This window comes from Leptodactylus fuscus, chromosome 5 (assembly GCF_031893055.1).
Source record: "Leptodactylus fuscus isolate aLepFus1 chromosome 5, aLepFus1.hap2, whole genome shotgun sequence".
Taxonomy (NCBI): Eukaryota; Metazoa; Chordata; class Amphibia; order Anura; family Leptodactylidae; genus Leptodactylus; species Leptodactylus fuscus.
Window position 1 is genome coordinate 58,369,262 of NC_134269.1, and position 65,600 is coordinate 58,434,861.

General features: G+C 41.5%; 1 protein-coding gene across 1 annotated transcript; it reads left to right on the forward strand.

The window, feature by feature from the left end:
* The first annotated feature begins 20,730 nt into the window (after positions 1-20,730).
* RGMA (repulsive guidance molecule BMP co-receptor a) lies at positions 20,731-55,619 on the forward strand. The gene is made up of 4 exons (XM_075273223.1): positions 20,731-20,886; positions 37,433-37,548; positions 49,220-49,737; positions 52,063-55,619. Exons 1-4 carry the CDS (start codon positions 20,873-20,875, stop codon positions 52,759-52,761), a joined length of 1,347 nt encoding a protein of 448 aa, XP_075129324.1. The 5' UTR covers positions 20,731-20,872; the 3' UTR covers positions 52,762-55,619.
* Positions 55,620-65,600: the final 9,981 nt, after the last annotated feature.

The following is a 65,600-nucleotide window of genomic DNA, read 5'->3' on the forward strand; positions in this document are numbered from 1 at the left end:
GTAAGAAAGTCGCAGAACTGCATTTTTTCTTCAAATCCACCCCATTCAGAATTTTTCCCCTGCTTCCCAGTACATTATATAGAATAAATAATGGTGGCATCATGAAGAAAAATTTGTCCCAGGAAAAATTAAGACCTCATATGGCTCTGGGAGCAGAGAAATAAAAAAGTTATGGGGTTTAGAAGGAGGGGAGTCAAAAACGAAAATCAAAAAAATGCCATCGGCGGGAAAGGGTTAACTTCAAATACTTCTGTCCCAAAGTCACTATGTAAAGTTTCTCACAACACCATATAGCAGCTCAAATACAAATTAACTTCAACACAAAAGTCTCACGTATTCTCTGAATTACAGCAACAACAAGATACAAAGTTACATTTCATATCCCATCCCTTATACACAGTACGAAAACCTTACCCACGCCTGTATATACACACTGCTACAATCACCACAGACGAAGTCGCGGGTAACAGCTAGTAAATTAATAATCTTCACTCCATTCCTGCACTGGGCTGCCTGTCAACTCCACTGCTCTGTTTGTATACCACTCTCAGCTGTATACTGTAGGCAGTGGTTTTTGGCCAATTGTCGTGACGTCACTACTACAACCGCACTGTATATAATTATGACCATACCAGTACAGGAACTGGAGAGGATGGGGCAACATGGTGGCTCAGTGGTTAGCTCTACAGCCTTGCAGCGCTGGAGTCCTGGGTTCAAATCCCGCCAGAAACAACATCCGCAAGGAGTTTGTGTGTTCTCCCTGTGTTTGTGTGGATTTCCTCCCATTCTACTAAGACATACCGATAGGAAAAAAAAAGGCACTGGGGAGGATGCGGATAAGTATAAATACATTGTTATTTTCTACATCTTGCTGGTTCCATCCAAACTTGTGATATTGGACAACCCCTTTAACCCTTTTGATTAGTAGCAATTGTGCCGTTAAAAGGTTGGCGTGCTGCCTTTGCTTCTGTCAGCTGATGGTTTTAACCACATGAGGACCGCCGTACGTAAATTTACGGCCTCATGTGCTGGTACCTAAAGACCGGACTATTGCCGAAATACATCCGGCCTTTAGGTACCTTTCTGGCGGGGGGAGGGGTGCGGGGGGGACAGGGGTTAGGTGTTACTAACACCTAACCCCTTCCTCCATAACGTCCAGTCGGAACTGAGTCCGACTGGACGTGTTAACCCTTTCGATCGCGCCGTCAAACATCACGGCGCGATCGAAAGGGATCCGCCGACAATTGAAAGTGATCGGCACCCCCCGCGGCGAGATCGGGGGGTGCCGATGTCAGTAAAAGGTAGTCTGGGGTCTGGCCAGTGACCCCAGACTACCGGAGCCCCCACATACCTGGTGATCCTGCCAGGCGGTGGAGGAAGTGAGCGATGTGTCTCACTTCCTCTGCAGCTTACAGGACACGAGCAGGTTCATGTCCTGCTCGTGTCCTGTCTGCTATTGTGCAGAATCAGTTGATGCTTTCATCAAAGCATCAACTGATTCAAGTGTCCCAAAGGGACACATGAAAAAGTAAAAAAAAAGTTTAAAAAAAAAAAATAAAGTGTATGAAAAAAGTAATAAAGTTCTAAAGTCCAAAAATCCCTTTTTTCTATACAAAATGAATTATATAAAAAAAGCACTAAAAATTAAAAAAAGCAATGCATATTTGGTATCGCCGCGTCCGTAACAACCTGTACAATAAAACTGAAATAATATTTAATGTACACGGTGAACGTCGGAAAAAAAAAACTGAAAAAACTCGCCGGAAGTAATGATTTTTTGCCATCTCATCCTACAAAATATGCTATAAAAAGTGACCAAAAAGTCATATTCACCCCACAACAGTACCAATAAAAAGCGCACATTTTCCCGCAAAAAATAAGCCCTCAACCAACACTGTCAACCGAAAAATAAAAATGTTACGCCTCTCAGAAGATGGAGATGCAAAAAACATTGATTTATGTCCCCATATGTGTTTTTGTTCTGCAGAATTAGTATCGCAAAAAAAAATAACATAAATGAGGTATCGCCGTAACCGTACCGACCCGCAGAATAAAGGACATATGTTACTTATGCTGTATGCTGCATGGCGAAAAATTTAAATTGTAAAACTCAATGCAGGATTGATTTTTTTTTTTTTTAAATCCAGCAAGAAAGAGTTAATAAAATGTATTCAGTATGTTGTAGGCACCCAAAGATGGTGTCATTACAAAATGCATCTCATCCTGCAAACAACAAGCCCTTATATGGCCATGTCACCAGAAAAATAAAGAAAATATAGCATCTAGCAATGTGAAGACAAAACCCCCCAAAAATCGCCAAATTATTAGAACACAACTGGCTGCGGCAGGTAGGGAATATATAAGCTGTGCGAGCGAATATCAGGGGACACCCCAGATTTACAGTTTATGAGCGAAAAAACACCAGAAGTGACCCCCAAAGTGACCCCCAGAGTGACTCCCCCAATCATAGGAGCTACTGGGACATAGTAGGGAATTTGGTGTCTGCAATGTTCTCCGCACAGTTTACATATTCCCTCTTCGCCATCCGCTGTGCAGTCACGTCTGGGATACTAATACTCACTACACCCCCTGAGAAATTCTTTGAGGGGTGCAGTTTTCAAAATGGGGTCACTCCTTTGGGGAATCCGCTTTTCTGGTACCTTACAAGCTCTACAAACATGACATCGCGTCCAGATACCAAACATCCAAATCTGTGCTCCAAAAGCCGTATAGCGCTCCTTCGCTTCTGCGCCCTGCTGTGCGCCCAAACTGCAGTTTATGCCACATGTATGACACTGGTGTACCCGTTATATCGGACGTAATGTCATATGTGGGTATAAACTGATATTAGGGCACAGCTGGATGCAAAAGGGAAGAAGGGTTATTGGAGCACAGACGGTTTGGTTTTTGGATGCCATGACAGTTTTGCAGAGCTGAAACGCTAGTAAAGTGGAATCCCCTGATATGAGACCTTATTTTGGAAACTACACCCCTGAAGGATTTATCCAGGGGTAGAGAGAGCATTTTTAACCCCCAAGTGTTGCTATAACTTATTATCCATAAATGAATACGAAGCTGATTGTGAGAGGTGAAAATGACAATTTTTCCAGGAATCCGTCATTTCTGTGCGTAACATGTTGTGCCCGCCTTGTATCAGAGATGAACGCTCTGAAAGCTGTTGTGCCCGGGATACCCGCTTACCAGTTTTTGGAGTGTCTCTGCTGACATAAGTTGGGCACAACATATCGGGCACTAAAATGGCAAATCTCTGGAAAAATTTCATTTTTAACTTCTCATTATCAGCTGTGTTTTCATTTCTGGAAACTAAATAAATGCAACACTCAAGGGTTAAAAATGCTCGCTACGCCACTTGATAAATCCCATGAGTGGGTTAGTGTCCAAAATGGGGTGACATGTCTGCAGATTCCACTTTATTGGCAATTCAGGGGCTTTGCAAAAGTGGCATGACTTCCAAAAACCAAACTGTGCTCCAAAAACCAAAATAGCGCTCCTTCACTTCTGTGCCCGGCTGTGCCCAAACAGCCATTTATACCCACATATGGCATTAAGTACGTTATCCGGGGTACACCAGTGTCATACATGTGGGCATACACCGCTATTTGGGTACCCAGCAGGGCGTGAAGCAGCGATATGTGCTTTTGGAGTGCAGATTTAGATTCTTTGTTTTTGGACACCACGTCACATTTGCAGAGGCCCTAAAATTGTCCCGACAAAATGGGGTCACTTCTTGGTGAATTTCAGTTTACTGTCACCTGTGTAGTTTCTAAAATGGGGTCACAATGGGGAGTTTCCATTGTATTGATACTTTAGGGGCTCAGCTAATGCGACATGGCACCTGAGAACTATTCCAGCCACATCTGCTTTCTAAAAGCCAAATAGCGCTCTTTCCATTCTGAGCCCCACCGTATACCCATACAGCAGATTATGGCCACATATGGGGTATTGCCGTGTTAAGAAGAAATTGTGTAACAAACTCTGGGGGGCTTTTAATTCTTCAGCTACTTGCAAAATTAAAAATATGGCGCTAAATGGACGATTAATTGGAAAAAAAACTAATTTTTCATTTTTACGTCCCATTGTTAATAAAATCTGTGATTAAGCTGTGAGGCCAAAATGCTCACCAAACCCCTAGATAAATTCTATGAGGGGTGTAGTTTCCAAAATGGGGTCACTTTTAGGGGGTTTCCACTTTATTGGTACACTAGGGGCTCTGCAAATGCGACATGGCACCTGAAAAATATTCCAGCAAAATCTGCCCTTCAAAAGCTGAACAGCGCTCTTTCCATTCTGAGCCCCACCATGTTCCCATACAGTAGATTATGGCCACATATGGGGCATTTCTGTGTTCAGGAGAAATTGTGTAACGAACTTTAGGGAACTTTTTCTCCTTTATCCTCTTGTGAAAATGAAAAATTTGGGGCTAAATTGACAGTTTGTTGGAAAAAAAGTAAATTTTCATTTTCATGTCCCAATGTTAATAAAATCTGTGAAAGAGCTGTAGGGTCAAAATGCTCACTCTACCCTTTGATATGTTCTGTGGGGGGTGTAGTTTCCAAAATGGGGTCACTTTTAGGGGTTTTCCCACTGTATTGGTTCTCTAGGGGCTCTGCTAATGCGACATGGCACCTAAAAATTATTCCAGCAAAATCTGCCATCCAAAAGCAAAATAGCGCTCCTTCCATTCTGAGCCCCGCCATGTTCCCATACAGCAGAATATGGCCACATATGGGGTATTGCCGTGTTCAGGATAAATTGTTTAACAAACTTTGGGGGGCTTTTACTCCTTTAACCCCTTGTGAAAATGAAAACTTTGGGGATAAAGTGACATTTTAGTAATTTTTCTTTTACACATTCCAATGTTAGTAAAATCTGTGAAACAACTGTAGGATCTAAATACTGACTATACCCCTTGATGAATTCTGTGAGGGGTGTAGATTCTAAAATGGGGTCACTTTTGGGGGGTTTCCATTGTTTTGGTACGCTAAGGGCTTTGCAAATGCGACATGGTGCCTGAAAATTATTCCAGCAAAATATGCTGTTCAAACACCCAGTGTCGCTCCTTCCCTTTTGTGCACTGCCGTGTGCCCAAAAATCAGTTTACACCCACATGTGGGGTATTTCTGTGCACGGGAGAAATTGCATAACAAAATGTGAGATGCATTTTCTCCTTTAACCCTTTGTGAATGTGTTAATTTTAGGTCTAAATGAATGTATTAGTGAAAAAAAATGAAATGTCTAAATTTGACCTCCATATTATTTTTATTCTTATGAAATGCTTAAAGGGTTAACAAACATCCCAAATGCTGTTTTGAATAATTTGAGGGGTGTAGTTTTGAAAATGGGGTAATTTATGGGGGTTTCTATTATATAGGCCTTTATAATTCCTTTCAGAACTGAAGTGTTCCCTAAAAAATTAGTTTGAGGAATTTTCTTGTAAATCTGGAAAATCGCTGTTACACTTGTAAGCCTTGTAACATCCAAAATGAATTAAAAGACAAATCAAAAGATGATGCCGATATAAAGCAGAGATATGGGAGATAATATTTATTCATGTATTTGGATGATATGACTATCTGCCTGAAAAGCAGAGAATTTCACATTTTGAAAATTGCAATTTTTTCCAAATTTCCATCAAATTTGCTAGTTTTTTTTATAAATAAATACAAAAATATTGCTTAGTGTTTACCACTAACATGAAGTATAATGTGTTACGAAAAAACAGTCTCAAAATCACTTGTGTAAGTTAAAGCGTCTCAAAGTTATTGCCATTTAAAGTGACACATGTCAGATTTGAAAAAAGAGGCCCGCTCCTTAATGTACTTCTGGGCCTGGTCCTTAACCGGTTAAGGCTATGGCCCCATCTTGTGGAAATGCAGTGGTTTTTGTTGCAGATTTTCTGCAACATGGGGCCTTAGCCTAAGGTTGGGGCGTAAACGTTGTGGAAAAAAAGTGGCGTTTTACAGTCCCTAGAATCCCATCCACTTTGGAGACCAATACACATAGCGCACACGCAATGGTTTTGGAAATCGCAGCATGTCAATTATACCTATGGACATGCCAGTGGTTTCCCTATAGGTATAATGGAAGTGGCATTGCCACCTTGGTTTTTGCCATAACGTTTTTTTTTTGTTTTTTTTTTGCTGTAGCCAACTACATGGGGCCTTAACCTAAAGGAGTTTTCCAGTCCCAAATAGAATTATCATACTGATGACCTATCTATGGGATATATTATCTTTATGTGATTCATTGGCGTCTGCTGTTCTGGCAGCCTTTAGGCACCAGGGGTACAGTAGGCAGGAAGCATGTGTAAGATATTCATGTAATAGGAGCTATGCAGTGGACCAGTCAAAGTCCAGACCTAAATCCCATTGAGCATCTGTGACAAGACATGAAAATTGCTGGGCAATGCGGTGGCTCAGTGGTTTGCACACAGCCTTGCAGCACTGGAGTCCTGGGTTTGAATCCTGCCAGGAACAACATCTGCAAGGAGTTTGTATGTTCTCCCCATATTTGTGTGGGTTTCCTCCCATTCTGCAAAGACATACTGATAGAAGAAAGAAAAGTACATTGTAATCCCTATATGGGGCTCACAATCTACATAAAAAAAAAGACATAAAATTTCTGTTCACAGACGTTCTCCATCCACTCTGGCTGAACCTGAGCTATTTTGCAAAGAAGAAAGGGCAAAACCCTCAGTCTCTAGATGTGCAAACTCATACCCCAAAAGGCTTGCAGCTGGAATTGCAGCGACAGGTCACTCTACAAAGTATTGATATAGGAGCTGAATACTTCTGCACATCACACTTTTCAGATTTTTATTTGATTAAAATTTTGGAGACCATGTATCATTTTCCTTCCACTTCACAATTATCTGCTACTTTGTGTTGGTCTATCACTTAAAATCTCAATTAAACCCATGTGTGTGGTTGTAAGGTAATAAAATGTGAAACAGTTCAAAGGGTATGAATACTTTTGCAAGCCATTGTAGCTCTGCTCCAATGAGTGCTGTGCTAGAGAACGTATGGCTTGCCACTATACAGGGACCAGAGCCAACTGCCTTTGGCTTTGTGCAATGTATAGTATGGGCGTTGGTAATGGGCTTGTACAGCTGATCTGTGCCATCTGTCGGCCCTCACCGATCAGATAATTATAGTCTATGCTAAGAATAGACCACAAATAAAAAGAATGCCTGGCCATCCCCTTTAAGGCTAGGTCTACCCGGTCATTAGTTGCAGTGAGTTATCTGCTGTGTACTCTCTGCGCCCTACAGTAGCAGCAATACAGCAAATAAACCCACAATGCAAAGTGACGTGGTCGCCATTTTATAAACCCAGAGTATGCCACATGCAGCTTTCTGCCATTGCACAGAAATGTACAGGTAAGCTGCAGCGAAACCTGTGCATATTCACTGTGTGTGGTGCCGCAGTACTGTGTTTCATCGCAGGTGTTACCAGTGAAGGAAACTGTGGCTGTTCCAGACTTTGCGGGTTCCTGGGCAATTGACTTTGGCGGGGCCCTACTTACCGGGGGGTCTGGGGGGTCCTCCCCAGGATTTTTTGAAAAAATTAGCCCTAAAAATGCGTTTTTCAGATGCGATTAATATTTTCGGACATTACATTCTGACATTACAATAAATACTATGCAGTAATACTCCCACATTTTCCGTCTCTTCTCTTTGGACTGCCATGACCAATTCTTTCAGCTGTGACTTGACTCTGTAAAGTTTGAAACGCAGACATCTTTGACTCCTCACTTCTCCACGCACCCAACCCCTATATATATTTTTATATATATTATTATTATTATTGTTTATTTATATAGCACCATTAATTCCATGGTGCTTTCCATTTGGGGGTTTACATACAATACACAAAATATACAGGTAGATATAATACTAACAGTGACCGACTGGCACAGTGGGGTAGAGGGCCCTGCCCGCGAGGGCTTACAATATATATATATATATATATATATATATAATCTCCCACAGTGGCCCCTGCAGCCTATATTATGCACCACAGTGGCACAATAGACTGTGGGGCATAATAGAGGTTGCAGGGGCCACAATGCACCCTTCAAGCTCTATTATTATACTCAGGTGTCTTTTCAGACCCCCCGAGTATAATAATCGGAGCCCCAGGGGAGATGAGAGAATATAATAAACAGTGTTACTCTCCTCGAGCCAATGTTAAAGAGGACCTTTCATGGGTTTGGGTAAAGGCAGTTCTATATACCGCTGGAAAGCCGACCATGCGCTGAATATAGTGCACTGTCGGCTTTCCAGCGGTATATAGAACTGCCTTTGCCCAAACCCATGAAAGGTCCTCTTTAAAGGGATTCTACCACTAAAGCAACATTTTTTCTAATTACCATGTTGGAATAGCTTTAAGAAAGGCTATTCGTCTCTTACCTTTAGACGTGGTCTCCGCGGCGCTGTTCCTTAGAAATACCGGTTTTAACCGGTATGCAAATGAGTTCTCCGCAGCAATGAGGGCGGGCCCCAGCGCTTAAACGGCGATGGGAGCATCCCCACTGCTGCCTGAGAGCTCACTCCAGCGCCGCCTCCATCTTCATCTGCAACCCTGCCTCTTCTGTCTTCCGTTTGGGAGGCCGCTCTTGCTCTTGTAGTTCAATACAGGAGCATATTTAGCAGACGTCAGAAGTTGCACCTACAGAAGAAGACAGACGAGGCGGGGTTGCAGCTGAAGATGGAGGCGGCGCTGGAGTGAGCTCTCAGGCAGCAGTGGGGACATTTGACATCGACATTTGAGCGCTGGGGCCCACCCTCATTGCTGTGGAGAACTCATTTGAATACTGGTTAAAACCGGTATTTCTAAGGAACGGTGCCGCGGAGACCACGTCTAAAGGTAAGAGACGAATAGCCTTTCTTAAGGCTATTCCGACGTGGTAATTAGAAAAAATGCTGCTTTAGTGGTATAAACCCTTTAATCCTAGCAGGCTTCGGGCCTATATGTTACTGCTAGCACAGGCTTTGGGCCTATATGGTAATATACCCGACCACATGACGTCTGGGCATTACCATATAGGCCCGAAGCCAGCTAGGATTAACATTGGATCCCGGAGAGATAAGTAACATTGTTTATTATGTTCCCTCACCTCCCCTAGGGCTCCGATTATTATATTCGGGGGTCTGAAAAGACCCCCGAGTATAATAATAGCGGCAGTGGGATCGCGGGGGAGGCCTCCGCGGCCTATAGTACAAGGGGAAGCGGGGGAGGCAGTGATCAGGTTCGTGTTGTATAAGTATGATGTATGTTATTATACTTACCGATCGCGCTGCTGCTGCTCCCGCTGCCTCCGCGAGTCTCTTCTCTCGGCAGACAGCAGACGTATCAGCGTAGGCGGCGTGATGATGCCGCCTACGCTGATACGTAGACGTCTGAACCAGCGCATAGAGAGCGGCAGCTCTCGTGCACTGGTTCAAAGAAAAAAAAAGTAAAAAAAAAAGAAAAAAAAAATCGCCCAGGCTGCCGCCCCCATTAGAGGTGCGGCGCTGGGCCCACGCCGTGCCGCGGGGCCCCACTGGGCGCAGGGCCCCGGTCGGTTGCCCGGCTCTAGATCCGCCCCTGGAAGGAAATCTTGTCATAGATACAATTTGTAGAACTAATTGCAGTTTATTAGTTGATCACTATGAGCAGGCTTCATTGTCTCTTCTTTAAGCCACAGCTGGCAGAATAGTCTGTTCCTCTGCTCTCCACAAATGCTTGCTGTCCATCATCTTCTCCTCTCGGCACGCCTCATTATGTTACCACAATCCTTAATAAGGTGTTACTAATTACTAATGGCAGATTCTGCTCTCCAAACTGCTGCAGAGATGATGGAACAAACAATGGCGGCCCTTATAATTCATTAAATCCACAGGCTTGTAAGAGACCTTGGCATCACTTTACACGTTTTTATAAGAACTGATGACTTTGTAGCCTTTGGGGTAACAATTAATGTAATTACAGACAAAAATACTGGGTTTATGTAGCGAAATAGAGCATCACTTATAGTATGCAGGTAGCGTACAACATTTCCTTTTCTGAAATTACATTTTGAGGAAATAATTGTAAGAAAATAGCCAGTTCATGGGTGGACATACCATATCTGCAACTTGATCCAGGGCCCCAATCCAGTATATTTAATAGGACCAATACATACCATGTGGTGTCGTTTTATGCTGTAGAGAAGCCTTTGGGCCCTCTCGGACTCCAGGGCCCAACAGGGATTCATTTCTTTTATGTTCTGTATAGCATGGGCATATGTATAGCTGCACTGGAGCACTGCAGCTAAGGGGGCCACAAAGAGGTTTGTAATGGCTTTCCGATGACATGTAAGGGCTCATTCACATGGAGTTTTTTGACAGAGAATTTTGATTTGGAATTCGCCTCAAAATCCGCTGTCAAAACCAGCTCCCATTGACTTCAATGGGAGCCGCTCACTTCTTTTTTCCACTAACTCAGGGTGCATTCACACTACGGATACAATGACTGATTCTGAACGTTAAAACACGTTCAGAATCAGCGCGTATAAAGCACATCCCATTCATTTCAATGGGAGCCGGCATACGAGCGGGAATGGGATGTGCTTTATACGCGCTGATTCTGAACGTGTTTTAACGTTCAGAATCAGTTACTGTATCCGTAGTGTGAATGCACCCTAATAGCGGAAAAAAGCTAGATGATCCTTTTTGCCACGGATTCCGCAGCTGAGTCAGCTGCAGCACAAGGCTCCCTCCTGATTAGGCCCATCCATTGAATTGGTACAGTCCAGTGTGGTGCAATCCACTTAGATAATGACATCATAAATGTCTTCCTGTAAGGTTAACTACTGTGAGTTACAAATGTGTTTCCATCAGGTAAGCTAAGCTACTGTGACATTACTAATGTGTTTCTGCCAAGTAAAACGTTATGACATCACTACAGGGTTAGTTAGAGAAGTTGCTGTGACATCATCATTATCATTTTTTTACCAAGTAAAATGATCAAAAGTAGAATAGAGTCAGTTATGTGACTTTGATATCACAAGCGGATGTCAGTCTAATAAGTGGCTGTGACATCACAACTGTGGTTACAAAACTACTGTGACATCACAATTACGTTTCCATCAGGTGGCAGTTGTGACATCACTTATGTTTCCATAAGGCAAGCTGCTGTGACACCACAGTTTTTCAACTTGTAAAGGCAGTGACATCACACAGCCAAGTAAACTGTTATGACATCATAGCTTTCTTTCTGTTATGAGCTGCTATGACTTCACAAATATATTTTCATTGTGTATGCTGCAGTGACATCACAAGTATGTTTTAATTAATTAAATGTGATGTCACAGGTGGGTTTCAGTTTAGTAACCAGTTGTGACATCAAACTGTGTTTACAAAGCTGCTGTGACATCACAATTTTTCACTTGCAAAGGGGGTGTGGCTTCAGGAACTAGCATGGTATTCACTGAGGAAATAAGTCAACTAATAGGTAACGGACAAGACAGTAAAAAAGATGTATCACATTCATCATCCAGGATCCGTCACTGTGATATATTAGGGTGCATTCACACTGAGTAAACGCTAGCTTATTTTGTAGAGTAAAATTACACTTGTAAATTTTGCTATCCCATTGACTTCAATGATATTTTTTTACAAGTGTAAAAATACGCCTGTAAAAAATACGCCTGTAAAAAATACGTCTGTAAAAATACGCCTGTAAAATGTCATTGAAGTCAATGGGATAGCAAAATTTACAAGTGTAATTTTACTCTACAAAATAAGCTAGCGTTTACTCAGTGTGAATGCACCCTTAGACTGCAAATGAAGGAATTGAAAATATATGCCTTTCACCATTTCTAGTTTTGATACTTGTAGGATTGATCTGATTGGTCACAAATGTGTGTGATCCCAACCTAGATACATTTGCTGTCAATTAGAATTGGTAACAATCTATTAGATGACAAATGATAATTCAATATATTGCGCAAATTTAACCAATCTATCATGACAAGGACATTTCATAAAGTAAAGAAACACGTGTGTTAATCAGTTTATAACATATATGGAGATCATAGAGGATTTGCCTATACTGTTCTATGAGCCGATGAGCCACCATAACAAATTCTATAGGTAACCTGATAAACAGTATTCAAGAGGTTGACATATTCTTTAACCCCTTCCCACCGCAGACATTTTTCATCTTTTAATTTTTGTTTTAAATCCCAACCTTCTAAGAGTCATAACCTTTTATTTTTCCAATCACAGAGCCGTATAAGTGTATATTTTTTGCTGGACAAATTGTACTTCATAATGGTACCATTTAATATTCCATATGATGTACTGGGAAGATAAGAAATAAAAATAGGTTGGAATTAAAGAAAAGCTGCATTTGCACCATTTTCTTATAACTTGGTTTTATGGTGTTTACAGTGCGGTAAAATGACACGCTCCATATATTTTTGGGTCATCATGATCACAGCGGCACCACATTTTTATAGTTGTTTTATGTTGCTGTGTAAGGTGTCTTTTTTTGCATTGCAATATGTATTTATACTATTTTGGGGAATTCCTGACGTTTTGATAACTCTTCAATTTTATTTGGGAGGCGAAATGATGAAAAAGAGGTGATTCAGCTTTTTTAATTCTCTTTACTGCTACAGTTTTTGCCATACGTGATAAAAAAAAATTTTATATCAGTACTGATCCCACTGTACTGAGTGTACACAAGTTCTCCATTGCTGCCTCGCTATGAAGCTGTCTGAGATGCTTACAGTTGCACTTTGACGTAAGTGGGCATGCAAAGTACACTCAGTATTGCGCTTGCCACACGGGGGGGGGGGGGGGGGGGCAATAGGTGGTGGCCATTGGGGGATGCCCAACTTTCTTGAAAATGTCTTGAAAGCCTTTTTCTTTATTTTCATTATAAAATCTCAAATACAGTCCTATGAAAAAGTTTGGGCACCCCTATTAATCTTAATCATTTTTAGTTCTAAATATTTTGGTGTTTGCAACAGCCATTTCAGTTTGATATATCTAATAACTGATGGACACAGTAATATTTCAGGATTGAAATGAGGTTTATTGTACTAACAGAAAATGCGCAATATGCATTAAACCAAAATTTGACCGGTGCAAAAATATGGGCACCTCAACAGAAAAGTGACATTAATATTTAGTACATCCTCCTTTTGCAAAGATAACAGCCTCTAGTCGCTTCCTGTAGCTTTTAATCAGTTCCTGGATCCTGGATGAAGGTATTTTGGACCATTTCTTTCTACAAAACAATTCAAGTTCAGTTAAGTTTGATGGTCGCCGAACATGGACAGCCCGCTCTCAAATGATCTGAAAACAAAGATTGTTCAACATAGTTGTTCAGGGGAAGGATACAAAACGTTGTCTCAGAGATTTAACCTGTCAGTTTCCACTGTGAGGAACATAGTAAGGAAATGGAAGACCACAGGGACAGTTCTTGTTAAGCCCAGAAGTGGCAGGCCAAGAAAAATATCAGAAAGGCAGAGAAGAAGAATGGTGAGAACAGTCAAGGACAATCCACAGACCACCTCCAAAGAGCTGCAGCATCATCTTGCTGCAGATGGTGTCACTGTGCATCGGTAACAATACAGCCCACTTTGCACAAGGAGAAGCTGTATGGGAGAGTGATGAGAAAGAAGCCGTTTCTGCACGTACACCACAAATAGAGTTGCCTGAGGTATGAAAAAGCACATTTGGACAAGGCAGCTTCATTTTGGAAACAAAAATTGAGTTGTTTGGATATAAAAAAAGGCGTTATGCATGGCGTCCAAAAAGAAACAGTATTCCAAGAAAAACACATGCTACCCACTGTAAAATTTGGTGGAGGTTCCATCATGCTTTGGGGCTGTGTGGCCAATGCCGGCACCGGGAATCTTGTTAAAGTTGAGAGTCGCATGGATTCCACTCAGTATCAGCAGATTCTTGAGAATAATGTTCAAGAATCAGTGACGAAGTTGAAGTTACGCCGGGGATGGATATTTCAGCAAGACAATGATCCAAAACACCGCTCCAAATCCTCAGGCATTCATGCAGAGGAACAATTACAATGTTCTGGAATGGCCATCCCAGTCCCCAGACCTGAATATCATTGAACATCTGTGGGATGATTTGAAGCGGGCTGTCCATGCTCGGCGACCATCTAACTTAACTGAACTTGAATTGTTTGTCCAAAATACCTTTATCCAGGATCCAGGAACTGATTAAAAGCTACAGGAAGCGACTAGAGGCTGTTATCTTTGCAAAAGGAGGATCTACTAAATATTAATGTCACTTTTCTGTTGAGGTGCCCATACTTTTGCACCGGTCAAATTTTGGTTTAATGCATATTGCACATTTTCTGTTAGTACAATAAACCTCATTTCAATCCTGAAATATTACTGTGTCCATCAGTTATTAGATATATCAAACTGAAATGGCTGTTGCAAATACCAAAATATTTAGAACTAAAAATGATTAAGATTAATAGGGGTGCCCAAACTTTTTCATAGGACTGTATCTGTACAATGGAGTAATATTCCACAAAAAGAAATCCATATTTGGAAACAGTCCAGACTGCCCTACAAGATACCATGATGAGCTTCAAGTCCGTTTTCCTGTTGACAGACTCCCTTTATGAACTATTCAATTGTGGTGTGGCGTAACTAGGGCAGTGACGTAACTAGGAATGGCGGGGCCCCGTGGCAAACTTTTGACATGGGACCCCCCCAGACCAACGCCAAAGACCTCAACTGTCTGACCCCTACCCCCCCACACATTTCTACGCACACTATAATGCCCCATAGTGGCCCCTACATGCAGTGTTATGCCCCATAGTGGCCCCTACACACAGTATTATTCCCATGAACAATTCAGACCCCAGAGTGTAATAATCGGAGACCGAGGGGGATACAAACATAAAAAACTACTGTTACTTACCTATCTCCAGGCTCCGCTGCATTCTCTGCCGCTGTCAGCCATCTTCCGGGACGTCATGTGACCAGGGGGCCTGCGTCGCAACGCATATGCACGCAGGTTCCGGGTCATGTGATGTCACGCAAGTAGGCCTGCAGCATGCCCGGATCGCGGAGAGGTAAGTAACAATGTTTTTTATGTTCCCTTACCTTTCCCGAGCCTCCGATCGTTATACTCGGGTCCGAAAAGACCCCCGAATATAATAGTGCTTGTGGGGCCCGCGGTGTCACTAAGTAAGTAAGTAGGGCGCGTTACCGGCTGTAGTAACTCCAGCCGGTAACGGCCTATTAAAAAAAAAAAAAAGCGCAGCGGTAGCGGCTGTCGCCAGACCCCTAATGTCCCGGGCCCTGTGGCAGCTGCTACCACTGCTACCACGGTAGTTACACCACTGCTCAAGGGCATTGTTTGGGTCCATTCACACAGAGGAAAATGGTGAGGAATTTGGTGTGGAAAAAAAGCGCTGAAAAAAGCCTCCCATTGATTTCAATGGGTTCCTTTGTCTGCTAGCTTTTTTCAGTGCTGAAATACCACACCAAATTCCTCACCATCTTTCTCCGTGTGAATGGACCCTTTGGGCTCCAAAACCTCCAAGGGCTACAGTTTCATCCTATTCACTTCTATGAGATGAGGCTGTAAAGATATTGAACACCCACTAAAAAAAAAAAAAAAAAGTATGTAAATAATGTAAACACTAAAGAGTTCCCAAATCCCAATGTTCATACGAGCACCAAAGCCGATTAAATCAGCTGTTTGGCAGTGGTCCCAGGTGTTGGACACCCACTGATATCTTTTTGATGATCTGTCCTAAGCATAGGTCATCAATCAAAATTTGTTAAACAGTCCCTTTAAGAGTGGTGCAGTTTCTGTTATAGCAGATCTATAAGTAACATTTCCTAAAATGAAAACTCGTGGTTTCCACATTGGTGGCTAGAGCGTTGTGACAGATATTACAGCGTAAAGGAATTTAACTCCTTGTTTCTGTTTTTGCTTCCTTTTTGTTACTACGTTAACTACTTTATCTTATTCTACATTGTCAGGTATATTGACTGAAGCAGAAAAAAAATTCTACCTTTCATATGTTACCCTGACCTTGTTCCTGACATCATGGCCTTGTCCTTGATAGTGTGTAATTTCTTTTTGCTGCAATATATAACAAGCAAATGTCATCTGAACCAATATGGCAGTGAACACTACTGTGCACCTGCTGAGCTTTAAAATAATATTCCCGTCAATTACATTGCACATGTTAGTTTGCTTAGTTATTCCATTTTTAGTTAAATTATTTTTTGCTACTTTTTTTTTTTACATTAAAGCCATGAGTAGGAAGTGCATGGGTTATTTAGTCAATGGCATCTGCTAGATCAATACCAGAGAGGGAGACCGATTTTAGATTATATACTGTATATTTTTATGAAAAAATTACTTTGTAAAGATAAAATCTCACTTGTAGGTTATATACAGGTTTCATTCAGTCGGGGCTTTGAGCTGACCTACTAGTATATAGGTTTCTGGATCCCATCCTCCACTCTTTACGTCTCTTATTCTGCCAGTGCTGAAACCATAAAACCACTCGGTCGCTGCTCTGCAATCTGCAATTTCCGCCCTTATAGTCCCGGCCTGATCTGACACTTATCTCCAGAAACTAATGCCTCTCTTCAATAAATGACCATTTTCTTGCATAAGACGCGAGGTGCACAAAACACTTTCAAGAGCATATCCGACATATCCCTGTCCAAACTATTTGATCCCACAGTCCATATACCTTGTATAATATCAGCAGCCATCATTACTCCTTCATATAGAAGAAATAACTTAATACTATCTAAGAGGATAAAGCACGTATGACTTTAATGTAATCCCAGGAAACAGAATGCACGTAAGGCCTTGTTCACACATATGAAAAGGTTTAGTGGTCTAGATCTAGCGTAGGTCTTAAACTGAGGAAATTGGGAAGACTTAGGTCAATGCTTCATGGCATTTGTATTCACGTTGCTCCTCACAGGCCCATCATATATTGTCCATTAATGCCGCTAATTTTGGTGTATTGGGGAGGTGTCAAGTATTACACTTTAGGAATTGGTCTTTAAAAACTGGACTATGTACAGGACCGCCTTAACCATAGAGCCGTGCTCCAGATCTATCGACTCCATATTCCACTATTCAGCCTTCAGGTGATAATGTCTACCGAAATGAGGTGCAATGAGTGCCGAGGGTAAGTTCACATGGGTTTTCTTGGTCCAGAGTTTGAGGCGGAGGACGCCTCAGGTTCCAGACCAAAATACGGGTAGCTGTGTTACAATACAGTGTTAGCAAATAGGGGTCACTAGGTGGGCGGCTATAGATACAAGGACTTCACCAGAATATTTATCTTTAACCTCAAATATTTGCTGTAATCAGAACAATCCCAATCACGTTCCTGTCTCCTATGAAATGACCAAGGCAGATGTAAACAATGCCTATGTGTATGGCTGCAGCTCTCACCTACCGTAGCTTGATCAGCCAATGGTCTGCAGATAAATATCTCAGGTCTATGGACAACTTTAGTCTTATCTGTAAGTTTTTTCAACATTTTGGATCCACTCTGGCTAAACAAAAGCAGCACGTGTGAATATAGCCTAAAGTCAGGGCTGTGCTGCATCTTTTTGTAGTGATAAAAATGTTATTGTAACCATTTAGTCCAAATAAATGCATAGACCTGTATGCAGTGCGGTTGACTCCAGCTGTCACTCAATAGTTAATAGGGCTACAAAAGTGTCAGTGTAGCCCTGGCCTAATATGTTTATCTGGTTCAGACATCTGGATTTGTCCTCTATTATCGTAAGCAGAGTTACTGCAAAGAGCATCCCTCCCAGTACCTTACGTATACCCTGTGATCAATGCACAGCCCATTGATGTAATGCTGCTTCTCCATTGCAGAAAAACAAGGATTTAGTATATTATGAACGCACCTTTAAGAGCCAACTGGTTAAACAGCAGTAAACCCCCACAATATGATACTTGTAGGGGATTGCTTACATCAGACAGCCCTTCATACGGGTGTTTCAAGTCATTTTAGTGCAGCAGAGGTTTAACAAAATCTGCTTATTCACCCCTCCATCTGGTTGGTGATCCAGCAGAGAATCCCTGTTCTGGTCCTCAATGTTCCTGACCTTTGACCTGCACATGAGTGATACAACCAATCAGCAGGTGATCTCTGATGCTCTGTTCATACGAAGAACCATTCCCAGTCACTGATTGGCTGACACACTCATGGGTGGGCAGTAGTTAAATAAAGACTAGGAGCCTGGACAGACGCTCTACAATGGATCTCTGGTCAAATAGAGAGACAAGTATGCATTTCCCCAGCACCAGAAATCATTTACTTGGAGCACCCCTTTAAAGAAGACCTTTCACCCCTTCCACCAACTCCATTTCTCTAGCCCTCCCCCCCCCCCCGTTATACCGGAGCAATCTGTGCAGTTAGTTTTGGTGCCTGATATACTACTTCGGCTCTGTACTATCAAGAGGGCGGTGTCAAGCAGGAGACAATCGGTAGAGCAAGGCCTGATAAATACAGAGCTGGACTTGGTGGAGATGGTGAAAGCTTCTCTTTAATACCTCAGTTTGTGCTATGCGGCTAAATATTGTGTCTCCTGACATCATCAGTCACCGTGGAGTTGGAATCCCCCCATACACATAAGATAGTCATCCAATACCAACAAAATCAGCGGTTTGGGCTCACTTTCCTCTACGTCAACCATATTATAAGCACTCCTCTATTGAGCATTCAGTATCAGTTATTCTCAGCTTTGCTGCATCTGACAAACTCATCACTGCAGTATCTTATAGGCTATGTTCATACCTGTGTTATCCTATCCATTCTTCAGGTCGATCACAAACTAGAAGAATGGAAAAACGGACAGCAATAGATCAGGGGAAATGATGGACACAAAGAGATCTCTTCTGTGATGTGAACATAGCCTTAGCACTGCTGCATCTTCCAAGTTCAGCTAGAATTGGAAAACTCAACACTCCTGCATTAGACAAGTTCACCTCTGCTGCTCCTCATATACTAAGCTTTGCTACATCAGCCAGATTTATCTCTGCTTGTCATATACTGAGCACTGCTACATCAGACAGGTTAAACCAGGGGTAGGGAACCTTTGGCTCTCCAGCTGCTGTGAAACTACAACTCCCATCATGCTCCATTCACTTCCATGGGAGTTCCAAGAACAGCAGAGCAAGTATGCATGCTGGGAGTTGTAGTCTTGCAACAGCTGGAGAGACGTATGTTCCCTACCCCTGGGTTAACCTCTGCTTGTATATACTGAGCACTGCTACATCAGACAGGTTCACCTCTGCTCGTCATATATTGAGCTCTGCTACATCAGACAGGTTCACCTCTGCTGCTTCTCATATACTAAACCCTACTACTGTACATGATATATTAATCTCTGCTACATCATACAGGTTCACCTTTGCTGCTTGTCATATACTAAGCCCTTCTACATCATATATTAAGCTCTGCTACATCAGAGAGGTTCACCTCTACTGTATCTCATATACTAAACTCTGCTACATCATATAATAAGCCTTGCTACATCAGACAGGTTCACTTCTGCTGCTTCTCATAAACTAAGCTCTGCTACATCATATACTAAGCCCTGCTACATCATATAATACGCTCTGCTACATCAGACGGGTTCACTTCTGCTGCTTCTCCTATACTAAGCCCTGCTACATCATATTCTAAGCCCTGCTACATCAGACAGGTTCACCTCTGCTGCTTTTCATATTCTAAGCCCTGCTACATCATATACTGTATTAAGCTCTGCTACATCAGACAGGTTCACCTCTACTATATCTCATTTACTAAACTCTGCTACATCGTTTAATAAGCCCTGTAACATTATACAGGTTCACCTCTGCTGCTTCTCACATACTAAGCCCTGCTACATCATATAATAAGCCCTGTAACATCAGACAGGTTCACCTCTGCTGCTTCTCATATATTAAGCCCTGCTACATCAGATACTAAGCCCTGCTACATCATATATTAAGCTCTGCTACATCAGAGAGGTTCACCTCTGCTGCTTCTCATATTCTAAGCCCTGCTACATCATATACTGTACTAAGCTCTACTACATCAGACAGGTTCACCTCTGCTGCTTCTCATATACTAAGCCCTGCTACATCATACAGGTTCACCTCTGCTGCTTCTCATATTCTAAGCCCTGCTACATCATATACTGTATTAAGCTCTGCTACAGACAGGTTCACCTCTGCTACATCATATATTAAGCCCTGCTACATCAGACAGGTTCACCTCTGCTACATCATATATTAAGCTCTGCTACATCAGACAGGTTCATCTCTACTGTATCTCATATACTAAACTCTGTTACATCATATAATAAGCTCTGCTACATCAGACAGGTTCACCTCTATTGTATCTCACATACTAAGTCCTGCTACATCAGACAGGTTCACCTCTGCTGCTTTTCATATACTAAGCTCTGCTACATCATATACTGAGCCCTGCTACATCAGACAGGTTCACCTCTGCTCGTCATATACTAAGCCCTGCTACACCATTTCAGCCCAGGTGCATTAGATAACCTGGGCTCTGCTTCACCTAGCAATGTTCTGCTGCCTCTGTCCACATGCAGGCAGCCTGTGTCTGGCCACTCAGTAATGTGACAAGCAGTGCCCTGCTCTAGAAGCCTCTGCCAGGAGGAGGAGCCGCAGCAGTGCCGGCAGCTGCAGCCGCTCAGTGTGTGTTGGGCAGACGTTGTGTGTGTCAGGGCTTGTGCTGCTGCAGCATGTGGGGGATACTCGCGTTGCCCCCCATATGAGCGCTGGATCTATCCTATGGGAGGGTGACCCCACGGCTTGGGCAGGCTCATGAAGCCGACAAGGTGAGTGACACCCCGGACTATTCATTCAGCTCAGACTCCTCAATGTCACAGCAACTTTAGTGAGAACTCCGGGTACAGCCATGTGTGACTTACCATGCCAAGGCTGGCGGGGTGCAGACCCTGCAGGGAAGGGGGCTTTGTAATAGACACTTAACCCTTCAGTTGCTGATGATGAATGTAGGTACTTTCCCCAGTGACCAGACATTATACCGTATGTGCCTGTAGCCCCAGAGAAGGATATCGGACATGAGCTCACCTTGTCATGGCTGGTAATGCTGGAATCTGACAATCTGACTCCCTGATCACTTACACTGAACGATTCCCAATAGGCGATTGTGTCCAAAATCACTTTGTGTATGGGCAACTTGGAACAATAGTGATAGAAATAAATTCTCTGTAGCTTTACAGTCAGTCTATGGTCTGATCAGTACAAGTTTCTGTCTGCCTGTCCTCCCAGGTCTCTCCAGAAAATAAAGTTCAACTTCATGTATTACAGATGTGTATTTCACCTAGATTGTCTTTTGAGTTATTGCTATGTATTGTGTATTACAGTAGTTATTGCTATGTATTGTGTATTACATTTGTTGCATGTCTCTAACAAGGCAGTGGCTGCTGGGACTAGTACCAAATAATATGGCTGTGGCTTTCCAGGTACCCACAGGGTATATATCATGCACCTGACTGTAGATCTTGTGTCCTGTACCATATTACTGGCAAGGAGATCCTACTTTATACCTTATATAGATGTATAAATGCACGCTGTGATATCAAATGACAAATTCAGCTCTGCTACTTGTGTGTGTGAATAACATATAACCTACAGCATGTTCATATATATATATATATATATATATATATATATATATATTGACTTGTCAGGTGTCTGGATTATTTCAAGGGCTCTCTTGACTATACTGTAATGATTTGCAATTAAGCTATCTAATATATATATATATATATATATATATATATATATATATATTTATATACACACACACACACTACTATCTCATCATCTACTTACTATTTATCATATCTATGTGTGTATAATATAAAATTTAAAACACTCTAGGATTCCAGTAGACAAGCAAAACCAGATTTGCATTCCATGTGCAGTAACCTTTCAATCGTACCTATATGGACTTTCTTACATAGGTGTCTATCTTCTATATGTCTGTCAATCTGTTTTATCTTCTGTCTATCTCTATGTATTCTTGTAGCTTGTGAGGCGGATGTCTGTGTGCACTTGTTGGTTTACTTGCACTTGTGTAAACAGCCACTATTTGTCATAGACCTATTATAATTATAGGCATAGAATATAAAGTAACCAGAAACCGTCGCTCAGCTGGAAATAATATTCTTCAGTAGCGTTTTAGGGGATCAGTATAAATTTATTGAAATGATTTACTTTATAGATCTAGCTGATGTGATCCATCCTCCTTCTCTATGTAGTTCCATATTCCTATCCTATAGCTAAAGGTGGACGCAGACCCCCACCCCATCTTTATTCCTCCCAGATGCACCAGACCAGATCTTTCATCTGACCACATCCTACTGTACATGTAAAGAGATTTTATTACAATCAGAATGATTTTCCCATGGGACACAGGATAAACCATAGCAAAGAAGTAACATTTTTGGGGGGAGGTTTACCTCCATTGCTCTATATACCCTTTTACCATTACAGCTAGTTAACTGAGCTACACTGCCATTGTTTGTGACAAGTACTTCTATATCTCTGGCCATAACTGTTTTATGTATCTGATTCTCATTTTGTTACCAATCCTAGATGGCATATAAATGTAATCAGCGTTCCTTTATAAGAGGTATATTATTAACTAAGACTATGCTCGCTGTCCCTAACTTAGAATAAGCCCCAGTTTAGCAAATACTTTGTAGTACCTGAAGGCAACTTTATATTTATATATTTAGGAATATCTTTATGGATCTTGCTGTAAGGTAACAGCAGGTTAGACTATAGGACCAAGTAGTGCGGTGTCTGTGTAATGACAGATTGGTCTCGCAGCAAGATGGGAGCTATCTGATGCCATATATATTGTACCAATTGATTCTGACTTTGGCTGAGCCCCTCCACACGCAGCCGAATAAAATAATGATTGATTCTCGGGATTAAACATGTTTATCGTTAATGTGTCAGACTAATGGTTGACGCAGTGTAAAGATAAAGTAGTATTAAATAGATGAAGAGCTGCCACCTCCATTTATCTTCATATTTTATGCTCAATATGTCTAAAGTAATGACTGCTGGCAGATTGCACCATGGGAAGACCATTCCATTCCTGGTCACATTTCCCATTGTTTTATATCCAAAACCTCAGTCATCAGAGAATCCATTCCGACGAAATGCGTTTGTGGGTTTCTATTGCCCTTTAATTGCTTGTCTATAGATTACAGAGAGATTTTTCACATTTTTTCGTCTCTTTTTGTATACCGCAGGAAATGTGCAGCAGCAGGTGGTGTCATTGGATTAATTAGATTCTGCATGCTTAATTAATACTCTGCCTGGGATTATACTGGCATCACCAGTTCAGGAGACGTATGAGATTACCAAATCAGACATTGGATATTTCAGTTTGTTTAAAAAAAAAAGTTAGGGTTAGTAGCGCCACCTACTGGTAATAATAAATGTGATATGATATATAGCATGCACATACACTTTAGTGGTAATTGTGCTGCTTGCAGGTTCAACATAAAGATCTCCTGTGTTTCAAGCAAAATTCAGTCGACCCTTAAAGTATCCTCATGGTTGGCACAAGGAAGAAACATCCTGTGTTATGTAAGAAACACAAGAATAGCACTAAGAACACAAAGGGTAGCATTAAATGTAGCACTAAATGTTGTAAAACCACCATTATATTCAGGGCTAGACCAATACTGTTTAGGACGGAGGTAATCAATACAAAAGGTGCCATTGACAGCCTGCAGCAATGTCATTGCGTCCTACTTGACTGGTAGGGCGTATTTGCCTGAATATTGATTAACCCATAAAGTGACAGCCTACACAGTGTCCAGGTGTCAGATGCACTTTAAGGATTAACGCTCAAGTAAAGTGGATGTTTATCCTTCAAGTTGCAGGAGGAGGGCACAAGTCAATCACTTGCAAATGTCAAAGGGTCATAAAAATCCCTAAAGAATCTTTGCAATTCGGTTTCAATATTTAGCAAGGAACAGTCAATTAGTAAATGTAACCCTTGTGTCCCACATAAACAGATTAGAGTTTACACATCATTGTCGCAGGCACGGGATAAGATCTGGTCATATTTGGCCCATTGCACATAGCAGTCATCTCTATGACCAGATTATAGGGTCACTGTTTCTTCTAAACCCAGGATTAAACCGACTCCCCTATATATGTGTATACTCCTTGGCATAAGATGCGGATAATAACTCCTATTGTGGGACATGCTGAAATCTAATGGCAGATGCCAGAATGCAGACAGTCAGTCTGACAGTTATCAGATAGTCTGACCAGATTTACCATGCCTTGTACACATCTCTCAAGCTTCAGATTTTCTTGCTGTAACGTGTCATATCCAACAAGTATAAAATTACTGAGCAGCTCATGTTTTATGTTGCCATAATTCATAAGCTTTCTAAGAATGGCTGGCACGTCGGATGTCATAGCAGAGGAAGACAATTCACAAATCTTCAGTTTCATTGTCGTTCACAGAATGCCTTGCCACTCAAAGACTAGAAAACGCGTTAGACTTACAGTTCCATAGTTGGCCAGACATGATGCGGTATTTCAGACAGACTGATCAGAACCATATAGTGTTTCTGACATTGAGGAGAGCTGGTGAAATATTTCCTAGTTTCTATCTCTATCTCAGGTGTCAGAGAGATGTCATAAGTTTGCAAGGATTATTTAATTAAATAATTACTTTCTATGAGCTTTAGAATGATGAGTAAGCTGACATAGGCGGTTCAACACTCAAGAAAGAACCTCCAGCTTTGGACCTGTCACCAAGTCCGAAAAGCCCAATGCTGTGCCCGCACTATCACCCTGAACATTTTGCTGTTTTGTTTATCCAAAACTGTTCAGCCATTCCAAAGATATAAGCCCTCTTTAGAATCGATGCAAATTAGGGTATACTAGCCAAGTGGGCAGTAACACTACTTGGCACCCAGATAAATCACAGTGCTAGCATACCCTAGTCTGCATCAACACTAATGGGGCTTATAACTTTGGAATAGCGGAAAGGAATTGGGTAAACTTAACACCAACATGCTCAGGGTGACAGCGCCTTTCAGATGAGGTATGGTATTGGGGTTTTCAGACCTGGTAACAGATTATATTTAGGGGAGTTCGAGAATGAAGATGTGTTTCCCAGCCAGCCAGACACCTAGGGCTACATATGGACCCTTTCCCACCAATGTACAGTTGTGGTTAATAGCTATCGACGAGGCTTCGCCTTAAACTCATTTGGAGAGTTGGCTGAGAAAGCTGCTGACAATATTTGCTGCCTGCTGTATTGTGTATTTTGCAGTTTTTCACAATTACAATAACAAACCAAGATCACAAATTCAATAGTAAAGAGTAATCACATTATGGCTGTCAGGAATTGCTTCTGGCTGCATTTTCTGAGCCATTTTACACTGGCTTAATGCCTTATCTTCATTTCAGAAAAACAATGATTTCACACCGCCATGCACTGGAATACTTATCAGTACCAAGAGCCAGTGCCTACATAAAATACATGAGCAGATCTCATAAGATAACCAGTTAAGCTTAGGCCACAGTTGCGGACAAGTTGCATTTTTTTTATTTATTTTTTTATGAGCCAAATCCTGGAATGGGAAAGGAATAGGAAATCTCACATCTACTTCTCCCAACCCATTCTTGGCTTTGATTCCAACAAATGTAGCAAAATCTGCAACAAAAATGCAGCTTTTCTGCAACGTGTGACCTCAGCCTAAATACATTTTTAGGATGTATATCGACACACAAAAATTCTTTTAAAGGGGTGCTCATGAAAACAAAGCTCATTGGGACATAGTGCATACAGCTTTCTAATGTGCATTTCTATCAATTCAACAACCTTATATTGAAATGGGGGCTTTGAGGGAAAGTAGTAGTGCAAATGTAGTCTTCTACAAGATTGTGTGCTGTAATCTTCCCAACCCAGTTATCGCACTGTTGCCCATTTGGTGCCAGAAAGCAGAATTGGGGTGATGTCCACAGAAAGTTATACTTGTCCAAATGACTGGTTTTGGACAATATTTTATGAAAATGCCATGTAATTCTGAGTATGGACATAACTCAGTTTGGGGGAGCTGTCAGTTAGATAGTCAAAAAAGTATGTGCCCCCTTGATCACTACTTTATCTGATATATCTCCAGTTTTGACATGCTCCAGATACATACATACATACATACATACATACATATATATACATGTGTGACCTTAGCAGCTCTTGTTATAACCTGCCCTGTTATAAGAATCATAGTTTAGATGTTGTGGGCTTTTAAGGTTAGACTCCCACATGGAACCATTTTTGTGGCAGTTTTTCCTTAGGGACAAAAAAAACAGCATCAAATGTTGCCAGGAAAACTGCGTGTATGATTCCAGCCTTGAGGGGTTAACTATAGAATAGAATATTAGTTGTATGCTATATGAATTTATATGAAGCATCTTGTGAGTTCAGGCTGAACAACAACGGCTCCATCTAGCGTAACATCCAGCCTCGCTGTGTGCCAGGAGCAGCCGCTGTTGTCATCCTCCCATCTCCTGCATTGTGATAGTGTTGGAGATATACACATGCACATATAAGGGTGTGATCTCCACAGTTCTGGCACGGCTGACCACTGTGTTCTGCCAAACCCTGTAGTGTGAATCAAGGTATTGCATATTTATACAATATTTTGTGATCATGGAAAAATCACCGGGGTGCAGTCTCTGGAAGAAGCAAAATGTTTTGTAACCTGAAAACCCTGTGAAATAGTGGCAGCCGTTCCCGTTTAGATGTTCTCTCCTAACTCCAAAAATATGCTTATGGTTATGCAGTTTATTATGTGTGCTGGAGATGCCCTCTACAATATGATGGCGCTATATAAATAGTTAGTAGATGGAAATGTAAGAGTTAGGCCCGGATCACAGCTGCGTTTGGGAAAGGGGAGGGGGGTTGTTTGGGAACCCTCTGAACAGAAACCTCTCCACATAAAAAAGCGGTTACCTTAAGAAACCTGGTGGACCCCATAGACTATAATGGGGTCCATGTGGTTTCTGCTCGGTTCCCAAACAAAAAGTGCTGTTTGCAGGACTTTTCTCTCCGCATATTTCATGCGAATAGGTAATTGGAATGGCACGACCGCAGATGTGAACCAGGCCATACAAGAATGTATGTAACTGATGTAATAATATGGCTATAATCAGGGGTGAACCATCCCTTTTCGCCGCCTGAGGCGGCCGACAGAAAGCCACCCCCCCACACCCCCCGGAGGAGGAGGCGAAGCGGAGGGGGTGTGACGGAGCAAAGGGGGCATGGTGAAGCGAAGGGGTGGGGCTTAGCAGCGTTCGCAGGCAGAGAGCAAGGCAGGGAGAGGACCTGCTCTCTGCCTGAGCATGAGGGGAGGCCAATCCACGGCTTGGTGCCAAGCCAGTCCAGGACAGCTTGTCCTGGACTGGCTTAGGTAAGCAAAAATGCCGCCCTCCCTGGGGCCCTGACATAGCGCCGCCTGAAGCGCTCGCTTCAGGTCGCCTAATGGGACGTGCAGCGCTGGCTATAATACAGAAATATGGGCCCATAGTGGTTCTAAGCTGAGCCAAGAGTAGACAGGTTCAGGATGGGAAGACTGTAGGTGGATCCCTAGTGGTTCTAATGAACAAGACTAAATCACCATAGCATCATAGAATGATCAAAGTTCATATTAGAAAATCAGATGTATTATGGATAGGGTTGAGCAATCAGGATTGGAAAAGATCGGATCCCGATTGGTGATCAAGCAAACTTCACAATCGGGATTGGCTAAAAAATTATCAGAAATCGGATTTTGAAATCAATCCTGAAATCTCAAAATCGGCTCAACCCTAATTATGGACATTTTGCCAGCATGGCAAAGCAAATAAACTCATCCTAACTGATTCCCTGCCATTCCCATTAGAACACTGCTTGGCTCCCTGCTGGTCTCTAATTCCGGGTCTCCTCTGGCTGAGATGGGTCAGTGATTGACAGCAGACATTTCTAGTGTGTTGAGAAGGACTATAGGGCCAGCACTTAGAGATTGACAGCGAACCCCTTAAGCATGGCTATGGGAATAATAGGGGATTAGAGAATATCACTTTTTTATTTTGTTACCCTATGCTGACTTTTTTTTTGTCCCTGGACAACCCCTTTAGCAGATTCTAATATTATGTCCAAGCGAAACTGGATAAGTGTTTAAAAATTATCCAGAGAAATAAATCCTGAGCAGTTCTCTACCTCTCCACAGTTGTGAGTTATGTGGATGTGATGTCATCGGGTATAACTATTATTACCTTGTTCTGTACGGTTGAAAGTCCACCTTATCTTTAGTATCACTGACTTGTAACTAGATCACACACATTCTCAGGTCCATAAAACTATATGAGTCTGTTTCTGGAATGCTCAGCAAAGAGAAGAACAAAGTTGCATAGGAAACTGAAGTGCCAAGTGTCATACATAATGTGACACACTCTACCTGCTCTCCTTTTATAGGGCAATGAAATCCACTATGGACTGTGATTCTTTTATACATACAATGTATATACTAGATCTGGCCAGACCTGGCGTATTCATTGTACTTTGAGCTGTGGTTTCAGAGATCAAGCTAGCGGCTCGCTTGCACAGGATAGTCGACATCCCTACTAATGGACTAGACTACATTGGTGTCATAGATACCGATTTCTATAGAAACACTCAAATGTAAGGTTCTCAACTCATTTTCATTGCTCACTCACATTCGGACACTCATATGAAAAATGAAAAACCTATAGGTAGGATACAAAAATATCTAAAATGTGCCTGTTACCATTTCATTCTGGACCATACCTCTTATCAGAAATCTATCTACTCTGTATTACAGAGGTATACCTGGTCCTATGTGACACTGCCCAACCTAGGCCCAGTTAACAGACACCATGGGAAAGAAGGGTTTTGGGGAACACCTATGCAACCTTTTGACTTTTAAGGTGACCATAAACCTTCAATAGCTGTTGACCTACAGCCATTTCTGACATCAATGGACTGTATTTTCATGGGCTCACCAGGGGTAATTATTCTGTGAGCCCCCACACCATCTATATAATCTGTATCACATCCTTTTATTCTTATGTTCTTTTACCTAAATCAAATACAACATTTTGAAATGGCACATGATACATTTGGCTGACCCTTATGATCAAACCCTATAAGGTTTACGTTGGCGAAATGTGGCACAATATAATGACTAGCATCTCGCAAACATAAGTGACTTGCATGAAATTGGCGAAATGGATTGAATTTGGATTGCTTGCATCAGGGCTGTGGAGTGGGTAGGCCAAACTATCAACTCTGACATAAGTGAATTTACAACACATTGTACATCTTATTAATTATACAATATCAATAATTGTAATCAGAGTTGGTCATTTTTTTTATTTTTTTTTCCAACTCCATCCGAAACCTGTCTCTGCTCAGATGACTCTATGACTTTGACTCCACGTGGAACTGCAGCTTTTATGAATTGGTGACCCCCAACAAATCAATGATACCAATATCCAAAAAAAAACAAAACTCAGCATGCACCCCCACCCCATGGCCTAAATATGTCTTTCTCCTGGCATCCTACTCCTTTTCCATCCTTTACAACCTGTCTGAAGTCGGCTGCATTGTGTTAACCAGAAATGTTACACCTTATTGATTGCTTACCATGATGGTCATTAAATCTAACTGATTTTGCATCAACTTTGGAGTGGCACATTTATTAGGATATTTGTACCACAGGGTGGATCCCTACTCGAGTACCCAACCACAAGCGGAGTGATGTGCATTCCTCTTCCCCAACTAATAAGGATATCCACACCCCCACCCTCCCTCCCGAATGACTTACACTGTAGCTTGTGGTCTAGGGATTTAATAGTGTGGCCAGAATTCAGGGCTGAATAATCCCTATTTGATTATCTGTGGTCCTTGCAGACATACCTTGGAAGGTATTGCTCAATAAGATTATCTAACTCCTTCTCTTTAAGAAGTCATAGAAGTAAAATTAGACTTGTGGGTTAGTTATGATATAAATCACCCACATCATATAATTCCCATTAAATACCATTTATATATTACCTTTCTATTATATATGTTTCCCATATACCTATCTATGATCACGAGTTCTCGTGATGCCCTTGAGGAGAGGATCCTGTATAGAATTGCATTGTATATAGCAAGCGGTAACCTAAACCACAGAAATGATATTTATTAGTATGTGGGATCTCTAATCTAGAGCGCTTAAATCTTACAATTTGTAATTTGTAATTCGGGCGGCTAAATGGAGGCTTGTAAAACCCAGCAATCAAAAGTCACTTGTAGCCGCTCTCTGCAACTCCTGGCATTTTCTCTAGAAATTGAGATAATTTTTTTCCCTCCTGCTAATGCACCTAGAATTCAATGCATTTTTACAAGGCTCATAAACCTCACCTACGTTTTATGAGAAGATCCTGTCAAACTTCCAGGTGGCTCATCTCACTTATTTTCCGCTTTATGTTTTTACAAGAGGTTGAGCGTAGGCACTAAAGGGGTCCGTGCATACACACTAATTTGTCTTGTTGGAGATTTGTTTAATTTTACACAGAACAGGACTTGCCTACACCTTCCTCTATCCCATTGTGCTCAGTGGGGGAGTTATAAAGCCATGAAGAATATGAGACAAGGAGAAGCTTCCATCCATGACATAACCTACAGAACACTCTATGGTCCTGTTCAAGTCAAGTTTTAGGTATAACCTGAAACATATTTTATGCATCACAGTAGTTATATTCTATTTTGACTCTCTAGGATTTCCAAGAGGAGTGAATAATAGGGTTCATCTTAACTTGGCCATACATTTTAGATACCTGCTGGTTCAGTGCTTCTTCACCTGACAATGGTGTTCCTCTTGACTCCCCATACACATGCATGCTCAGCTTGACTTGGTGTGTTCTCAGTAAGGAATGGAGAGTAAGTTGCTGAAACACACTTCTGCTGGTCTCTTTGAGGAACATGGATTAGGCATGTTGGATTACAATGTGTCTGTTCCATCTTTACCCCATTGTCTGCTGTTGAGGGAGTCAGGGCACCGCCAAGTACATTCAATGGTCGTCCAATTCTGGGTTCTCTGAAGGCAATTATCTTTTTTTTCTTTTCTGATCAGGTCACATGAGTGGAACCAGTTCCTGAGTGCCTTCCCCTCCATGTCCAATGGTGATAGCAGACACCATTATTTTAATAGTTATAGTAATAAAGACAGTTCTCATATACACGTGAACATGTATCATTGTAAACAAAGAAGAGGACAAGGAGTTGCGTTCCAATCACATGAACTGTTGTCAGAACCAGCTCAGAAAACATACATGTAACACATAAAGAACCTGGACAGGAGATGTGTTAAAAAAATATTCCCTGGATAACCTCTAGCGAATTCAATGCCCACTTTGCAGTAAAAACTGCGATGTGGACATGCCACTATTTCCAAAACTGTCGGGGTTTTGGAAATCGCAGCACGTCAATTATACCTACGGAAATGTCAGTGGTTTCCCCATAGGTATAATTGAAACAGAAAGTTTGCAGATTAAAACTCTGCGAACTTTGTGTCTAAAGTGCTGTGGGAAGAACCGCGATGCGTTACCACTGCAGTTTCTCCTGCAGTGCTTTTTTGCTGAGGGATGTCCCGTGGGGGCCATAGCCTAATGTGTATGGCCACCTTTAAAGTTCCCGGGCTCCTAAGCAAATGCTGTAACATGCCCCAAATACCATATGCCATCTACTATACTGGTATCGTTTTATGTGGCAGAGGGGCCTTGGTGCAGTTGCTACCTCTACATGCTTTGTAGCTATGTCCTTGTAGATCGTATATATATGGTCAAATCCGGCGCACTACCTAATACTGGTATGTGTTCCTTGCAAGTGTATCAACATAGTCAAGTAATGACTCCCCAGTCCGAGTATTGTTTCCCTGATGCCTGCCTTTTCCCATAATCCTCATCCTACAACCATGCCAAATATTGTACATGAATTTGGTCCTAAAACACATTCCGATTGCAGCCGAGTGAAAGCTCCTGTGTCTGATTAATCACTCATGTACTTGTTAATGGAAGAGGATGACATGGTGCTTATCTTTCCTCACCATGGACTTGCTTTTATCAGCTCTCTGTATAACATATTTATAAATGTTTATTCTAAAAGCCTGGTAAAAATTATTCATCTTACCTTGATTTGACACTTCTGCCTATTAACCCTTTCATTTCTCTGGGGCCTTGTAGGAAGATTGCAAGACTTAGAAACCCTATGATAAACAAGGAATGTTAGGAAGTTACTTGAAGAGTTGCAGTCATCCTAAAGGTTCCTTTACGGGAGTGTTGTCTGTGCAGCCATTTTAAAAGGGTTATCCAGGATTAGAAATTATGGCTGTATGACGTCTATTGGTCACAGTGCCATATTGAGCTGTAGGCTATGGGGCCTATGTGATCGACAGACATGATGTCACTTCCTGAGAAAAAGAAAGCAACAATATTTAAAGGCAAACTGAACATACCTCTGAAATAGGAAACTGTGAAGGACGCGGAGATGATCTCAACTAACCAACTTTCAATGCCAAGACTTCAAATGTTTTAGCATAGAAGGGTAGAACATGCCCATTTACCCAGTGCAAACCATTCCAACTACCTTCACATACATTGCAAAAACAAAAATAAATATATTTTACAACCATTGAGTTTCAAAACAATGGCCATGTGCTCAGTTGCTCAAAACAATTAACCACCTAGACCACCTAATCTATGTAGCCCATCATGCAAAGGATGACCAGATATAGGATTATTGTTTGGCCATACTTGTCCAGATTGTGACAAGTGATCTTCAGTCCCTACAACCATATTTGCTGCATACCTGATCCTAAATGTGACTCTCTGCCGCTGTAAATGCATTTGGTATCCTGATAATCTAGTACTGCTTATAAGTGTTTTATCTGTTACCGTGTATAGCAGGAATTTCAGACCATTGGGTTCCAGACTAGAGAATTTTTACCTTCAACTTATATTAACGCACAATCCCTCCATGTCTACATTGGACGACAATAATAATATTAATAATAAATTTTATTTATATAGCGCCAACATATTCCGCAGCGCTGTACAATTTGTAGGATTCAAATACAGACAGAAAATACATTACAAAGAAAGTTATTTCACACAATGGGACTGAGGGCCCTGCTCGCAAGAGCTTACAATCTATGAGGTAGAGGGGGTGACACAGGACGGTATACTCTTTTTATCAGTGGCAGTCAATGGTTAATATATGAAAAAATAGGTTAGTTACTAAGAAACATAATGCCCACCCACATACAGTGGTTGTAGTTAAAAGATGAGAAATAATCCAGGCAAATATTTAGTCACTCTGGATTTCTCTTACCGTACTCCATGTCTGAGCATAAATTGTCCTATCTTGTGTGGTATGTGCTCAGTATGCAAAGAGTTAATAGGAAATCTATAACTTGAAGTCATTTGTCTATCCAGACCACAAGCTGAAACATCTCACTTCTAAAACTTGTACATCATGTTCTTTATATTTGACAGATACCAAGGCAAGTATGTCTGTATGTTCAGGATGTGACGTTATTAGTACTAAAGGCATTATGCTGCTTTTCTGTCACATTGTATCATCAGGCAATTGGTAAAGAAACACAGACATTCAACCATATTGTGAACCCAAACTACGCTATCTACACAAAAATGTGAACTTTTTTTCTTGCATTCTGTTTACATATACATTGATACGATAGAAGTTACAGGCCTAAAGGCTGAGGCTGTAATATTTAGAGAACGTCATTTGGCCATAGGTTTGGTCTGTCTGCTAGCCATTGTTATGGATCTGTATCTTTGGATCGCATGAAGATCCATTTTTTTTAAATAGATTATAAACTTATTTACAAATCCATGTAGGGGTCGCAAGACCAAACCGCAAAATATGAAGCGGGTCTTATTTCTGATTATTTAAGAAACTTGGTCTTTTCTATTGATGGAGTCTGTGGAAAACCTGGACTACATATGGATCCCATCTGATCCAATTTCCATGGACCCCCACAAGACAATGGTCGTGTATATGGGGTCTTAATCTATGATGTCTCACTAACAGTGACACTTGTTTGGTGTGGATCTCCATATAGCATTACATATCAGGCTTTGTTCACACTTCACTTTTTTATGAATTATTATTATTATTTAGAGCACCATTCAGTCCAATGGTTTACATACAAAACATAAATTCACAAGACCAAGTAGACTAACATAGTGACCATCTGATACAGTGGGACACGGGGCCCTGCCCGCAAGGGCTTACAATCTATAACGGAAAGGGGATATAGACTCTAGGTGTTTCTGTGGCAAATATCAGAGGTTGATCCTTGGGTTTTTGCCCTAGACACCAAGTGGAAATTCTTGTAAAATTTGACATTCGTCAATAGGGCCTTCAGAAATCAGAATGACACATGTTGTCTTTGGTACCTTTTCGTGGTTCAGTTTAAGGATTTATTCCTTTTAGTTATTTCCTATCAATCCATTTGTCTCCGTGATGTAGATTGTAGATAGATGGCTCTGACCTAGACAGTCACCGTTTGATTTTACCATTGTAATTTGCTTTGGACTGAAGGAAATTAATTGTATCAGATCAATAAGATCAGCGCAAATCCCTATGAATATGGCCCGTAAGTGTAACATTCTGGTTGGGTGAACATAATCACATTCAATGTTGTTAGTCTTCATATTTTCTAAGGAAAAAAAGGTTTAGACCATTGTTGGGCAACTTAGAGGGAGGTCTGTGATGGGCTAATGTCTCGCTGATCATTGGGGTTGTATAGTCCGTTATAATGGGGTCCGCTGGGTTTATGCCTGGTTTCCACCCGAGAAAGTCGGAGAGATGCAGAGAGAAAAGGTCTTCTTGCAGGACTTTTCCCTTTGCAATTTTTAAGTGGTTTCAGGGGTGGAAACCCCAAATGTAGATCAGGCACAGATGTGAACCTAGCCTTAGTTGAGATGGGCACTGGGTCTGTAACATACCCTTGCAAAAGGATATCTCTTGCAGCACTATGAAGGGGGTATGTGTCCAGAGAACAGTGTCTGGTACCTTTATACGGTTATACACGTGTTATACATGAATACCACCATATTGTCATAGTCTTGAATACCTGCTCTTACGTATCACAAAGTTATTGCAAAAGGATGTAATACAAAAGTAAGTCTAGAGACCCCCTGTAAAGAAGTCCATTATCAGAATCTAGCAAGTCTACCCAACTCAAGAAATACATAGGATAGGGTCACCCGAATCTTATAGTGTTGTTCCCTTGTGAGTTCAGCGCACTGTTGGCTTTCCAGCAGTATATAGAACGGCCTATGCCCCAAACCATGAAAGGTCCTCTTTAAGGGACATCTGTACTATCTGTCCATGCAGTTTTTATACATCCTTGATATGTCTTATCTAATTTTGCTACAAATCAGTTTCTCATACATGTGTTACTGGGACACCTTTGCAAATATCACACGGAGAACATAACTGCAATCCTGTATCAATTCCATGTCCATATCTTCGTTGTATTTCTGGTGAAAGTAAAACAATGTGTAATCTCCAGATAGAGAAGTGTGAGATCTCCAGGATAGTAATGGAGAAAGCAGACATATGACATCACTTGGCTACAACTTGGAAAAATAACACGTTGCAAATGGAAAAAAGGGAAACGATTATCTCATGGAACAATGTGAGATAAAACAAACACATCAAGGAGTAAACATGAGGTCCAGAATTATGTGAGCCAGATGTAGCAGAGCTGAATTTGTCATATACTGTGTGTTCCTCACTGTTGTGTTCTGTGCTGTGACTTAGATCATTTATACCACCTTTTAATTGGCTTATTTCAAGCCAAAATTTTATTACAGGGCATTTGTGCAGCATCTTGGTGCACTTGTTGCATTAAAGCCTGATAAGCTGCGCCCAGTTGTCTAGCAAGTTGGCAACATGCGTCACATTTATGTCAGTGGCTAGTCATAACCACAGTAGTGAATCTGCAATAGGTCCAGTACTCAGTATATACAGACAAGTAAGGTACTCACTGAAGAATTTGTAGACCTGTGGTAACAAGTGGTGCACATGACAAATGCAACACATGTGGGTAGTTATTTTCTATAGCTAACGCCTTTATATAAATGAGGCTGGCCATACATATTAGATTTTGGATGACCAATACATGATGGAATTATTCATACAAACAATGTGACATTACAATCTAAACTGCCTGATCAATTCCTTAAAAAAAAAAAAAAACTATGCGCAGTGAGTTTGCTTTTGGCAAACTTAAGCCTGGTATGTACAGTGACTTTATTCACACAACATTAAAAAGTTGTCCAGGACCTGAAGATACTTGATACTGATGACCAATCTACACAATAAGTCACCAGAATCCAACACCCAGACCCCATGCTGATCAGCCATTTCAGGTGCTGGAAGCGGGACTGTAGTTGCAGATGCTACCACTACAGCTGTATACAGTGTGCAGAGCGCCATACACTGTAGTGGCGGCACAGAGGAACTGCATCCCGGCAAGTTTTCTGATTTGGCTATAAGAAACAATCAGATCACAGCAGGCTTTACACATTGGTCATGTCATGATTGTGTATGTGGTGCACAATATCATACAATCTTTAACTGAGGTGTCATGTCACTAGTCACCAGGTAGCCCTAGCCTAATATTACATATAAGCACACCTTAGGAAACCCTGGACTGCCTTGTGTTTATGTAATGTTAACTGTAACTTGTTGTAATGAGTCTACCTGCAGTCCTATGTAAAACGCCCCCATAGAACCCTGCTCCATGTCTATAAGGAACGTAGGCCAAATGCAGCAAAGCGATGCAGTGCTAATTGTTACATCACTTTTTTGCACAAGTGTGACATATGGGGATAAGGGGCTGTCCATAGCTAGGTGAGTGTTTGTTTTCCCTCCAGGGCTTTACTTATTATGCAGCTGAAGTGTTTTCTCAGTTGCTGGATGTGTGAGGAGGAATCTCAGCCGGTGACTCCTCCTTACTGGGCCTGTGTAACTGGAGAAGGTCTGGGGGTGGATCACTCCTGGAGGCCGGGAAGGAAGGGGGAGCTGTGCAGCCATTGGCAGGGTATGGCCATGATTGATGGCTGCTGTGTTGTGGAGGGGAGAGGGAGGGAAGTGTTCAGGGGGGAGTGTGTAATCCTTCATTGCAGTGCTGCTGGCTCAAGCTCTTTGCACAAGTTGATGTCTGCTGGAGTGTGATATATTCTCTCTCTTTTCTTTTTGTTTTGTTTTTTTGACTGTTCGTCCAGGGCGAGGGTGGTGGTTAAAGCCCGAGCTGGATGGATGGGTATGGGGAGAGGGGCAGGACCCAAAGCCCTGGGACTCTTCAAAATCCTCACCGTCTTCTTGTGCACATTCCATACAGGTAAGGAAATCCCTAGCTGTCTTATTTTTTGAGAAGTCTATTAGAGGGATGTCCTCTCCCCCATGAGGGGCCCCTGGATAGGAACCACATGTGTGTACCAGACCTGCATTGTGCTTAATCTTATTGCTATTATATCATGTTATTAATAATCTGTTGTATTAGAAAAGTTGCTGGAAACAAAGTATCGATAGTTCTATGTATTAGTAGTTCTATAACTTTTATCCATCTATTGAATTCATGATAGATAATGTCGATTCTAATAAAATCAATAACTTTATCTATATCATCCTCACATATTCCATAAATAATTTGTAATTACATGTGTCTTATATCCCAGTTCTTGGCCCGGCTCTTACTCTGCTGGGATCAGGGAAATGCTTGGCTTATTTGTGGTGTCTCCCTGTTTATTGCTTTTTCAAGGTAGGGCCGTAGGACCTATAGAATGAGACCCGGGATAGGCATCTGTTTCCAATGAATCTTACTGTTTTGCTGGCTTGATCCTTGCCTGCAAATTCCTGCCAACCTTGTTTTTGTTGGGGGAGGAGGGCAGACTCCACACTGGGGGTTTTGTTCCTTGCGAGGGCTCGAGTTTCTGCAGACTTAAGGTTTTTATTCACCTGGAAATGTCGCACTGTTCAGTCCTTAAATAATTGTATTATTTGCAGTCATCTGTGTATATTGTATCATTATTGTATCCAGTAGGTGCAAGTGTTTCTAGTTACCTGTACGAGTTCAGCATGTCCTGTATGTTGAAGTTCTGATCTTCCCCTTTAAGAGCCGTTTCTTTTCTCCTTTGGACAATACTACTTTCTATTGGTGTGGAACATAAAGTAATTGTTCATTTATGGCATGCCGTCAAGGATATAATGTAATGACTGGCTACGGTTTAGTGTTACTAGTTTTATAGTACTGCAGTATATATTAGGAATTACAATGGGACTAGACATCTTGGAGAAGCCGAATTCTGTCAAATTGTTTGAAACTGTGTTTATCTGTTTCTGGGAAAGCTGGGTGACAGTTGTAGTTTTCAGTGATTCTGAATAAGCAAATCTGTCTTGTTGTACAGCAGACCAAGTACTACTCTGTAGCCAGGCAAAGTTTTAATTCCAGGCTCTCAGAAAGCTGGGTGATATTGCATATATACATTGTTAGTATCTTTCACTGATCTCCTATAGGCATTTTGACTTTATGGTTGTGTTGTGTCAATGGTTCATGACGTGACAATTGGGTCACCCATACTTCTGTTTGAGCTGTGAAGACCACACAGCACATGGATGGCAACTATGTCCTGTCTGTGATATTCATGGACCCATAGAGATCAACGAAGTGATTGGTCCGCAAAACAGACCAAAATAAGTTGTGTCTTTGTTTTTTGGCCTGATAGAAAGTGCACATGGAAGTATTAAATACAATGGATACATGTTCTGTCTGCACTATATGTGGATGATGCGTATGTGAATCACTGACATGAGAATAAGCCCTAAAACTGTCTCCGGAAATATCATGATGAATTTTCTCTAGCCCTTATCTGCTGGTTTGCAGGAGTCTTTGAGCCTGACATCCATATAGTTGAAGATGATACAGCAATTGACTGAAGTGTGGCCTTAAGGGCCTGGCCTGAGTCTTTATCTCTAGGTGAAGATCCTGCTTTTTAGAAGATTTGTCAGATCGAAGCATCCCCTTTGTCCTACAGAGAGAGGTTCACATTAAATATTTGGGGGGTAGGGCTGCTAGGGGTTAACTACCCCCTCCTCTTGGAATAGCAGTGTCTCTTGTATCCACAGATGAAGCACAGATGTGAAAATATTTTCTTTGCAGGCCATGTGTCTCCAAGCTGTTCACCTTCTGCTTATTGTATACTTGCTACATATTGTATTATTTTGTAAATAGTTTGTTAGACACATCTTACTGTGATTCGCATGGTACAGATTGCAAGCTCTTGGGAACAGACTGTAAAGTGTCACAAGTGAAGACTGTGACATTTAGCCATTACCCATAAATCCCGCTCTGTCAGATTCTTATCTGCTCCTCAAGCAATAAAGTTGAAAGAACAACTTGATTTTTGTATGCATTTGTAGCGGCAATAAAATGTTAACACCTGAAGCTTTGTGGCCTGTGTTTACACATCTGAATTTCCATTACGACTAGTATATTCCATTACTGGGTTAATCCTGTGATGGGGGTTGTGACTCTCCTGTAGGTGCAATAGAAAGGTATAATGTGACCTTCCAGAACCCTGGAATCTGTTTTTTAAATCGCTGTTAGGCCAGGTTTCAGGATTGGAGATTAGGGCGTTAAGTAAATTTACATAGCAAGAACAGATCAATCAGGTCTGGGTTATCTGTCAGTATTACTAATGCAGGTATAGCTTTAGAGGTCACTCACAAGACACACTGCCTGCCTATGGAAGGATTTATGTACCTCTTATTTGTCACAATTTTCAAGATAAAACATAAATTTTTTCCCTGTATTTATAAAAATTGCACCAAAAGAGAGAGATGACGTGTATAGATGTATCTCTCTTGGGAAACTGGATAACTACTCACGTTCACTATGCTATGTAACACAACGTTCTGGAGTCTGGGAAAGTCGGAAGACGTCTACTGTGGTAGAGGTCTAATATTGGTCATTGGTTGCTTCCCCAGAAACCACTATAGTTATTGGTCTCTAACCTGTGGTTTTCTTGCTCTTGCAAAAACTACAACTCCCAGCATGCCTGATAGTGCTACAGTGGTTGGAGGCCGCTCCTCTATAACTAAGGAAGATTGAAAAAAATTGACACTAGAAGATGTCTATAAAATTCATATTGACTTATTTTAGGGGATTGTAGACCATCATGATGCCCATTCCGTTGCCAAGAGCTTGGTTAAGGGGGCATGGGGAATCTGTGGTCGGTCTGCCATAGACCCTTCTCTCAACAAACGGTCGCATTTAGTGAGCGGGATAATTGATGGCGGCTTCATGAGGCCCAGCACCTGTGTACAGGGTACGCCGAACCCAAACTAGATTCACTTCCTGTGTTAACACACGGGGCTGTGTATACACCTGGTCAAATAATTGGTCCTATTAACAGGCAATTATTTTGGTGAATTGTAACTGCTCTGTTGCCCTTAGCTGTACAGATGGTGTGCTTCATTACACCCTTGTAGTTGGGGGTAGGGGATGACATCATACAATGTATATGTGAGATCATAATTAATAGGCCACAGGGACCAGGCTGTATATAGGGCTGCTGCTATGCTGTGTAGTATAAAGGTATTAAATATCTCTATCACAGTTGTTATAGGTAAATCTCATCTTTTATGTTTTTGTTACTACATTCCCTGACGCTAGGTACTTGCATAGTATTTCTTTGAATTGTCACAGATTTGTAAAGTCACTTCAGAGCCTTCTCCCCGACACCCCTCCTCCACCCCTTCAGGCTATTATCCATCCTGATCTGAAGCTCTTTGTCCCACCTCCACTAGCTTGTCACTCTTACCTATTGAGATAAAGCACATTTCTAGAGAGTGTTGTAACTTTTTCTCTATAGAAAATCCTAATCTTGTCCTATTTGTCTGTATTTGTGATCCTATCCCATTATTTCCTGTTGCTGATAAAGCACCTGCATATTCAGCAAAGATGGTCTTTACTCCTATCGGGCCCTAATATCCTTATGGCAAATTCATAGATATGTTTTTGGGCGTGTGGGATAAAAGTAAACCCACGCAAACACAAGGAGACCATATAAGTTCCTATATCATCCATGGTTGGACCCAAACCTAGGACCCCAGTGCTGCATAGATAACATAAACCACCATTTTTGTTTTGCTCAGGGACCTCAACATCATAAATGTGTAAACCCACCATAAGGCTAAGGGAGACACAGATAGAAAACACGTCGCTGATAGTTTTCAGCGGACTTAGTCATTGAGTTAATGCTGTGTTTTTCTCTTCCCCTATTAAATCTATGGGAAAAACACTCACAATTCATTCTGCAGCTCTATTTTTTACTTTCTGGTACTGTAAAACGCAGCGTTTTTCTGCAATAGCCCAAAATGCAATGTTTTCTCAATGTGGGGCCTTAACCCAAGACCTAGTTGAGTGTGAAGTCTAATTATCTGTATTGGGAATATGGTGACAGCTTTGGGAAGCCGGTTTCTTATCTGTAGATAAGCGTGTCATGCGGGATTTGTACAAGCGGTATTCAAGGCCTGTATGATGATTTACAAGGTAAGAAGAACAAGCTGTTAAAAGGTTGGATCTTCTCTTCTAACCCTTTACTTTCTACTTTTTAGACTTGGAATACAATGACAGCATCTTCTAGCTTTAGTATCGGAGGCATAAAGTTGCCTGTAGCTATGGATTGGATGTTTTCTATGCCCTAGTTCTTTCCAGCAGTCGCAGATGATGACCCCTCGTACATGATGATAATGCTTAGTTGGTGTTTTGATTTTATGTTTCCCTTGCAAAAGATTCTGGGACAGGATATGGGTAAGATGATATTGCTCACAATAGAGCTGTTAGGCTTGCAGAAGCTCGGGCTTCGGTTACTTGGATGGAGCGCTGTTTTACAAGAGAGATATTTTTCAGCTACTGTCACACACAACATATTTACAGTGATGTCAACTGGATCCATTCCATGCGGTTACTTCTCAGCGTCTCATCTTTTGCTTGAGTTATTTTGGGATGTGTGATATAAGACCTCTTTTTATGTGCCTTATTAAAGAACACCCTCCCACCTGTCCAGATTTGTCCTCCTTTATGAGGCTTTGACTTTTTCTAGATTGCCTTATACTCCTACATGGGTAAAACTGGTCCTATATACGAGATTTTAAAAAAAATGGTCAAGCTTGCCCATGTCAGCTGACAGTCATTAAAAAAAAAATTAGAACAAATGACTTCTGTTTTCAAGAAAACTGTGTGTAATCTGTTGGATCATGGACTACATAGAAAAAGTATTTGGTCTTTTGTTTGTGTGGATTTCCTTCCATACACTAAAAACCTACTGATAAGTTAATATGTAATATTGGATGTGACCCCTTTAGGATCTGGGCCAGTGTGGGTGATGTCAGTGTATAAAGCAGAATATTCTGGTGCTATATCAGTAAACCAATGAGTAGATCCATATGGACACTCTAATAAGGAAGTAGAATAAGAACCGGGATCAATAGGGGGGAGCTCAGGGTCCTAGATTTAAAATTTTTGGAGGTTTTTTTTTTCTTATTACTTAAAACCTATAAATTCTGGAGCAGACATAAGGTAGAGGATTGTAATTCTCTGTATCTCTTTTAATATTCTTAATCTTACTTTTTATGAGCCAAAGACTATTTTCCTTGGCAGTTTACTATTCATGAACATAGATGTGATCGTCCAGATGTTTAATGCCCAAATAGATGAATAGAGGCTTAGTCCGGCCCTGAATGCTAGTTACCATAGGCATTAATTGAGCTTCAACCTACAGGTCTCCCAAGGTTTCCTGTTGTGAAGGCTTTGAATAAAGAGGCTCTGTATCTTTAAGAGTGCACAGCTTTTCTCCCTTCTCCACCCATCCCCCCTTCAGTGTAACTGAAACCTGATCTAATCCCTTTGCACATGGGGTAATTTATTGGCCTGTTGGGCTTTTCTTGATGGCAAATTGCATTGTCTTTCTTCTTGAGTAGGAGCTTTAGTGAAGCTGCCACATTCCACAGGCTCTATTCTCAGCTGATCTTTCACACCCCTCTGAGTACAGTCAAATACGTTTTATTGGGCGGCTTTGTTATGCAAACAAGACAATAATAATCAGACCATTATTCCGCAAGATTGCCTGATTAGCAGTTCAAAGGAGGTCACTGGAAGGACCCCGCAGCTCCCAAGCAAGTTCTCCCAACACAGGCCCATCTACAGATCCTTCACTTTCTTCTACTTCTAGTAACAGAGTCCTTCCTACAATAAGTAATCACATAATCCTTCACACTAGCATGAAACTAGAAAAATTACTTTATGTCCATAGGGGCATTCCTGGTATTGGCCACCATAATGGGTAACCAGCAGTTGTGTACAAAGTGATTGTTGGGGCATTGAAATGCAAATCCTTTCATTAAGATGGTGATCATTGAGGCTGTTGATCACACTAAGCACTTTCTGGAGTGGGGGAGGCCAAGCTTTGTTAGATGAATTTCATCTAGCTGTGAGGTTAGTCTTCATTGGGTTCTAATGATTTCGGATGAAGCTCAGAAGCAACATAAAATTGTGTGTGATAAATACATGGTGATATTGGGTTGCAGAAAATGGCACGTGCACAATTAATTTTACAAGTGATATAGAGAAGGGTGTCTTACTTTTTTAGAAAACAAATGTAAAAGAAATTACATGTTACAAAGTTATTATAGTTGAAAAAAAGGTTCATCCATTGGATGGGAAAGTGGAAATTTAATAGTAGACTAAAAATGTAATGTTTTTTGGTTTATACAAAGAGATACAACATTGTTGGATTTTCAGGGATCATAACTGATAAGCCATTTCATACAACTCCATAGGAATACATTACATGTGAGATCGAAAGATTGCTTGTTTAGTCCCCATAAAGCTGGCAGGTCTGGTTGACACTTATGGCCATATTTAGGATGTGTACATTTATAGATCTCCAATTAGATAGACATCCAGGTTAATCAGAATTGGGACTGCACAATGGTGTATTGGTAAAGGCATAAAGATTATAATCCCGCAGTTGACTCCGCAAATGAAAGATGTTGGCAGGACTTCGGGGATATTGCAAACTTCAAATTGGAGCCAGAAATCGTCACATAATAAAGTTGTATGATGGTTAGTTTATCACTGCTTGGTCTCACTTATCAGGTTGTTAAATTATTAAAAAGTGCATGCATCTTTTATTATAGTCTAGAAATACACCTGTCTGTGGCCGTGCTGGCAGCTAGTTGGCGTGGAGTGAAACACTATGCAGAAGAAATCTGATTGTTTGCTAGTTCACACTAGGGAGAAGAGAAAGAAACAAAAGTAGTAGAACTAGGAATCCCACCGCTGCTGGATAACATTAGCTTCAATGTCTGGGGGCTTATTGTTTGTACTATGGAATATGACATGAGTTCTCCTTGATGGAAAAAGGAAGACTCGCTCTAGCGCCACCTTTTGGAAGGTAGCTCCCTATAGATCAATGCCTGGTGTTCCAAGAGGATTACAGCCAAACTCCAAAAAGAAGAGTCTACTGTTTTGGGGTTATTGCTCCTCCGTACGAAGCAGGATCAAGGTTAGGCTAGCCAAATCTTAAAAAATGTGTGGCGGCCTAAAGCTGACCACCCAAATAAATGTTGAGTTTCTCAGCATCTACCATCTAATGTGTATGGGAAACAGCGGGAGAAAGAATAACAGACCTGTTGTATTTTAAAAAGTGGTGATGGGAGCAAGTTCTTCTTTCCACCAAGGATGTCTTCTTGGCATATATTCTTTATCCTAATAAGTCCCTGTTCCATCTCTCCCTAATAAGATATAGTGCCCCTTCTGATCCTTCTTCAAAGATGGGTGCCACAAGAGCTACTTGACAACCACGTACCCTTGGATCTAATGAACTACGGCATGACCCAAGCAAAATTTGGACAAAATGAATTTTCTGAACACAAGATCTTTGCTCTTTCCACAGTGGTTCTTCCATATTGATAAGATTGCAGCCTTGGATATTTGAGAAGGTCACAGGTTGAAAAATGAGGTTCTAGCCAATTAGTTTATTGATGGGAAACCCGATTTCTGAGGCCATTAGACACAGCTGTACTTTATTTCCAGACTCTCTTGCTTGTTGCAGGGAATAGGAGAACCTTTGAATAAGTCTTTTTAGTGTTCATTTCGATCAGCTAATTTTTCAATCTTCTGGTTGCTCTGTTGAAAGATTTGGCAGCCGCAAGCCAAGATATGTTGGCACTTTGTCGTTTTCTTTTTTTCCCCCCTCAGTGTCAAAACCAAGTAAATAAAGTTCTGAGGGTACGGATGCCAACAATACCAACATCCCCTGCCAGGCATGAGTCACACAGAAAGGTTTTGTGATCTCTCCAGGTTTTAAACAACTGTGCCATTGAGCGAATGTCTCACACTAAACTCTGCATCTCATATATGGTGGCTCACTAGGATTCTGAGTTCTGCTCTTTGTGTTAGTTTATGCTAAGGTATACATGACCTAATTTTAGGGAACGCCATTTCCACACCTTCCTTCTTTTATTGTGTCTGATGAAGACACAAGACGGGAAGCAAAACAAGTAAAGGTTAGAATAATGTTGATCACTGGGTAATTATAATTTTATTACTCAATGGTGAAGTCAAGGTCAATCGAAGGTATTATGGCAATTTTTCATAGTAATTGTGCAAAAAGGTTATAAAATATGTATCGGAGAGGATATTAAAGGGCATATGCGTTCAATATATTTTGAGATTTTGGGTTGGGTCAAAAGTCATTACTAAAGATATCTTCTTCAATGTAACGTTGACTTAACCTAGACCAGGGTTCCTCAAACTTTTTAAAACAGTGGGCCGGAGGCAGAGCAGGTCGCATAGACATGGGGAGCGGTGCCCTCCAATAGGTAAAGTAAAGTGCGCTCCATGGCCTGGCCCGAGCTCCCTGGGAGCTTCATTATAAATGCACGCCTGCCGGTGTTGTTGGCGGGGCCAGACAGAAGTGCTTGGCGGGCCACATGTGGCCCGCGGACCGCAGTTTAAGGACCCCTGACCTAGACAGTTAAAGGGATTCTATCATTAGAACAAGAAGAAGGGGACGAATACCCTTCTTAAGGCTATTCCTACATGGGTTTAGCTTAAAACGGGGTTCTAATCATAGAATAGCACATTATCTCCCTTGTGAGCAAGAGATCGAGGATGTTGAAATCCAACATCTTCTGTAAAAATAAAGGATCAAGTATGTTGGGGTGTATTGGTAAACCCCAATACACATTACACTTCGAATGGATATCAACACATTTTGCTGGCATTATTTAATCATTGTCTATAGACTCTTTTAATCCACAGCTTTCAAAAATTAAAAAACAAAAAGTTCCAGAAAAACCTGGCGAGAGTTATAGCGGGATGAATACCAGTCCTGACTGGTGTAGATTTGAGTTCAGATGAACCTACAGTCATTTTGGTGCTTCTTGCACCTCTCTGGGAATGAATTAAGACTGGTGTAAGAAACGCCATCTTAACAAATTCCCGCATGGTTTACAAAATGTGTCTTTACTCTTAATACACTATTCTTGGTCTCCCCTGCAGAGTTGACCCATTTCATCCCTGTTGGGCCTGTTTCATGTAAAACATTGAAAGTCCCTTTAATTGTATTTCTTCGGTTCTATCTTTTTTGTGTACCGTTTTGATGTGGGCTGGTTAATATTTAGTTTTACTAATGAACTGTGTATTCATAGAAAAAAGTTATTATTGATGGCAAGAGAAGGAACTAGGAAGACACTTGGCGCTGCGGAGTTGTAGATCCCTGACGCCACTTCTACAGCTACAGGGTTGTCTTGATTTATTGCTAAATTTCTATACGCTGTTGACTGGCTGACTTCTGTGTTTGCTTGTTGGGTGAGGTGAAGAGATGCCAGGGACTCGTGCAGTGTAGTACATATTACAGTAAAGTATTTTCAGGTGTAAGGAGAATTTTTGCACTCCTATTATAGCCAAATGTCCCAGTCGAACTGTGAACTAACAGCAGAAAACTAACCTAACCCTTATCTGCTCAGAGTTGTAGTTCATTATTAAAATAGGGGGCTTTGTCCGTCATTCACTGAAGATCCCATCAGTTATATAGTTGTTTGTTTGTCTTATTCTATTGGCAAGAACCTAGCTATTCATTGACTAGCTACAAGACACGTAGACACGTCACTGCAGCATTCAGATGTATGCTTTTAATGCCTGCAGCCAATATGTGCTCTTGAATACTGTGGATGTTTGGGAAGGGAGGTGGGAGGAAATGAGAGTCTAACAGCCTCACCTGGGAACACAGCTGTCCTGCATCGCCCCAGGGTTGTATTTCACAGCTCAGCCCAAGCACAAGCTAATACTCAGTGCGAGAAGCATTCTTAAAGTTTTGGTTAAGTGCAAATCTAAAGAATAAGCTTTTGTAGCAATTAACTAATTGGCTTCTATTGATGAAGTAGGAAAGGTAATGCATATGGTGGGCGGGTTACTAGGACTCCTTGAGTATTGATTTGCCATTTCTTTCAACAGCTATAGAAAAGCCATCTATTTTCACTTTTTCTGCAGTGGGGAGGGGTAATATGGTTACACAGTCCTATCAATGCTATATAATGTGTAAATTGTCACCACATGTTATAAAGCCATGGCAGTGCTATACGCCATAACTTTTGTTATGTATGTCACTCTTGTAGATTAAAAAAAAAAAAAACTTATGTAAATCAGGCAGTTGGTGCACTAGAGGCGGACCTTCAGACCGGTGAGCACTGCGCTTGCTTCTCAAGTAAGATGTGTGATATCATAGCCATAGGAGGATCAACTTTCACTGCACAGGTGGATAATGGTAGGGGTCTGAGTGGAAAGAGCTGTGCTCCAGGGAGCTGAAGCCCCGCCCACTGTGCACCAAGTACCTAATTTGCATAAGACTTCAGGGATGTTTTTCTTCAAATGTTTTAAAGTGACCTATATAACAAAGGTATGTTGTTTATCACTGCTATGTGCTCTGCAATGCGGTAGGGACAGCTGAATATGCTTGGGGGCAGTGGTAGACTCCCTTTAAGGTAGTACAGAAATGGATCACGTGTATGGAAAATCAGGCCCATCCTAATATATTTACACAACAGATGGTGTAAGATCATGTGTAAAGCCTTGGTCAAACAGTGCAATTTTTAGCCAAGTCTAGGATTCTTTTTAATATGTTTGGAAGGCTATCATTCTTTTGTTCATATTCGTCCTGCGGTTAGGCTCAAAAAAAAAAAAAAAAGTCCCAATTTGGTGTGATTTTTGGTCACGTGCTGGTGAGCTTTGAAATGTCTCCCAGGCTTTCCATTCAGTTATATATTGCAGAAATCCAAAGAGCCCCGTCTCCCCTCCCCCTCCTTTTCACAAGTATGTATCTCATAAACATCTGTATCTCATAAACATCAAATAAATTGTGGTTGCCGTGTGGGTGTGGGGACTAGTGTCAGGATTAGTGAAGCACTTCCAGCTTGTACGGTGTTTTACTGCCTGCTACGTGATAGCCGCTCACTTTCATGCTTCACTTGTACTTTGTTTCAGTCCAGTATAAACCTCAGTCTTCCTTTTCTGTAGACACGGCAGAAAGCTGTTTGATAATAGTACAAGACTGCAGATATGGGGCGTCTACCTTCAGGATAATAGGGGAAAAAATGGACAGAGGACACTTGTAAATATTAATGTGTAATGGACATTGATAAACAGTGGAGGTAAACTTGTCCCCAATAGTCGAGAGATTGTCCAAACATCTAGGAACCAGTGACGCCAAGGAAATATGAGGCCCCTTCCACCTTGTATGTGAGTTGTGATACTTCCAGTGTTACTGGTGACTTCTTGGACCGTCATGTAAGTTTTTGTATACAAGGTATGGTGTTTGTACCAATTTGTAAACAAGTGAGAGACCTGTTCTATTAACACTGGCACATACAAAAAGTTCACCATCTACTTCCTCCGTGATGTTAAAACTATGAGATCGTTCACCATTTTCCCTTTTTTTTGTCTCCAGCTTTCAGCTCATCCTGTAGGATTATGAAGTGCAACTCTGAGTTTTGGTCAACGGCCTCCAATGCCCATCATCACACCGGAGCAGAGGATTCAGTGGAAGTGTGCACAGCTCTGCGAACCTATGCCCATTGCACCCGTCGTGCTGCTCGCTTTTGTAGAGGAGATTTGGCTTACCATTCAGCCGTCCATGGCATTGATGACCTCATGAGTCAACACAACTGCTCCAAAGATGGCCCCACTTCCCAGCCACGTGTTCGTACCCCACCGCCATGGGACAGCCAGGAAAGGTCTGACAGCCCTGAGATTTGTCATTACGAAAAGAATTTTCACCGACACTCGGCAACCCCTAACTATACCCATTGTGGTCTCTTTGGAGACCCCCATCTTAGGACGTTTACGGACACTTTCCAGACCTGCAAAATACAAGGGGCATGGCCTCTTATAGACAATAACTACTTGAATGTACAAGTCACCAACACTCCAGTACATCCAGGATCAACTGCAACAGCCACCAGCAAGGTAAATACAGGGTTAATATTACTGTGATTGCTAGACAGGTTTTTTAAAGGATCCCTCCAGTCATAAGTTCTAAAATGACATTTAGATCACAACATATAGGTTGTAGCTAATTGATATTTATTTTCTTCAGATCTTTCTTCTTGACTGAATTTTAGCTCAGAGTAGAATTGTGATCTGTGACTACAGTGCTTATATGGAGTCTGAGGTAGCCCGAGACACGCCCCTCTCTCATGATTGGTTCAGGGAGCTGCTGGCCCAAACCACTGATCAGACAGGAGGGAGATAAGGCAATGCAGCTAGTGTAGTCCTAGTGCACAGCATTACAAACAGCCAAGGTGCAACATAAATAGCAGGTAAGATCCCTATCTGAGCTCCTGACTGAATGGTCACCCTAAGAATAAAGGTAGATTAAGATTTGGGTGTAATTTTGCTTTTAAAATGATTTCTTATATTGGTTATAAAAACTTCATGTTGCCAGAGACAATATTCCACAAGCCATGGTTTTGTTCTTTTATAGGGCAAATTGCAACATTTACCTTTTAAATATAGTGTTCTGTGTTGTGTTGCATCGTCCTCATTATGTAATAATTATTGCCTTCTTTATAATGCTTGATATATGATATTTGTTTGCTTGCACTTGTTACTGTTCCCATGGCTAAGTCTATATATGATAGACGGTTTGCATGGGTGGACAGTTTTTTTTAAGGCTGGTCTTACACGACCGTATTGAATGTACGGTCCGTAAGTTGCTGATCAGCAACACTAGTTGCTGATCGGCAACATAGGCTCCGCAGATGTCCGTGTCCTGTCGCACTCACCCATAGAATTCTATGGGTGAGTCCATGCAGTGCCGCAATTCACGGCCATTATGACCATGTCCTATAAATTGCGGACCACGGATGCGACCCGGCCACACCACAGATAAAATATCCGGTGGAGTAAGAGTCCACATTGAATATAATGTGTCCGCAATTGAAAACCCTCAATTGCGGACTTACATTACGGTCGTGTAAGACCAGCCTAAAAGTAGTAGAGGGGGCGGGCGGGCCCAGGACAAAAGTTTGCACCTGGGCCCACAAGACACTTGTTACGCCACTGTCCACTGTTATACTTACAGTTGTGGGAAGTTCACACTACAACTCTAATCCTCAAGTAACTCTTATTTGCCAAAACGTTTGCACTCTCCAATAACAAGAGGATTGTCAAGATGGCGGAATAGATGCATCTGTTGTCTGACATGGCCAAGTACAGCCTTGGGTTATTGACATCATTCTCATAGACTTTAAATGGAGTGGCAGTGTGTGTGACCAGCAGTTTTATTCAAGTAGGGAACGTAGTTACCCCATTTTTCTGGTGATTGTAGACACATGTCACTAATCCTGCGGTATGTGGTAAATTATTCATGTGACATTAATAATCCCCTTATTCATTCTTCATATAGCTTTTCCTAATATACCAACTCTGCTGCTAGAGGTTATGCCACAAAAATGTATTGTCTAGAGCAGGGGTAGGGAACCTTCAGTTCTCCAGCTGCTGTGAAACTACAACTCCCAGCATGCTCCACTCACTTCCATGGGCGTTCCAAGAACAGCAGAGCAAGTATATATACTGGGAGTTGTAGTTTTGCAACAGCTGGAGAGCCGAGGTTCCCTACCCCTGGTCTAGAGGATACATTTCCAATTGGGAGTCTGACAGCTGAGAATTGGGGGAAGGGGGTTTACTCCCACTAAAAATGTGGCGATGGACACAGACTCGCCCCCTACTCCATTAAGTTCAGTAGCCAAGTACTGTATGTATATATAATTATGATAAGCAATTTTCATGGCACAATCAATCTAAACATAGTAATCAGAAAAAATTTTAATAAATTCAAATTTAAAAAAGCTAAATTCTGAGCAGACCTTTTATACTGAGATAAGTTGCCACTTTTTCTACCTAATATTTCTACGTGGTTTTTTTGGCTTGTCCTCATTATTCAGGATCTTGTGAAACTAGTTAGACCTTTCTAAAAATTATTTGTGTGTCTCAATAGGTAGAAGCATGTGGTTGCATGTATGAAAATGTAATAAATCATCGCAACATTCATAAGTGTTCGATTTTTATTGTCGTATATTAAACAGCTACAACTCCTTCTCTTCTTGTCCTGCCTGTGGTTCACCATCAGTATATTTGAAGGAGCTTCTGTGTCAAACCCAATAGATCCTCCAGACATTGTGTACTTGAATTACATTATCTATAGGATTTTTGTACATTACTTTAGACTTTTAAATTTCTAAGAAGTAATAATTCTCATGGATTATTTTATTCTCTATTTTGCTTCTTCAGATTACAATAATCTTCAAGAACTTTCAGGAGTGCGTGGACCAGAAGGTTTACCAGGCTGAAATGGATGAGCTTCCAGCTGCGTTTGTAGATGGCTCTAAGAATGGTGGAGACAAGAGTGGAGCAAACAGCTTGAAAATCATTGAAAAAGTGTCCGGCCAACACATAGAAATACAAGCCAAATATATTGGCACCACAATAGTGGTGCGGCAAGTTGGCCGCTACCTGACCTTTGCAGTACGCATGCCTGAAGAGGTGGTGAATGCAGTGGAGGACAAAGAGAACCAAGGACTTTATCTATGCCTCCAGGGTTGCCCTCAGAACCAGCAAATTGACTTTCGAACCTTCCACTCGCAAACCACAGAGACTGGTTCAAAGAAACATGGGACGGGATCCAACGTATCCTCATTTACCCCTCAAACGGCAGAAGCCAAATGTAAAGAAAAGCTGCCCGTTGAGGACCTCTACTTTCAGTCCTGTGTCTTTGACCTCCTTACTACCGGGGATGTGAATTTCACTCTAGCTGCTTATTATGCCTTTGAGGATGTGAAGTTATTACACTCCAATAAGGACAAACTCCATTTGTATGAAAGGACCACATACATAGGGTCTGGAAGTGCAGCTCCTAAATCAGGCCTGGGGATGGCGGTGTTCCTTGTGGTTTTTGTGTATTTGTTTCAGTGTTGCACAGTGTTGCTGTAATGTTATGTTTACTGTGTAAATCTAATGGGATGTAGTGAGGCAGAAGTGCGGGTTCCATTACCCAGGATGCATTTGTTTCTGTGAAAGCACAATATGTGATGCTGATACATCATAAGTTATTTTATTGTGTACTACAGGAACCGGGCTTTTAGAATGAACTTCAGCACCATCTTGATCCAAAGCCTACAAAGAATGCAAAGGTCACTATGGAAATGTATCTTTCAGCAAGGAAGGAGTCTCACATTGCTGCAGGACAGGTGTCTAATCCCTTAGGATATGGACTTTGAGCTGAATTGAGACCTCTTGAACCTTTTTTCTTGTGCATCTCTTTGACGCACGATAATTACAGAGCACGAGTGTTGCCTGTCCATCAAATCTGCCTAGTGGAGCTTCAGTGAACCATACCTCATCTATAGAAGTCACAGAGAGAAGATGGCTTCCTCTGCTTGACTTGGTACTGCAGATATCATGGTGGCTGTGAAATTTAGTATTTTGTGAACGTGGCTTTCGTGATTCATAATAAGCTGTAACTGCATGATCAATTTTATTGGTGCTCACTAGTATCAGACGTTCTTGACAATGACCGGTGTTTATGTGGACATGTAGCAATAAGCTTTTCCATATCCACTATAAATGTGTAGCTGTGCTGCATACAACAAAACATGGAATGAAACGCGCTGGTACCAAGCAGAAGTTTGTGGCCAATGAAAACCTTGGAAACCGGGATCTTTACACACCTGCGTTACTATGTTGCGTTTTACTATGTCAGATCTTGCTGTTAAGGGAGCACTTTTACGAGTATGTTGGTCAAGGTACATGTTGCTTCCCTTTAGCTACAGATGCATCTAGATAAGAGCTGGTAGAAACTACATGGCAGGTAATTCAGAGAGCCTCTGGGCTGGAAATGGGAGCGCTTATATCACCGCGATGCCACATCTCGTGGCAAGTGAAGCAGCAGCTTGTTATATTATGGCTATAAATTCTAGCGGGGGATGTGTAAAAGAGCCTGGTCTTTAGACCGGTGATCATAGTACAGGCTGTTCACTGGTGTGACACTGGTTTACTGGAGGGGATGTATAGTGTACATAGAAACCTTTAGGAGTCAGATGTAAAGCAAAATAATGCAACTTGTGTTGGATATAATTTATCTTGTCTGTAATATGTGGAACTTTTGTAGTTCTGTTTTTTTAATTGTGTCACTGTATATAGGAGATATGTAATGTGTTCCAGTGTAATAGATGTGGTAACTACTTTTCATGCCATTAGATTCAATTCTGACCTGCCCTAATGTGCCGCACGTACCTGAGGCACTCATGGGTAGTTGTATAGTTTATATAGATGCAGAAACTTTGTTAGCAGAGGTAGCCATTGTATGGCCCGCCAGCATTCTGCAAGCCAAGAAGGAGACCCATCCTGTCTGTAGTCTCTAACATGTCACTACTTGCTGATCGCATTGTCTGAGAAGTCCACAAATGCTGCTTCTGTTAACTTACTAGAATGGCGTTTCCACAGCCTCCATAAATACTACCTGCAAAATGGGTTAATGGTGCCAATGCTTTCTTCTATTGGAATTGCGACTCTTCAGTCTTGCCAGGTATCTTCTATAGGATCCATCATTGTCCACCAAGTCAGGCTGTGAACATATGTGGATACATTCACAAATCCACTGTGAAATGGCTGTCCATTGTACAGTGTCTTCATGAAGCCCTAGAGCTGGCCGTGCACATGATATTTACCTGCAGAATGTGTGAAATTTAATGTATGGGATGGTCATACATATCAGATGCTGATAAACTAATCTGGAACTACCAGTGATTTACAGGAAAATATCTCTTGTATGGAATATCCAGAATTGTACTGTCTTGTAATGTACATATAGCAGAGAAGCAGCAACGTACTTTGCATTGAACATCTAATGTTAAATAACCAGTATGGTGAATCTTCATGATGGCTGTACGACTGGCCATACACAATAGATAGCTGTTGGGCAAACAGCTATTACACTCAACCACTCAATGCATGTGTATGCCTGGCTCAGGCAAGCATGAATGTGTTCTGAACGAGGACAGTGGAGTAAGAAGATACCTGAGAACTGAAGGATCGGACATGTTGAAATTAAATGGGCCTCCATGCACATTAGATGGTCTGCAGGTTCAGTCAATATTAGTCTAATGTGTAGGATTGTCTTAGCATGGTGGTTCTCCAAATGGTATAAGTCTACTACTACTGTAGGTTTCAGTGGATGCTAAGATCTGTATGTTCACAGCTGGCGAGCCATTGGTTGGAGACCACTGAAATAAATTAATATTGGACATCCCTTGAGGTAGCATCTTTTTCCCCTAATCCTTTACTAACTCCCAGAATCCCAATGGATGATCTTCTGCATCATCCTCATTCGTATAAGTCCAGTCAATGGCATCATCTGCCACAATCCTCCTTCATATTTCCTTCCCAGTGCTAGTGGTTAGTGCAGCTGCAATCTGTATCCCAGCAAGCATGTTGCAAGGTGTATCTGAATGTGTGTAGTTTGCTGAATATTACATATAGATTAGGATTCTATTGCCTTGTCTGTTTTGCAGTTCACACCGCTGTCATTGTGGGGTTAATAATAGCGTGTCGCTGATAAATCAATGTTCAGAAAAAAGAAACTAAGTGAAGCACTTTATTCTGGTTTGGCTTATCAAGTTTACTGTCTAAAATCTGCCAAGATCGACCTGACGGATGTAGAGATATCGCACAACGGCAAAAGGGAAAACACAATAAAAACCTTGTTCTTAGAGATGCTCATTGACATTGACTGACTCATGTAGATACTGTAAATTATTTATTGAAAATGCAAGTAAAGGTTTTTAACATTCTGTCTGACGTCTTCTCTTTATTTCTGGAAAATGAAATGTTCTTGTGACTGGTGGCCTTGGTCTTCAGAGATGCCCTATTACAAATATGGTATACGAAATATACTCCATCCAGTCGGCATCTTCATGCTATGCATGGTTACATTGAATTAGAAGACTATATAGACTGTATGTTATATTAGAAGATTAATATAACATTCCAAAAATGTTGCATATATGTCATTACACAAAAGATATCCTTGAGTGTAGTAATGTGATCAAGTCTCCTATGAAGACATAGAAAACATGTTAAGTACATGGGCTTGTGCAGGATTAGAAACCATGGCCGATTTCTTCAAGTGACATCACATCTGTAGCTCTGTCCCATTCAGTTGAATAGAGTGAGCCGTAGCATGGTCATGTGATCATAGGGTGTGAGCTCACTTCTTGAGAAAAAAAAAATACTGGCATTTTTGCTAGTCCTGGAAAACTCCTTTAAGAATAAGCTATAGAAACTGTGAAAAAGGAAAGGAATGGAGGCTACTACACAGACATAGAAGGGGATTCTTCACTGTAAGAGCAGCAAGAATATGGAACTCCCTGCTAGAGGAACGTGATCTGGGAAATGCAATAATATATTCTAAGAGGGGCTCAGATGCCTTTCTTGAATGTCACAATATTACAGGTAATAGATCAGATTATTGGTGGGATTTATTCTGGTTGCCAAATTTGGAGTTCGGAAGGAATTTTGTTGCAGTTGGTGTATACCTCATGAGTTGTTTTTGTTTTTTTTTCCTCCTCTGGATCAATATTGCAAAGTAATAGGCTAAGCTGAACGGACATATGTCTTTCTGCAATATTACAATCCATGTTATTATATTTATGAGTAGAGGTGGGCGAATCGATTCATCAGGAATCAGGTTTGACCCGACTATTCCAAGTTAAGTTTTTAATGAAACCAAATAAATTGCTATTCATCTTGGATGGACTAAAATGGCCGCCACCACATGTATTGAGCAGGAAATACAGAAGAGATGATATTTTAGTACCACCTGATATTAGTTGACAGCTACTCAACCAATAAAGTTAGATGGCCACCTTAGGGAAAGTTCACATGGGATTTTTGGTCAGGATTTCGAGGCCGTATTCACCTCAAAATCCTGACCAAATAGACAGCTCCCATTGAAATCAATGGGAGCCGGTCAGTTCTTTTTTTCCAGGAGCCGTTTGTTCCGGCTCCCAGAAAAAGAAGCGAGGTGCTCATTCTTTCTTTCAGGTGGATTCGCCTCGCGACATCAGCCTGCAGACCCTCCCTCCCGACTAGGCCCATTCATTTGGGCCTAATCTGGAGTGGAGTGCGCGACTGGATGCCGTTGCACTGCAAAAAAACCCAAAAAACCACAATATCAGAATTGTTGCTCGTCAGTATCACTGTAAGCAGTGTGCAGCAAAAAAATAAATAAAAAATCACAAACGTATATACTGGAAAATAAAGAGAGCAGAAGAAGAAAACACTCATGCAAGTACTTACAATAAGAATGTGGATGGCAACGTGGATTGTTGTACTTCCTCAGAAGGAAGACGAAGTTTTTGATTGCTTAGCTTGCCCTTCTTAGTCACAGGAGAATAGTGCATTTGAGAGTGATGGGATCTTGAGTCGGGCTTTTGTGCTTTCTTCCTCTGTGTACATAACTTGTAATTTACCACGGGGCCTTTCTGGACTGACAATTATGTCTCCTTCATACTCTTCACTGAAGCAGTGATGTTATATACGCTACATAGGTAAGCTTAGGTAAGACACTTAACAATTCCATTGTGTTTCACCAACTGATGGCATTCGCTCAGCCTCCTTGGAGGATACTTTGCCACTATTATGTCTCAAGGAAAGCTGACCCTGCTTTATATTGCCATGCGTCAGAGAATGTATACCTTTCTCTGGCCTTTCCCTTTCCCATTCTGGGGAAAGATTCAGGTCACCTTTGACACGTGGAGCAGCCATTATGGACAAAACCAATATATGGCTTGCTTTCACTGCCCACTAGGTTAACGTTTTGAGTGGAATCAACCACAGCCCAGAAATGCAACAAGATTAGATGCTATTTTAACCCCAATTGTAGAGCCAATCCTGCTCTCCGGTCTGTTTTCCACCACCATCTTTGCAAAAAAACACCATAATTGATTTGCAGCAGCAAAGTGATCTGCCTTTGCACCACATTATCTGCAATGTTCCAACTCAGTGGAACTCTACCTTAAAGAGATCCTATCATTCAGACTACATTTTTTCTAAGTACCACATTGGAATAGCCTTAAGAAAGACTATTCTTCTCCTACCTTTCGTTGTCTTCTACATGCCGACATTTGCCTACAATCCCGGTTCTTCTCAGTATGTAAATTAGCTCTCTCGTAGCACTGTGGGTGGGCCCCAGCGCTCAAACAGCATTGGGGGCGGCCCCAATGCTGCAAGAGAACTCTCAAGCGCCACCTCCATCTTCGTCAAGAACGTCCTCTTCATTCTCTTCTTCTGGCGGTGTCTTCTTACTTCTAGGCCTCGGGCAGAGCAGATTGCGCATGCCCACAGGCCCCAAGAAAATGGCCGCTTACAATACTATGCAAGCGGCCGTTTTCTCGTAGCCTATGGGCATGGGCAGTTTGCTCTGCCCAAGGCCAGAGGCCTTGAAAGTTACAAGCCACTGCCAGAAGAAGAGGCTGAAGATGACGCTACTGAAGAGGAGGAGGTGGCCCTGGAGAGAATTCTCTTGCAGCATTGGGGACACCCCCAGTGCTGTCTGAGTGCTGGGGCCCGTCCCCAGTGCTGTGAGAGAGCTAATTTACATACCAACAAGAACCGGGATTGTAGGCGAACGGCGGCACAGAGAAGACAACGAAAGGTAGAAGAAGAATAGCCTTTCTTAAGGCTATTCCGACGTGGTACTTAGAAAAAATGTCTGAATGATAGGATCCCTTTAAACAAGCTGAAGCGTCTGTATCAGGAGCAGAAGGCGGTGAACGATTACTGCATGTAATTTCAAGAAAAGTAATTGGTGGCTCTTGAAGGAACTGTACATATAGTATTTCCCAAAAAAAAAAAAAATCATTTGAAATAACTAAGAGCTTGAAAAGCGCAGGGGCACACCATTGTCTGTGAATGTGGTCATGGTAATTCCATTTACGTAACTTCAGCTAAGATGACTGTTTTGGTGGTTATGGCCTTTTGTGCCAGGTGTCAAATGTTATTTGTTCTCAGGAATGCCAGAACAGATGATGTGGGCATATAGTGCTTAGTAATGGGTAAATAGTTACAGTGTATTTGTGTGTTGTACTAGGCTTTGTTTATATACTGGCTCAGACCCAATTCAATTTTCAGGTTTGACCACGTCCTATGTGGAACTGCGTTGTGAATAAGGGTGCATTCCTGCAAAGTACATTTGTTACAGAAGTTTCTGCAACTGACAATCGGTTACAATAGATTTCTGCAAGCCCTGTCTCTATGTGTGACCATACACTAAAACTAACTATGGTTGTGTTCACATGGTGTCACATGACCCACAGGAAATATTATCAATAATCCCATAAAATAAACATCAATAATAAATCAAATATAAATAAATAAAGACACAACAACTTTTTAGTGGTATAAAAACTTGGCCGTGATGTTTTATTAAGGGGTTACATAAATTATTAAAATATTTTAATGAACCAATAAAATTAATTGATAGATAAATAAACAGATGAATAAATAATCAAATAAATACACAACCATAACAACAATAATTTGACTTGACCATCAAGTCCACCCAGCAGTAGCTGGGCGACTAACACCCCCTCTAATAAAACGTCACGACAATTCTGATTACCCGAACCAATAGGGTGGGCGGGTGGGCGCTGCCTTTCTTCCTCAGATGATTCTCCTCAGGAACTGGCACACAATTGCAGCTGAGCTGTCTTTTATGTACAAATCTGCCGCCACTGGAAACATCTGCCCAATCAGCTGTTGACCTGGTTGCTAGGCAGAACATCTGTAATCCAATCAACTGGTGACCCGTTACTGGGCAGAATAACTGGAAACTTCTAGAACCTGCTCGTGCTGGGCACAGCTGACCTTGCTTAACCCCATGGTAAGCACCATTCGTAGAATTTACCTCAGAAAATAGGGGAGGACATAATTAGAACAAACCAAATTATAAATTTATCAAAAACAGCACATATTACCACCAATTAATATTATTTAACCAAAATTGCTTCCTGGGGACAGTGACACCATGCGCCCCCACCGTTATGTCACTTTTGGGGGCATTTTCATGGTGTCACATGACCCACAGGAAATATTATCAATAATCCCATAAAATAAACATCAATAATAAATCAAATATAAATAAATAAATAAAGACACAACAACTTTTTAGTGGTATAAAAACTTGGCCGTGATGTTTTATTAAGGGGTTACATAAATTATTAAAATATTTTAATGAACCAATAAAATTAATTGATAGATAAATAAACAGATGAATAAATAATCAAATAAATACACAACCATAACAACAATAATTTGACTTGACCATCAAGTCCACCCAGCAGTAGCTGGGCGACTAACACCCCATCGGCCTTGACTAAATAGGCAAGGCCCCCCCCAAAAAAATGTTGGAAGAAAGTTATGACATGGTGGGGGTAAGTGAGACATGGCTGGACTCTAGCTATAACTGGGCTGTAACTATACAAGGGTACAGTATGTTTAGAAAGGAGCGTACAAATAAGAAAGGGGGAGGGGTTTGCTTATACGTAAAATCTGGCCTTAAGCCAGTCCTGCGTGAGGACATCTGGGAGGAAAATGATTATGTGGAGTCCTTATGGGTGGAAATTATGCGAGGAACAAAAAATAAAATACTGATAGGGGTTTGTTATAAATCTCCAAATATAACGGAAAAAGCTGAAAATATACTAATAAAACAAATAGATGAGGCCGCAAAGCATAATAAAGTCATTATTATGGGGGATTTCAACTACCCTGATATCAACTGGGAGGCAGAAACCTGCAGATCCAACAAAGGGAACAGGTTCTTGTCAGTAATAAAAGACAATTACCTATCGCAACTAGTGCAGGACCCAACAAGAGGCGAGGCACGACTAGACCTAATTTTAACAAATGAACCTGACACAAGTGGAGGTTGAGGGAAATCTGGGTAATAGTGACCATAACATAATAAGTTTTCTTGTACACATTAAGAAGATGTTCATTAGAGGGGGTACAAAAACACTAAACCTCAGGAAGGCCAATTTTAACCGGCTGAGAGAGGAGCTTAGCAGCATAAACTGGGACAATGTCCTGAACGTGACGGGAACACAAACTAAATGGGACATCTTCAAAAATATACTAAATAAGAACACTAGAAAACACATACCCTATGGGAATAAGCGGGCCAGAAATCATAGAAAACCAATATGGCTAACTAAAACAGTACAGAATGCAATGAGGGATAAAAAGGAAGCATTTAAAGTACTAAAACAAGAGAGTAGCGACACAGCATTAAAAAACTATAAGGAGAAAAATAAATTGTGCAAAAGACAAATAAAGGAGGCGAAGATTGAGGCTGAGTGAAAAATTGCCAAGGAAAGCAAAAGTAATGCAAAATTATTCTTCAATTACATAAATAATAAGAGAATAAAAACTGACAATGTGGGCACTCTCAAAAATAATCTGGGTGTAATGGTGGAGGAGGATGAGGAAAAAGCACAAGTATTAAATGCTTTCTTGTCTACAGTGTTTACACAACAAAAAATCCATTGGCCAGTAACATGATTAGGGGTAATGTTAACTCTTAATTGAATGTCACCTGCTTAACCCAGGAAGAAGTGCAGCGCCGCCTGCAAAACACTAAAATAGAGAAATAGCCCGGTCCAGATGGAATACACCCCCGAGTTCTGAGGGAATAATAATAATAATACATTTTATTTATATAGCGCCAACATATTCCGCAGCACTGTACAATTTATAGGGTTCAGATACAGACATACATAACAAAGAACGTCATTTCACACAATGGGACTGAGGGCCCTGCTCAAAAGAGCTTACAATCTATGAGGTAGAGGGGGTGACACAAGAGGTAGCAGGGGCGGCATTGCTTATACAGTGTTCAGACAATTTTGTGCATTAGGAATTGTGATAGGCTTGTCTGAAAAGATGCGTCTTTAGTTTGCGTTTGAAACTGTAGAAGTTGGGAGTTAATCTTATTGTCCGGGGTAGAGCATTCCAGAGAAGTGGTGCAGCTCGGGAGAAGTCTTGTATACGAGCGTGGGAGGTTCTGATAATAGAGGATGTAAGTGTTAGATCATTGAGTGAGCGGAGAACACGTGATTTTGCGGCTGCAAAATCATGCCCGCAAAATAACACGGCGTATACGATCCCGGCTTCCATTGAAATCAATGGGAGCGTATACGGCGCTCAAAGTCTCACACGCCGTATACGTGCCACATCACGCGGCACGTTACTCCGTGTGAACTCCCCCAAATGGTTGGTATGCAAAATGAGAATGTTGGGACTGGGGGAAAACATATGCATTTGGGGTAGCAACTGGCTCACTGATAGGAAACAGAAGGTACTTGTTAATGGTAAATATTCAGACTGGGCCACAGTCACCAGTGGGGTGCCGCAGGGGTCAGTATTAGGCCCTCTCTTGTTTAATATCTTTATTAATGACCTGGTAGAGGGTTTACAAAGCAGGATGTCCATATTACAAAGCAGGGTGTCTATATTTGCAGATGATACTAAACTTTGTAGGGTAATTAATAATGAGGAGGATAGTAGAATATTACAAGGGGATCTAAGGAAATTGGAAGCAACCAAAATGATTAGTGGGATGGGTGGACTGGAGTACAACGATAGATTAACAAACTTGGGGTTATTCAGTTTAGAGAAAAGACCTCTACGGGGAGATCTAATAACAATGTAGGAGAGAAAGTTTCACCAGAAACATAGAAGGGGATTCTTCACAGTAAGAACAGCGAGGCTATGGAAGTCTCTGCCCAGGAAGTGGTGATGGCGGATTCATTAAACAAGTTCAAAGAGGGCCTGGATGCCTTTCTAGAAGAGAAAGATATAACAGGTTATGGACTCTAGATTTTAAGGACACGTTGATCCAGGGTTTTTATTTTGACTGCCAGATTTGGAGTCGGGAAGGAATTTTTCCCCCTGAAACAGGGCAATTGGCATGAGCCTCATGGGTTTTTTTGCCTTCCCCTGGATCAACACTGTAGGGATTGTAGGGTTATAGGTTGGACTTGATGGACTAATGTCTTTATCCAACCTCATCTACTATGTAACTATGTAACTTTCCTGGGCCTCTGATTATTATATTCTGGGGTTTAAGGAGACCCCAGAGTATAATAATAGCACCGGAGCAGAGGGGGGCTGTGAGGAGCATATGATACTGGGGGGGGGCACCACTGGACATACAATACTGTGTGGGGGTCACTGTGGAGAATATAATACTGTGTGGGGGGCACCGCTGGGCATATATTACTGTGTGGGAGCCACTGTGCTGTGTATAATACTGTGTGGGGGCCACTCTGGAGCATATAATACTATGGGGGCCCCTCTCTATTCACATCACACGCCATCTGTTTTATAGCAGACATGCACTATTATTTCAGGCTGTAATAACATTGTTTGGTGATTATAAAACTGATGCTGTGCAATGTGAATAGGGAAGGAGTCATGGCACTCACAAAAGCACCACAGTAACTTCAAAGAATTGATCAGCAGGGGCCCCATGTGTTAGACTCCCACTGATCTTTATATCTCTTAGACTCTTAGGACCCTGCAGATCAGCCACTTCCCAAAGCACACAGCTCCCAGTATTGTTTTTATATGCCAGGCACTGCTCACTCAATATATTCTTGAAAACTGCAGTTGTGGATACTACAGCTGTATCCCTTTCAAGTATCTGAGATATCACTGCAGCACCCATAACCATCACTGTCAAAAAATTGCTGTAGGGACAGAGGGGAGTGGGGAGGGAGCCCCAGACAATACTTTGCACTTGGGCCCATAACACTTTTGTTACGCCCCTGACTATAGCTGCAGGGTATCTGCTGTTTTACAAAGCACGGGCCAGGCTACAGTGCCTGTGAAACCATAGTCAGATATGAACAGAGCATCTTAAAGTGTTATTTTATTGTCACTTTTTTCAGGGATGAGATTATGGCAGCTGTTTGGTACTCTGGCAGCCAAATGCCTTCTGAAGACTCTGAGGTCTGCCATAGCAATATTACTATTGAGTTCTGCCTGTGGCAGGGTTCAAGAATAATACAGTGATATCACCATAGACAAAATAGTAGTATTGCTGTCTGTGGTATTAGGTTCACATTGATACGGTGGTAAAAAGAAAAAAAAAGTTTACATTTTTTTTTTAGCTTTAAAGAAATATTAAACTTCAAAACATGTAATGGATGTGAGTGGACATGATGTCACTGGCCTGAGAAAGGGAAGTAGAACTTGGTATCACAGATCTAGACAACCCCTTCAAAGTATAGATGTCCGAACCTGACAATTTTAGCAAGATTGACTGACTGTATGGGGCTGCCCAACTCTCCCACAACAAATAATATAATGGTAAAAAAAAAAGTGTTGAATTTTATTTTTTGTTTTCTTTGTTCCCCTTTGTATCTTGCTTGCTAGTCCATTCTCTCCACTGAAAACACATGCACACTTGGCCGACAGAATGTGTATGTGTATAGAGGAGTCAGGAGGAATTGCTGCATTTGGCAGCTATATTTATAAGGTTTGTAGGTACTAGTAGACATAAGCCAGCTTTCTTTTCTATTATTATATATAAAGAATTTTAGATTTGAAGATAGTTATTAGAGATGAGCGAACAGTGTTCTATCGAACTCATGTTCGATCGGATATTAGGCTGTTCGGCATGTTCGAATCGAATCGAACACTGCGTGGTAAAGTGCGCCATTACTCGATTCCCCTCCCACCTTCCCTGGCGCCTTTTTTGCTCCAATAACAGCGCAGGGTAGGTGGGACAGGAACTACGACACTGGTGACGTTGAAAAAAGTAGGCAAAACCCATTGGCTGCCGAAAACATGTGACCTCTAATTTAAAAGAACAGCGCCGCCCAGGTTCGCGTCATTCTGAGCTTGCAATTCACCGGGGACGGAGGTTTCCGTCCAGTTAGCTAGGGGTTAGATTCTGGGTAGGCAGGGACAGGCTAGGATAGGAAGGAGAAGACAACCAACAGCTCTTATAAGAGCTAAATTCCAGGGAGAAGCTTGTCAGTGTAACGTGGCACTGACGGGCTCAATCGCCGCAACCCAGCTTTCCGCGGATCCTGAATGGAATACACTGACAGTGTATTCCCGTATACCCGATATATACCCCCGATACCCGTTCCAACGGTGTGCCCCCCCACCTTCACCCCAGAAATACCCTGCAAGTCCCCTAGCAATAGAATTGGGGCTATATACACCCACTATTTTTGCTACTGCCATATAGTGCCATTGTCTCACTGGGAATTCAAAGAATATATTGGGGTTACATATCACTTCAATTCCAGGGAGAAGCTTGTCAGTGTAACGTGGCACTGACGGGCTCAATCGCCGCAACCCAGCTTTCCCAGGATCCTGAATGGAACACACTGACAGTGTATTCCCGTATACCCCATATATACACCCCAAATCCCCGTTCCAACGGTGTGCCCCCCCACCTTCACCTCAGAAATACCCTGCAAGTCCCCTAGCAATAGAATTGGGGCTATATACACTATTTTTGCTACTGGTATATAGTGCCATTGTCTGACTGGGAATTCAAAGAATATATTGGGGTTACGTGCACCCACAATTTTTGCTACTGGTATATAGTGCCATTGTCTGACTGGGAATTCAAAGAATATATTGGGGTTACGTGCACCCACAATTTTTGCTACTGGTATATAGTGCCAGTTTCTGACTGGGAATTCAAAGAATATATTGGGGTTACGTGCACCCAAAATTTTTACTACTGCTAT

Excerpts from the sequence above, each read along its gene's own strand:
- RGMA (XM_075273223.1), top strand. Across the intron at positions 37,549-49,219 it reads CTTGTGCACATTCCATACAG|CTTTCAGCTCATCCTGTAGG; the intron begins GTAAGGAAATCC and ends TTTTGTCTCCAG. Across the intron at positions 49,738-52,062 it reads CTGCAACAGCCACCAGCAAG|ATTACAATAATCTTCAAGAA; the intron begins GTAAATACAGGG and ends TTGCTTCTTCAG.